Here is a 72089-nt window from a genome sequence, read left to right on the forward strand (position 1 = left end):
GATCATATTTTACTGCGATGTTTTACTGTTCTACTCACTGGGCTATAGAGCTCATCCCACTCCCTTAACCCCAGTTTTGCAGGTTCAGTGTACAGTGTACAGGGACAGTCCAGCAGAGTACAGGAAAAGTAGAGAGCTCTGTAATAGCTTAGAGTGGACATGTAATATGAAAGAGATGTAATAGTTGTTGCTCGACCTAGTGATGTATGTTTTGTACATGATCTGTATATGTATATATGTTTTCCTGTATGTGAAAACCAGGCTTAACAGGTATGAGTTAACCCATCTAGAGCAAGCTCTAGTCAGGGATACAGAGTATAGAGTACATGAGTACAGAGTACAGAGATAGTGCATGCACAGGTTAAGCCTTGGTTCAGAAAAGAGTTTTTAGTTTCACAGAAAATGTATGATCATGTATGAGATTTACAGGTACACAGAGAGTATAGCAGGCTTGCTACGGGTTCTGGCGGCCTTAAGCCGACCTGAATCCTAGCGCCGGTGACGGTCCTTTTTGGGGTCGTTACAGATTGGTATCAGAGCCCTAGGTTCACATGATCGGACCTATAGAGTCAGTGTTGGGCTCAGACAGGTTAGAAGTGGTCAAGCACAATAGGAAATCATGTCCACTAGGATAGGGTCTTGAGTCCTATCTGCTATGATATGCCATGAGTGTTGTATGTGTATGATTGATATGTGATGTTTATGTGCTAAAATGCTATGTTATATGTTGTGTTTCCAGAGTAAAGATGCGAGGAACTCGTCGATCAGCCCGATTGACTGGAGTCCCACCAGAGAATGAGAGACCAGCTGCTCGTCCTCCTGCATTGCCAAGGGCAAGGTCTCAGAGATCTAGCAGGGAAGGTACGTCAATAGACCCTAGAAGGTCTGTCGACGAGAGCAGAAGAGGAACAGCTAGGGGAGGATCAGAGGAAAGGAGGGAAGCTATGGAGATTGATCAGTCTAGAGATGACAGCATGGGTATAGGCAGTTTTGAGGAAGGTATGGGAGAGTCGCAGGGAGGTGCTCAGACCTCAGGTTTTGGCTATCCAGAGTATCCGATGGGAGGTATGTCGGAGTACTCGAGTTTTGTGCCATATCCTCCTTACATGCCTTATATGCCTTATCCGTACTATCCACCATATCCTATGTATCCCTCTTCTCCTACCCATCCAAGTGCAGCACACCTAGAGCCAAATGAACCAGTACTACCACCAGAACCAGTAGCCCCTGTTGTTGACAGACATGAACCTAGCTCATCTGGAGGTAAAGTCCAAATGACGGAATACTTGAAATTGGATGCTCCTAAATACAACACGGGAGATGATCCATTTGATTACCTCAGAGCAGTTAGGATGATCACCAGTGAATTGGGAGCAGATGATAGGAGAGCCATTGAGATGGCAGGTTTCACATTAAAATGCAAGAAAGCCAGAGAATGGTTTAAGCATTATGTGGAGCCTAGAATGGACAGCATGTCATGGGGAGAGTTCGCCAATGAGTTTGCAGGGTGGGCTTTTCCTGACAGTTCGAGGGAGATGAAAGTAATTGAATTCGAACAGCTGAGACAGACAGATGAGATGAGTGTTGATGAATTCACAGATAAGTTCCTGGATCTGCTTCAGTACGTGGGTCAAGCCTATGATACTGATCAGAAGAAAGCAAGGAGATATACTATGAGACTGCATCCCAGGTATGCTTCCTTGATTCTTCCAGCAGAAAAGGAGAGTTTCCATACCATAGTAGACGCAGCCAGGAAAATGGAAGCTAGTGCCAATATTCAGAAACAGTCAAAGGCACAGGTGTTGGGTTCGAAAGCCCCTACACCAAGCAGTAAAAGATGGGATAGAGCGAAAGGAACAAGGAAAGGGTTCTGGAGTAAAGTCAAGTCAGGTCTGGGAATAGGTAGTGGCTCAAGCTCTGGCACAGCTTCAGTCTGCAGACGATGCGGAAAACCACATGGAGGAGTTTGTCGGTTGGGATCTACAGCTTGTTTTCGATGTGGACAGGAAGGGCATATTGCTCGGGATTGTCCGCAGATGACTTTTGCACCATCCCAGCAGATGAGTTCAGGCAGTGTGGTACAGCCAGTTGTACGGCCAGCAGCTCCAGTCATGCCTCAGACTAGTGGCAGAGGTAGAGGGAGAGGGGTAGCCTCTACTTCAGCAGCAGGTTCCCGAGGTGGAAATCCGGTAGCCCCAGCACGGATTTTCACAGTGACACAGGAGGAGGCTAACACGTCGAACACAGTGGTGTCAGGTAATCTCATCATTGGGTGTTCAGATGTGTATGCTTTGATGGACCCCGGTGCTTCTCATTCCTTTATTGCTTCGAGAGCCATAGAGCGATTGGGTTTGATCAGTTCTGAGTTAGAGTATCCTCTCTAAGTCAGTGGACCTAGATGTGACCCATCAGTGGCAGTGTCAGTCTGTCGTTTCAGTCCAGTGTTTATCGAGGGTAGATACCTTCCAGCTGACCTTGTGGTTCTAGACTTGACAGATTTTGATGTCATTCTAGGGATGGATTGGTTATCTACATATAGTGCTACGTTGGACTGTCGAGAGAAGTTAGTGAGTCTCAGAGACCAGGATGGGTCAGAGTGTGTCTTCAGAGGAGACAGGAGAGGTACACCCAGAGGTATGATTTCAGCCCTTCAGGCTCGTCGTTTGCTTAGGAGGGGTTGTCAGGGGTTTCTAGCTCATGTGAGAGAGCTAGACAGTCAGGTGAGGGAACCAGCCACAGTCCCAGTAGTCCGAGAGTTTCTCGATGTGTTCCCAGACGATTTGCCAGGACTACCACCTGATAGGGAGATAGGGTTTGAAATTGAATTACTGCCAGGTACCAGACCTATCTCTATTCCTCCCTACAGGATGGCGCCAGCTGAGTTAACAGAGTTGAAAGAACAGTTGCAGGACTTGGTAGATAAGGGTTTCATCCGCCCTAGTACCTCACCTTGGGGTGCTCCAGTGCTCTTTGTCAAAAAGAAGGATGGATCCCTTAGACTTTGTATCGACTACAGACAGTTGAACAAGGTCACTATCAAGAATAGGTATCCCTTACCTCGGATTGATGATCTATTTGACCAGCTAGCTGGAGCAGGTTGTTTCTCGAAAATAGATCTGAGATCTGGGTATCATCAGTTGAGAGTCAAAGAGGCAGATGTGCCTAAGACAGCTTTCCGGACCAGATATGGGCATTATGAGTTCTTAGTGATGCCGTTCGGGTTGACTAACGCCCCTGCAGCATTTATGGATCTCATGAATAGAGTATTCAGTGAGTTTCTGGATCACTTTGTCATTGTGTTTATCGATGATATCTTGGTGTATTCCAGAGATGCAGAGGAGCATGCCCAGCATCTGAGGATCATTTTGCAGACACTGAGAGGGCATGGTTTATATGCCAAGTTTTCGAAGTGTGAGTTTTGGTTACGGAGCATTGCCTTCTTGGGACATGTGGTATCAGCAGAGGGTATTGAGGTCGATCCCAAGAAGATAGAGGCTGTAGCTAACTGGCCCAGACCCACGACAGTGACTGAGATTAAAAGCTTTCTGGGACTGGCAGGTTACTACAGGAGGTTCGTTCAGAACTTCTCAAAGATAGCAGCTCCTATGACCAAATTGACGCAGAAGAACCAGACGTTTATCTGGTCAGACCAGTGTGAAGAGAGCTTTGAGGAGCTCAAGAGGAGATTGACAACAGCACCAGTGTTAGCTCTGCCTGTCAGTAATGACGAGTTCACAGTGTTCTGTGATGCATCTCGAGTGGGATTGGGTTGTGTATTGATGCAGAGTGATAGAGTAATAGCTTATGCTTCGAGACAGTTGAAGAAGCACGAGTTGAATTACCCTACCCATGACCTAGAGATGGCAGCAGTTATCTTTGCACTTAAGATGTGGCGGCATTACCTCTACGGGGTTAAATGCGAGATCTTCACCGATCACAAGAGTTTACAGTACATCTTAAGTCAGAGAGAGCTGAATTTGCGGCAGAGAAGGTGGGTCGAATTGCTCAGTGATTATGATTGTAAAATCCAGTATCATCCGGGTAAGGCGAATGTTGTCGCAGACGCCCTAAGCCGGAAATCACTAGGCAGTTTATCCCATATAGCAATAGAGCGGAGACCAGTTGTGATGGAGCTTTATAAGCTCTTTGATGAGGGCTTACAGCTAGAGTTGTCTGGTACAGGTGCGTTGATAGCACAGATGAGAGTGACACCTGTGTTTCTGGAGCAGATAGCTCAGAGACAGCATGAAGACCCTGAGTTGATGAAAATGGCAAGGACTGTTCAGTCAGGCAATAGTGTAGAGTTCAGATTTGACAGCAAAGGGATCCTTCGCTATGGGAGTCGACTTTGTGTACCAGATAAGGGCAGTGTGAAGGAAGACATTATGAGGGAAGCGCATAATGCGAGGTATAGTGTTCACCCAGGAGCCACCAAGATGTATCAGGATCTGAAAAGGATCTATTGGTGGCCAGCCATGAAGAAAGAAGTGGCGCAGTTCGTGACAGCCTGTGAGGTTTGTCAGAGGGTGAAATTAGAGCATCAGAAACCAGCTGGAATGCTTAACCCATTACCGATTCCAGAGTGGAAATGGAAGAACATAGCCATGGATTTTGTAGTGGGTTTACCAGTAGCGTCCAACAGGATAGACTCGATATGGGTGATTGTGGACAGACTCACGAAATCTGCTCATTTTCTTCCAGTACGGAGTAACTATTCTGTGGATAAGTTGGCACAGGTCTATCTGGATGAGATAGTGAGATTACATGGAGTTCCAGTGTCTATAGTTTCAGACAGAGGACCTCAGTTTACCTCCCGCTTTTGGCGGAGTCTGCAAAGTGCGATGGGCACGAGATTGGATTTTAGTACTGCTTTCCACCCACAGACTGATGGACAGTCAGAAAGGACCATCCAGACCATAGAAGATATGCTTCGACTATGTGTGTTAGACTTTGGCGGTTCTTGGAGGCAGCATCTACCTTTGGTGGAGTTTGCCTACAATAACAGCCATCATGCGAGCATTGGGATGGCTCCTTATGAAGCTTTGTATGGGAGGAAGTGCAAATCCCCTGTTTGCTGGGAAGAGGTAGGAGAGAAGGCTCTTGCAGGGCCAGAGTTAGTAGACATTACCAGTAGAATGGTGCCCATGATCAGAGAGAGAATCAGAACAGCTCAGAGTAGACAGAAAAGTTATGCAGACGTTCGCAGGAAGCAGTTAGAGTTTCAAGAGGGTAATTGGGTATTGCTAAAAGTGTCTCCAATGAAAGGAGTGGTTCGTTTTCGAAAGAAAGGTAAATTGGCTCCACGGTACATTGGACCCTTTGAGGTGTTGCAGAGGATCGGAAATGTGTCGTATAAGCTGGATTTACCTGCTTCTATGGAGAGAATTCACCAGGTATTTCATGTTTCTATGCTACGACAGTTTGTGTCAGATCCGAATCAGGTTCTGAGTGAGCCTGAGGTGGAGATTCATACAGATCTCACCTATATAGAGCAGCCAGTGCGGATTCTAGACTCGCAGATCAGACAGCTAAGGAACAAGGAGATTCCGATGGTGAAAGTTCTATGGAACCACCATAATCTAGAAGAGTGCACCTGGGAGACGCGAGAGTCTATGCTCCAGCAGTATCCATATCTCTTTTGAGGTTTGTTTCCTCCTTTTGTTGTGATTGTTGTTTGTTTTAGGAACATCCGAGGACGCATGTTCTTAAGGAGGGGAGAATGTAATATCCGGCTAGAGTCCGGCACCGGAATTCCTGTTAGTTGGTGGAATCCGGGGTGACGGAATTCTATAAATCAGGTTATGGTTTACTAAAGTAGTGTGATTTGTGTTGATGTGTTAGAGTAATGAGTTTTGAGTTGAAATGGACTAAGGCAGAGGAGCCAAGTTCGGCCGCCGAAGATAAGTTCGGCCGCCGAAAGTGCTCAATGTTTGGCTTCCGAAGTTCAGGTTCGGCCCCCGAATGTTGCATGGTTTTGCATGCAATTCGGCAGCCGAAACTGAGTTGGCCAGCCAGCTGTTGGGTATCCTTAGTCAGCATTGTGGACAGGTGTTATGTCCAATTTGTTGCCAGAAGTTTGGTCACGTCTCCTATGCTTTATTTGCTAAGTTTGAGCAGCTCATGCAGGAGTTTGCTCGTTTACCAAGTTTTGAAGGTTTTGAAGAAAAAAAAAAAGTGAGCTTTGGAGAGTTAGTGAGGGTGAAGAGAGTTGATCCGTTTTCCTTTGTTTAGATCACTCACCAGGAGGTAAGTGATGTTTTGACTATGTTTTTATATGTTTTCTGAAGGTTTTATGGGAGTTGTGAAGAGAGAGATGCATGTTTAGATTTTAAATGGGAGGTTTGCGGATATATGCATGAATATATGTTTCTGTGTTATGTTTGATTTGTTGTTTGGGGTATTAGATAGTTTTGGACCCCTGTGAACATATACTTGAGTATATGTGAGTTGAGTAGATGAGATATGCATGTTTTGAGAGCTTGAAGGGAAGGAGGAGATGGTTTGCCGTTGAAGCTGAGTTCTGGATGAACTCAGGTTCGGCAGCCGAAGGTTCATTCGGCCGCCGAACCTCCTGCATGGTGGTTTGGTTGCCACAGCTTGCCCCCGAGTGGTTTTGCATGTTCGGCTCTGTTTGGGGGATTCGGCCGCCGAAGGTGCCGCCGAAGGTGCTTGAGTTTCGTCTCTGGAGAGGACATTCGGCCGCCGAACCTGCCGCCGAAAGTGTTCTGTCCAGCTTTCTTTTGCATGCTTTGCATGAGTTTTACAGGGAGCTTAAGGGGATTCTTGGGTAGGTCACTAGAGTGATTTTATTTATGTGTTTATACAGACCAGAGGAACCAGAGAGAGCAGCAGTGAGTACTGCTCCAGAGGTTCAGAGCCTGCAGAGTCAGTTAGTCCAGATAGCCAGAGGTGAGTGGAACTAAACTTATGACTTTTAAATGAACCACAAACTGCTTTTAGCATATCTCATGCATCATGTTTATGCCATAGGTTGATTGCATTAGTATTCACGAATATGTTGCATTGCATCGTTATTTGGTGATGTGAGTGAATGCTGAATGATCCAATAGTCTCAGACAGGAAGTCCAGGAGCCTTTGACTACGCCCTGGCAGGTATATAGTAAAGTCCAGGAGCCTTTGACTACGCCCTGGCAATGGTAAGTACACAGGTGTTATATACACATATACATATATGACAGGAAGACCAGGTGCTCGATTCTACGCCCTGGCACAGAGTTACTAGGACTATGTGGTGACAGGTTTACTCTTGATGTGGCTTGTCTGTGATATGGTGCATTCCATGAGATCATATTTTACTGCGATGTTTTACTGTTCTACTCACTGGGCTATAGAGCTCATCCCACTCCCTTAACCACAGTTTTGCAGGTTCAGTGGACAGTGTACAGGGACAGTCCAGCAGAGTACAGGAAAAGTAGAGAGCTCTGTAATAGCTTAGAGTGGACATGTAATATGAAAGAGATGTAATAGTTGTTGCTCGACCTAGTGATGTATGTTTTGTACATGATCTGTATATGTATATATGTTTTCCTGTATGTGAAAACCAGGCTTAACAGGTATGAGTTAACCCATCTAGAGCAAGCTCTAGTCAGGGATACAGAGTACAGAGTACATGAGTACAGAGTACAGAGATAGTGCATGCACAGGTTAAGCCTTGGTTCAGAAAAGAGTTTTTAGTTTCACAGAAAATGTATGATCATGTATGAGATTTACAGGTACACAGAGAGTATAGCAGGCTTGCTACGGGTTCTGGCGGCCTTAAGCCGACCTGAATCCTAGCGCCGGTGACGGTCCTTTTTGGGGTCGTTACATGGGAAGATAGATGGCAAAGGTTGGTTGAAGCAGCACCATTACATGGGCCACTACATTATCATTCCGAGTACCTCGAATGGTATAGACGAGTTTCTCGTCGATGGATATCGCATCGTGGTGCAGCTATTGGCACTGTGGTAATATTTAATTATTCATTACATTTACATATGTTTATTTTTTTTAAACATATCAATGTTTAATTTTTGTTTTGCCAACAGGAGGATGGTATCGAGAATATACATTTAATTAATCGACAGTTTCCTAATCTGGGCACAGATCTTATTGAAAGACAAACAACAACAATGTTCTATGCCATGGAAGAAGAGAAACGAATAACAGAGATACCTCCACCACAGCCAGCACCTCGGGCGCAACCTATGCCAGATGACCCTGAAGAGCTTGTTCACCCGCCGAGGAGGCCTAGGCGTAGACGTAGCTCTCGCCAACAAGCTGATCCTGATGTACATACTACTGTCCCGGCAAATGTCATCATTCCGGAACCCGTTTCATTCCACACTCATCGATCATTTGGTGAGATTGGACAGTTTTCAGCAGGTCCTAGTGTTCCACAAGAAGGTGGATCACAATATACTACGCGGACACATGGTAGTTATATGCCACCACCTCATATAACCCCAACACAGTGGTCCTTCCAGCAGGTTGGTATTCAAGATAATCCATTTCAGATGTAGATCCCGATAGGTAGTACCTTTGATGCTTTTGCACGACATAGTATGATACGGATCCAATAGGGCAAATTTCTAACAACGGTGTGGAGCAAACTTATGTCATTCAAATGGATCTAAAAGGAGTTCAAAATCATATTCATATGATCCATATACATTTAGGGCGTGCTTCAACTCATATGAGACAGATTTGGTGCAACACTTGCAATCATAGGCTTAGGGAGCCTAATCAAACCTATGGGCTAAAACTACACAAAGGGAAGCCTAAAGTGAAGATCAAGTAAGGTTTTTGTGAAGATTCAGCTTTGTTATGATGGGCTTGCTATGTTTTATTATTTGAACACTTATTTTATTTTAGCTTTGTTTGGGCTTGTATTCTGGCCATATTTTATCTTTTAAGTTTTAGAGTGTTGGGCCATGTTTTGGGCTTATGTTTTAATACTTATGTGTTATTTTAGTGTGTGATTGGGCTTGGGCCTTATGTGTTGAAGTCAGACCCAAAAAGAGTGTCTTAGGGTTTTATTTGTTTTTCTCCTTACTATATAAGGATAAGAAACAATTGTAAGAGGCAGCTTTTAATCAAACTTTTCAGAATTTCTTTCATGCCTTTGGCGTGTATTGCTTTGAGTGAGAGTGAGGATTTGCTTTCATCAATTGCACCAGGAATCTTGGCTAACTTATCAACTATTCGTTGTGGCGTTTGTCGGATTCTCATCTAAATCCTTTGATCATTGGTGTTTCAGCTTCTCTAAGTTTAGGGTGCCATAGGAGGTGAGTTTATCAAATCTTTGGATTCCGTATCTACTTGTGCGTGTGGGTTTGAGGCTTGTGCCATAGGGTTCCGCGTCAGTTGGTATGAAAGCAAATCATCACTCTCACTCAAAGCAATACACGCCAAAGGCATGAAAGAAATTCTGAAAAGTTTGATTAAAAGCTGCCTCTTACAATTGTTTCTTATCCTTATATAGTAAGGAGAAAAACAAATAAAACACTAAGACACTCTTTTTGGGTCTGACTTCAACACATAAGGCCCAAGCCCAATCACACACTAAAATAACACATAAGTATTAAAACATAAGCCCAAAACATGGCCCAACACTCTAAAACTTAAAAGATAAAATATGGCCAGAATACAAGCCCAAACAAAGCTAAAATAAAATAAGTGTTCAAATAATAAAACATAGCAAGCCCATCATAACAAAGCTGAATCTTCACAAAAAACCTTACTTGATCTTCACTTTAGGCTTCCCTTTGTGTAGTTTTAGCCCATAGGTTTGATTAGGCTCCCTAAGCCTATGATTGCAAGTGTTGCACCAAATCTGTCTCATATGAGTTGAAGCACGCCCCAAATGTATATGGATCATATGAATATGATTTTGAACTCCTTTTAGATCCATTTGAATGACATAAGTTTGCTCCACACCGTTGTTAGAAATTTGCCCTATTGGATCCGTATCATTCTCTCCTTCTTTAGAAAAGATTCGTCCTCGAATCTTGCTGATATTTATGTCAAAAAGGGAAGATTTAGGAACCCATGTATCTTCAAAAACCTCCTTTTGAATAGGTGGAAATAGGATAAAACTTTCGTCATGAATGTTTTCATCAACAACCTGCACATAAAGAACAAATGAACTAGGCATAAAAATATTAGTCATAGAAAGATCCTGCGGATGTGACCCATTCTCCTCTACAACTTCCAAAATAGTCTCATTCGCCTCCTCCACCTCATCAATCACGTGCTCCCCATGTCCACCATCATTCACAACCTCTTCCATAAGCTCATTGATGGAATTTTCAACAACTACATCAGATTCATGCATTACAACTTCCTCTTCAATCTCTATGGAAACTGAGATTGAAGCTTTAGCCTCTTCATTCTCCTTTTCTTTCTCCACCTTCCCTCCTTGAACTAGCCTTGATTCTTTTCCAGCCTCTTTACCCTCAAACTCACTCTTTCCTCTCATCTTTTCCGCAGAATTCAAGCTCTCACTCCCCTTTGTGGCCAAGGCCGAAGCCTCCCTCTCCCTCTCCAGCATCTTTATTTGATCAACGTATACCTCTTGAGGTGATAAAGGAGCGAATATAACCTTCTGTCCTTCATGAGTGAAGGAGTACTTGTTATTGAACCCATCATGTTGCACATTTCTATCATGTTGCCATAGCCTAACCAACAACATATGGCTTGCCTGCATAGGTACCACATCACACAATATCTCATCCTTGTACCTACCAATAGAAAATGGTATAACCACCTGGCGTGTAACCCTAACCTCACCACAATCATTCAACCATTGCAATCTGTATGGCTTAGGGTGTTTAATAGAAGTCAAGCCCAATTTCTCCACCATATACACACTAGCCACATTTGTGCAACTACCTCTATCAATAATGAGAGTACACACTTTTCCATTAACCAAACACCTAGTGTGAAATATGTTTTCCCGTTGTTCTAGGCTTTCTTCCTTAACCTGCATATTCAGAGCACGCCTAGCAACAAGCATTTCACAATGTGCAGCAAGCAACACATTATTAACCAACACATCCGAATCGTCACAGTCATTATTGCAATTAAGAGTTCTTTGAGGTAGTCTTGTAGATGTGGAAGCTTGTGAGACATTCAAACTCTCCATAGTTTCAGTCAACCTCTCAAGAGTCTTATTGAGCCTTTGTATCTCACCACTGACTGACTTCTTAAAGAGCTTGTAATCGTTACTCATGTTCGATTCACTTCCATCAGTACGATCCACCACATTCTTGTTTTTACTCATCCTACCTTAAATCAACAAAGAACAAAAAGAACTAGCAAATATTATGTTAAAAAAAGAAAGTACTCAAGTGTTTGCACTCTTACCATTCTTTTGCTGATTCTTCAATTGCACTTCAGAAACTAAGGTTAACCAACCAACCACAAGGTGCGTTTAATGAAACAAAGAAGAAAACCTAAAGAAAGAAGGAAGCACGCAAAAACTAGAAAGAAGACACTGACAATTTGGAAAGTAACACAAGAACCAGGTTTTGTGCTACTTGAAAAAATATCACCTAGAGTATAAACACAAGCAAACAATACTCCAGCAATGTCAAGGAAGTAAAAGCAAGCTTAAACCAAAAAAAGAAACTTAGAATGCAAATAAAAAAAACGAACCTAAATAAATGTTTGAATTTAATTCACTTCAAAGAAAATTAAATATGGATCTATATAAATCTACCCAAAAAGGAAAGTATCAAAACCCCACAATTAGAATCAGAAAAGAAAAATGTAAATTTCACTCAGATCAGAAACATGGACAAAAATTCTGGTGTTAAAAGAAGGATTTGACATCAAATCAATTTAGATGCAATTTCCTTAAATGTGCACTTTAGGAGATAGGCAGAAATTATTTTATCTCCAAATCTAGATTCAACCAAATTCAAAATTCAAAATTGATTCCCATAAATTACAGCAATCAATTGAGATAGGTAAGGCAATATGGACGAAAAAGGAAACATACCACAATTTCGGCCAGATCAAGATAAATAAGGTAAAAGCGATTTTTGACTTTTGATTTTTTTTTTTTTTAGGATTTCGATTTTTTTTTTTATATAACTAATAATCAAGAAGGTGCAGCCATGGACACACAAGTTTTCACCGGAAAGAACAAGGAAGAAAAGGAAAACTCAAAAAAAAAAAACCTCTAGATCCTGAGATAAATAAGAATTTACCTCACTTTGGCTCTGATACCAACTGACGCAGAACCCTATGGCACAAGCCGCAAACCCACACGCACAAGTAGATACGGAATCCAAAGATCTGATAAACTCACCTCCTATGGCACCCCAAACTTAGAGAAGCTGAAACACCAATGATCGAAGGATTTAGATGAGAATCCGACAAACGCCACAACGAATAGTTGATAAGTTAGCCAAGATTCCTGGTGCAATTGATGAAAGCAAATCCTCACTCTCACTCAAAGCAATACACGCCAAAGGCATGAAAGAAATTCTGAAAAGTTTGATTAAAAGCTGCCTCTTACAATTGTTTCTTATCCTTATATAGTAAGGAGAAAAACAAATAAAATCCTAAGACACTCTTTTTGGGTCTGACTTCAACACATAAGGCCCAAGCCCAATCACACACTAAAATAACACATAAGTATTAAAACATAAGCCCAAAATATGGCCCAACACTCTAAAACTTAAAAGATAAAATATGGCCAGAATACAAGCCCAAACAAAGCTAAAATAAAATAAGTGTTCAAATAATAAAACATAGCAAGCCCATCATAACAAAGCTGAATCTTCACAAAAACCTTACTTGATCTTCACTTTAGGCTTCCCTTTGTGTAGTTTTAGCCCATAGGTTTGATTAGGCGCCCTAAGCCTATGATTGCAAGTGTTGCACCAAATCTGTCTCATATGAGTTGAAGCACGCCCCAAATGTATATGGATCATATGAATATGATTTTGAACTCCTTTTAGATCCATTTGAATGACATAAGTTTGCTCTACACCGTTGTTAGAAATTTGCCCTATTAGATCCGTATCATAGTAGCTCCATTAATGCATTTTCGGCTAGACATTCTGTGGATATTCTTTCATCTAGCCTAGGCACACAACCATTCTCTGGCAATTTTGTACAGTATACATCGGGCCAGCAGTACTCCACTTTTGCATCTAATGATATCTATTTACCATAGCATTATACTGCAACACGAGATCCGAGCTCGGTAGCTCCTGATCTTAATATTAATCCTGCTGCTGCTGAAGGTGAGGGTACAAGTGGTGACCGTCGGCCTTATAGAACTCGACGTCCACATGAACGAAGGAGACGTCCATGTGGCACGGGAGGACATTTGGGACATGATTAGCATTATTTTTTTTATTTTATCATTTGTAATTATATTATTTTATTTTTATTACATTCTATAATTTTAATTATTTATATGTTTTTTTTTTAATTTTTATGATTCTTAAATATTTTATTTATTTATTTATAAATATAATTCTAATAAAAATAATAAATTCTATAAATAAATATAAAATATATGATATTATATTTAAATAAATATAATTATAATGTTATAAATATATAATTTTAATTATTAAAATAAATTTTTATATGATCATTATTATATTAAATAATTAATATTAATATAATTTTTATAATTATCTATAAATTTTATATATAAATAAATATAATTAATATAATATATTTAATATAAACTCACCATTACCGCACTTTAAAAGTGTGGTCATATGTAAAGTGAGAAATTGATATTATTACAAAGTGTAATACGTAAATTGAAAAATTAATTTAATTATTGAAAATTATAAAAAATTTTAATTATTACAAAATTTAATATTCTACCGCACTTTTAATTTGCAGTAGAATTTTAATTATTAAAAATAAATTTAAATAAAATTCTACCGCACTTTTGACGTGCGGTAGAAATTTTTTTATTTAAAAGAAATTATAATTTACGTTCAACGCATCTCTACCGCATTTTATAACTTTATTTTTTTTTAATTTTATTTTGCAAAAAGCCATTGATTCCTCACTTCTCCTATTATTGTTGAAAGAAAAACCGACCCAAATTTCTCTTTGAAATCTTCTCCTCTCTCTCCCTTCTTTTTCTTCTTCTTCTTCTTCTTCTTCCTCCCTCTGTTTGCCTAAATCCACCTCATCAACAGGCATCTTATACCTGCAAACAGGGCACGACCCATGAATCCCCAACCACTTCTTTATACAATGAGCATGAAACCTATGGTTACAGAGCATCTCCTTGGCCAACCCACCAAGCTCCCACTCCTTTAAACAGATCACACACTCACAATCATGATCACCAATTTCTGAAATCTCTACACTAGGCAAGGCCTCTATGAATGCCTTTGAGGCAGGAGGTTGACCATTCTTGGTAGCTAACTCTCTAAGAAGAGAACCCAAGTCCCCAGCTCCTTCAATCATCACCATCCCTTGAGTGAAAGGGTTAATAAGGATTATTCTTTCTTGATCTGGGTTGGTGCCGGTAACGCCCAAGATGAGGGGCAAAAACAAAGAAAGATCTCTACGTCTCAACATTCTCTCAAAAGCGGAAGATACTTCAGCAAGTTGAGACTGAGAGGCCATTTTACAAGTCTTGCAAAGGAAGAGAGTCGAGGAAGATAAAAGGAAAAAAATTTTATTTAAAAAAAATTTATTTTTTGTATAACCGGGGAAGAGAGACTCGTATAAACCCTCCTACCGCACTTTACAAGTGCTGTAGATTTTTATAAAAAAATTTATTAAAAATTCTACCGCACTTTTGAAGTGCGGTAGAATTGTTTTTTAAAAAAAAAATTATTTTTTTATTAACCGGTGATGGGGCAGAGACGGGTTCTGCCAGGTGCAAAAATTCCTGCACCTGGCAATCTTACCACACTTTATAAGTGCGGTAAATTTTTATAAAAAAAATTATTAAAAATTCTACCGCACTTCAAAAGTGTGGTAGAATTTTTTTTATTTAAAAAAAATTATTTTTAAATTCATCACTCTCTACCGCATTTTATAAGTGCGGTAGGCTCTACCGCACTTATAAAATGCGGTAGAGGACCGATTCACCCTGATCCGAAAAATATTTTCTCGCGAACCAGGATTTAAGAAATATATTTTTTTTAATTTTATTTTGCAAAAAGCCCCCCATACAAAGCCCCACCAATGAAGAGCAAACCCTAGAGTTGCAAAGCTCCAATCCAACCCGATAAGAGAGCAACTCGTGAAGACAAGGGATAGGAGCCCTTAGGAGCCACATGGCCCTCTAGACGAGAGCCATCGAAGAATTTTCAATCACTAGAGAGAGCCTAGCAGCAAGGGATCCATCTTGAAAGGAGATGCCACGCAAGAGAGCAAATAGATAAACCAAATTAAAAAAAAAAAATCCATATGATGCTATCAGCTCCAACAGAGGAAGACAGATCGAGTTGTTGTGCTAGAAACACAGAGCTCGGTCGACTTGAAGAGGATGGACTTTTTGTTAATTATATGGATTGAATTTTGGATATAATTTTTTTTTTTTTTATGTTTCTTTTTATTTGAATTGGATAAAAATATAAATTTTTATTAGGAGCGAACAGTTTAAAATTTTAAAGTAGGAGAATTCAATTTTATTTTTTTAATGAAAACTTTATTTACATGCATAAAATTTTCAAATAAAAATTTAATTTTAAATAAAATAATAATAAAAATTCACATGAAATTTTATAAAGTAAATTAATTTGTTTATATTGAATATTGGATATAATTAATTTGTTCGTATCGAATTTTGAATATGAATTTTTAAAATTTTTTTTAATATAAATTATTTAAGCTATTACTCATTAAAATAGTATTTAATTTTAATGTTTTGTTTTATATTTAAAATTTTAAATATAATTATTAACTATTAAATTAATTTTTTTTATTTAATATTTATTTTTTTAAATCTTAATAGTCTATATAATAATTTAACTGTTAATCTTAAAATTATTTTTTCTATAAATTTAAGATTTATTTTTTAAATTTAAATAATCCAATATATAATTTCAATCACATAAATAAAGATAGATAAAAATAAAAATAATTTTACTTCTCGATTAAATTTATATTTAAACTAAACAATAGAGTTGATTGTAATCTAAATTTTTCTTATTTTATCAATTTATAAAAAAATTATTATTAGATTCCTGAATTTTTAGAAATTTTACTAATTCACATTTTCATCAAAATCACTCAATTAAAACATTCATATATTTTATAAAATTAAATTATTTAATCTATTTATTAAAGTAATTATTAGTTAAATTATATAAATAATATAGATATTTAAAAATATAAAGACTACATGATACATATAATTAAAATTACATGATATAAATATTCAATCCATGGTAATAAATTTATAAAAATTAAAAATTTTTATTTACAAAATACAAAAACGTTAATTGAATAATTTTTAAATAGAATCAATTAATAAATTTTTTTATTTATCTAGAATTAATAAATATCTTTATAAAATTAAGAAAAAAGAAATCTAAAATATAATAGTGACCCATCATTTACCATAAATATTTCTACCGTCCTGATTTCTTATAGTGGATAACAGCAATATATTAATTTCTACCAACCATTTTTTCATTTAGCTCCAGGTAAGGTGATGGCAATGAAGGTGGTAGTGTCTCACTTGTGCCTTGTCAATCTTTTTTCTTTTTCTTGCTCAATAAAATATCACTACCTATAGTTAATGTTTTTTCTATTATTTTTATTTTTTTTTAAATAATATTTATAATAATTAATAGGATAAACAATTGAATGTGGATAAGAATGAAAAAGAAAGCATAGGCGTGGTTCAATTGAAGACTGACACGTTCAAAAAGAAAGACAAGGCAATTTCCGATTCCCATACAACATGGTATCATCTTTTTAATTTGGACCAGGCTGCCTCTTTTGTTTTGGTCCCTACTGTAAAAATCCCTCCTTCCCCCCTTTTCACTTTATGTCTTTAAGTGTGTATTAAATATTTTAAATATAAAAATATTTTTTATAAAAGAAACGGAGTTTAAGAAAAAGAAACCACTGCCGATACTTTGTTTTGGAAATTGGATTGGACTGTAAAGAGCTATCAGAACTTTTCACTTTTTCCAAATCTCTTATATTATTACGGAAAATTTAGTGTATTATATTATAAAGTTTAAATTTCCTCGTCATCTCATTCCATCTTTTCTCAGCAAACAAACATTTCAACCCATTGTTAACTTGCCATCTCTCCAAAACAACCTGATATTAGAGAAAAACTCGCTTGAATCCTCCTTTTAAGACTATCTCCTAGCTGCGTACCATTTTTAACTTTTTGCATTATTTTTATCATGAAAAGATATTCTGTTTTTATTTTTATTTTTTTAATATTATATTATTTATTTTACTTTTTCATATCCTTTTATATATTTACTCCATATATTTATATATTTTATATAAATAAAAATATATTAATTTTTTTTAAATAGAAGGAGGAGTAAAATATAAAATCTCTCAAATTTACTCAAATACACTTACCACTAGATTAAATTTATGAGTGTATAAAAATATATTAATTAAACATTAATTATAAATATACATTAATTAAATATTAATTAATAAAATTTAAAATAAAATAGACTCCTAAATACTATTTATAATTGAAAATATATAACTTTAAATTAAATTCTTATAATTATAAAAATATATAAAAAAATAAAAATCTAATATATTATAAGAATGAAAAAAATAAGAATCTAATTGAAAATTTTTAAATATTTATAGATTAAAAAAGGATGTTTATGAAAAAAATTATAAAGTTTTGGATTATATTATAAATTAACAAAAAAATTTAAAAAAAACATAGTGCAGGCTATAACGTCACAGTAAATATAGTGTGATATTATAGCAAAATACCAAAATCTCGCTGGATTTTGGTATTGCGTTAGAGGCTATATTCAACGCTAAAATATAATTTAATACAGCATTAGAGATGATCTAACTTTGTGAATAAAAGTTTATTTATAAAAGAGAAATAAATAGAAATAATTATTAGATTGGTTTGATTTTTAAAACTCAATTAAAATAAATTAAAAATTAAAAATTAAATATTTATAAAAGTCAAACTAAACTATGTAGAAAATCGATTTGAATCGTATCAATATGCTTCGATTCTATTCGATCAATTGGACTTCTTATTTTTTACATCTATTTTCAGTATCATATGATTTAATTAAAATATTTTAATTTTATTTACGGTCTAATCTCTTATATTATAAAAAATATAATATTAATAAGTAATCGGTTTAGTTTGATTTATTTTTTTTTATTAAAATCGAATCGAATCAAAATAATTAATTTTTAAAAAAAATTAAAAAAAAAGCCAAATAAATTATAAAACTGAATTGAATTTATGAATTAATTCAGTTCAATTGGTTATTTTGATTTGAACATAATACTACCCACCCTTAAAAATAAAATGAGTTGGTTGATGTCTATCGGTAATTACACCAAAACTCAAACGAGTATAAAAACTAATATAAACTTAAAGTATAACTGAATTGTTATTAAAATATTTAGAGATTTAGTGACTCGAATGTTATTCTTAACCACTTTTATACTGTAAAAAGATAAAATAATTATTTATTATTCAAAAAATTTAAAATTAATGATTAATAAATCTCATATTTATAGAAATTTCGTTGATTCTGTATCAATTACCAACTACAGCTAGGTGATGAACGCTATAGAAACACTTGCAAACAGTAAGGTTATTAACTCTCTCTCTTATATCTGGACATTAAATGCAAATGAATTTTTTTTGTTTAAGATTGTTTTAGCATTAGGTAAGAATTCAGTTAAATTCTACATTAATACAGGAGAGAGATAATGTATCTTTTACAAAAAATTTAGACGCTCCTCGTTTTGAAATATCTTTTGAGATCAATTAAGTCTTATCTTCTATAGATGTTAGACCTTTTATAATTTTAAACTCTAGTATAGTGCTGGACGCAAGGGACGTATTAAATCTATATTAATAGTATTTTTTCTTTTAAATTAATTTTTAAAATGAGTTAAATTTAATTCAAATTTAATAGTATTATTTATAATATTTGAAGATCTTTGTTGAAAGTGATTGATATCTGTTGCCTCTCTTCTTCTATTATTGCTTTTATCATTATTTTTAAAATTATTTTATTTTCCTTTTCTAGTTTATCCCCACTAGATCATAACTACTTGTGTGTTTTTCTTGAGCCATTTTCTTTTCTCTCCAGCTTCTTTATAGTAAAAGAATATTAAAGCAAAGAAAAAAGCTTGTTAGCTGGGATAGAGACAAGCAGGCCATCATCATTCATGCATCTACTCCTTGTTTTTCTTTTTTAACAATTGTAAACTGTTACTAAATTATTGCTAAGGTAATAATTTTTAATCGCTATTAAAATACCCATATTTAAACTTTAAAATGTAATAGTGCACTAATATAAAGAATCTATACTTTTGAGGGTTTTATAAGAATTTGTATTGATTGAGATTTTATGGAGCAATGTTGAGAAATGAAAGCCAATTTTCTTAAAGAGACATTGTAATAACAGTTATGCAATTATTACTTTAATATTAGACAGTAATTTATAATTATTATAAAGAAAATATAATAATAAATAATTTTTTACACATATTTAATATAATTATAATTTTAATAGTGATTTTATCCCTTATAAAATAAATAAACTATTGTTTTGTATAAACACAAATACAATAAATTTTAAATCATTATTATAATTTATAATTACAGTTTAAATATATAAAATAATAATTTTTTATTACTATTTTATATTAATTTTTATAGTATTACAGTAACCAAACTGGATCACTTAGTGAAGGAAGGGTTCAAATTCTAAAGCAAATTTAGTTGCATCCTCCCCTAATCAAAGGACCAGACATTGATACTCTCCTCAATTAACCCATCTCTCTCATAAGCATGAAAATAACTATTTTCCCGGAAAAATAGTTATTTTTGCTTGATCTCCGACAACTCGGATTCCCAAGTTGTACCATCTTTGCATGTATTCTGTCTTATGACCCCATCAATCTTGGGGTCTCCAACAAGGCTATGATACTTGTAACTTTTAGGTATAAAAAAAAATAAATGAATAAAAAAAGGGGATGTGGTTGTCCCCAAATAATTTTAAATGAAAAATTGAAAAAGAAAAAAAAATTTATTGACATTCGAAGTTTTTTTATATTATTTCAAGTGATTTTCCAAATTACCAGATTAGATAAGCGTTAATTTATAAAATTTTATTTTATTAGCAAAATAATAATTATGTTAAAATATGATATTAGACTATTATAATTTTATTTTTTTAATTTTATTTTTTTATAATAGTTGAGTTAATTTAATTATTTTTAATATTTATAACAATTCAATTTTTAATTTATAATTGAATAGCAATGAATAAATTTAATATTAATTTTTTAATTATAAATTTATTTTATTTGAATATTTATCAAATAAAAAAAATTTTAAAATGAAAATAAAATTTTTTAAGTGTATATTTATAAATTTAACTTAATAATAAATATATTTAAATAAATTTTAAAAATATGATGCGATGGTCTCTAACTTCCATGAAAAAAAAAAAAAAAGTTTGGAGTGTATTGTTTCACAGCTCAGTTTTTACTATTGGCAAAATTTCAAAACTCATGCAAACAAGGGGGACCCAACATTACAGTTTCTGTTAAAATGGATACGTAAATTCCGGGGAACACTTACCATTCAAAGATGAGGTTACTTAAATACCCCTACAGCTGTATATATATTTATATAGATTAAGTACTATTTAATTCCTAATTTTTAAAATTCCATTGAAATATCTATAGAAATGAAACTCTTTAATTTTTATAATTTTAACTGTTCATATTATTTAATTTATATAAATTTAATTATCCCTTTCACTTAAAAGTAAATTAACTAATTTTTTTAAAGAAAAATATAAATAAATGATTGAAAATTTTTATTTTGCAAGATATAAGAACAGTGTAATTTTTTAAAAAATACAAATTAAATAATTAATGGATAAATTTTATTATTTTTTTTAATAGTGAACCTATAAGTTATTTAATATATTTTTAAAAGTTACTAATCAACTAAATAATAATTCACTTAAAAAATAAAATAATTCACACTTGGTTTTTTTTCAAAGGACCCCTCCGCAAAAGAAGTAGCAATATTTGACGGAAAGGGTGAAACCGTTTACATTGAAGAACTAAAAGAGAGACTTAGGCACTGCCACAGGCCTCACTCCACGTGTATAAATATAGAGAGGATTACTATTAATAAATTAATTAAAAAGATTTTATATTATATAAATTAAATAATAATTTTTTCATAAATAAATGCTCGAATTTGAATCAACCCACAAACAAATCTTTAGGAGCACCCTCTCTTCTCTTTATTTATTTATTTATTTTTTTCCGGTGGCTGTCTCGAGAAATTTAGCCTCGACTCTAGTGCCCTGTTTGGTCAGGAGAGTAGAGTCAGGCCCTCTAAATGAAAAAAGAAAATTGCAATATGAATGAAGGGTAATAATGGAATAATGAGAATTAATAAAGGGGTGGAAAGGAAAAAGGGAAAATTGACAGAGGTTGCTTGTGCAAATATAGCTAATCTGGGCTTCCTTTACAAGCAAAACAATGTGTGTTAAGGCAAGAGAATTGAATTGAACCAAACCCAAAACAGTACAAAACAACACACAATTCTCTCTCATTTCTCACAATTATCTTGGCTTCATTATGTTTTACACACCCCAACCCTTTTTTTTTTTTTTTTTTTTTTTAATTATTACCACTATTTTTCTTAGATAGGACAAGGAAACCCATCTCAGATGAAAGCAGAAACAAGAAGAAAAGTACTGACAAATTAAATTGTTTTTCTTTCTTTCCTTCTTCTCTTCTTTGATTCATCTTCAAAACTTCATTGATTCTTCTTACTATCTCTCATTGTTTTCTTATGTTTTTTGTTTGATGATAGGGTTGCTGCAGGTGGAAGATAATGAGAGCTGGGAAATTGAAGAGCATTGTTAGGTCTTTGTGATGATATTGCTGCTAAAGCAAATGGATCTTATTCGATCCTTGCAGAAAAAAGCTTTCTTCTTCTTTCTCTTTTGCTTCCTTGGCTTCTGGTAATGATTATTTTGGCTGGTTGTTGGCGGTGGTGGTGGTGGTGGTGATATTGGCTGGACGGCTCAATCTCTGTATTGTTATGAGAAGAACTGAAAAGTTTTCATTTTTTTTCTTTCTGGGTTTCACTTTGTAACGAAGTCTTATAATGCTGATATGCAACAACAGGTTTTACTTGATTTCTTGATCTTGGTTTTGTGAATTTTCCTGCATTTTCTAGGAAACCAAACAATCCCCACCCATTACATCAGAAGAAGCAAGGATCCAACTATCTCTTAAAGGAAGGTAAAGGTTGGTGGGTAAGGGTAATGGTTTTAATTTTTTGGGGTCCCCTAAAAAGATGCAGAGTTCCATGTTTGAAAAACACTGTTTTATTATCGATTCAATTCAAAATCACTGTCAGTAGTCCTTTGCTTCTGTCCCTATTATTAATTTATTATTATTATTATTTTCTTGGGAAAGTAGAGGAGAGATTTGATGTTATAAGTTCAAATCCACCCCCTGTTACTGTTGTGTCATCTTCATTATCAACTTGTACATTTACTTCAAGAAATTTATATTTTCTTTTCTTGGAATTTGGAATTCCTTTCCTTTGTTGAATTTTCTTTTCTTTATTATCAAATATATATTATTTAACATCAGAACTTCTTAAAAAATTTTAGATAATTTACATCCTCTTTCCCTTTATAATTTTTATTCATATATTTTTTAATTATTTTAAAATTATTATATATTTTATTTAAATTATAATAATATAAATTAATTTATTTTATTTTCATAAAATATATTTTTTAATATATATAAAAAAATAAAATAAATAAAAATTATAAGAGGGATAAAATATTTAAATCATATTATACTGAAAAACTCATCATATTAAAATTAATCTACTTGAAGTATGAAAAAATTTATTAATTTTAAGCACTTAATATTTTATTATTTAATTTTTATAGTCTTTTAATTTAATAAAATATAAATTAATTAAATTTTTTAATTGACAGTATTTTAAATTTTTCTTAGTATTTAAGAATTAAAATTAATTAATAATTTTAAAATTTTAAGTATATTTTAATTTATTTTTTAAAATAAAAAAATTAATTAGTGAATTTTTTTATATTATAAAGATTAAAATAGTCAATTTTTTAAAATTGAAGAGTTAAAAATTTTAATTTGTATAAAAAATAAAAAAAGAATATTTAATACTTAATAGTTGAATATTAAATAAAAAAGATAATAAAATTTATATTTTAAAAAGTAAATGAAAAAAAAAAGAGTGACTTTCATTTTTATCAAGTCAATATATATATATTAAAATTGCCGAATTTTGAATATAAAGTGATATATGTTCTAATTTTATTATATTTTAAAAATAAAATTAATATATTTAATTTTTTATTAAAAATATAAAATAAAAAGACAAATACCACTGTTAATTTAGATTTATAAAAAAAGGCAAAGACAAGAAAGTTGAGGTAAGCCTAATGTTTGCAGCTGCCTGGAAATGTCCTATCATCAGTTGGACTGGAGTTTGGGGGGCTTTTCCTCCATTCGAGTATTGGCATGCCTCTTCTTAATTAGTTCCCTAAAACTTTATTTTTATTCAACAAACTTTAAGTTAAAGTATCCCGTGATGTAATTAATTTGAAAATTTTATAAATTTTTCAGGATAACATATTTTTTATAAATTATACGTATAATTTACATACGAATAGAAGGTCATTTAGTAGCAGCAAGCTATATATAGGTGAAAGATTTATTTACTCGGCAAAATTTCCAATTATCTTTTTCTACCAAGTTCTTCTGGAATATTTAACCATAATTATCAAAATAATAATTACTTTTATCACTCATCTTTAAGTTTGTTAATTTAAAATTTAAAATTATTTTAAGAAATTCCATATCTGAGTACTAGCTTAATATAAACCCAAATATGCCTTATCATCTCAATCTTTATCACGATCTCTTCACTGTGCATCAAATCTTTATAATTATCAAATTAAACTCAATTAAAATATTTTTATATAAAATATTTATCTCAATTATTTAGTTTTTTATTTTTAGAAAATGACCTTAAATCTTCAATTTTATTCCGAGAAATAAAGACCCGTTTGATAGAAACACCCAAGACTACACTCGGACGAAACTAAAAAACAAACATTACTCATAAAAGACAAACCCATCAAACTATGACTCTCAGCAACAGACAAAACCTTGCGCTCATGCTTGGCTGGAGTCCACACCATCACTCCTCCTCCACGCCCACCTCCTTCCACGACTGCATCCACACCTTAGCAGGACAAGCCCTTCCATGCCCGTTCTCTTTCTTATCATAACTCCTATACACCACCCACCAACCACCACCACCCAACTCCTGCTCCACCATACTCCGGCACCAGTACCCGTCAACGTCACTGCACTCCATGGCCCACCACTTTACCCCGCCACCACAGCACGTGACCGCAACAGAGAACTCGTTTGGTCCAAAACATTTAAGCACCCTGTTGACCATTGAGTTCAAGCTAACTTCGCTACAATCGAATCCCATGGCCTCGTAGCTTGCATAACTGAAACCATCCTCTGGGGTCACGTGCACCGTTGAGAATCCTGAGCCTTCAATCCCATTCATTGAGTACCCACAGGGGTCAAAGTCAAAGTCACATATCACGTGACTCGGTATAATTTCAGATATCCCGGAATTTCTGGTCATTTCCTTAGCCGAATAATCCGCCGATTTCTTAAAAAACACGGCCGCTTTCTTTCTCTCCAATCCAGTCATGCACATCTCAACAGTGATCATATCCGTCTGATTTTCCAATGATTTCCTTGATGATGCCGAGTAAATGTGCCAGTTCCGATTCAGAGCGACGGGATCGCCAAGAAGGACGTAGGCCTCGGAGTTTAAACAGCCGAATAACTCGTTCAAGGCAGTAACCTCTTCGGAGAAGCTCCGGTGAGGGGCTGGCTGGTAATTAGGAAAAATAAAGCTGCCTCTAGAATATTTAACGTCAGACACAACCAATGAAAGAGATCCAGCAAGTTTCAGAATCGGTTCAATGGACAAGAGTAGCTTTGTAGTCCCACAAGTTTTGATTACTATTTTCAATGGGAAAATGAACAGGCTTGACTCGGAGAGGACGTAGGAATCGAACTCAGTATTAGAGAGGTGAGCTACAATGGTGCAACAAGCGGGCTCGAGGATTGAGTTCAGTTGGGAGCGAGTCAAGGCTCGTAGGCCTTTCCCAGAAGGGTCCTTGAAAATGGGTGGTTCAGTGAAGGTGATTTCAAGGCGCTTTTCAAAGCCTTCGAATCCAATTGGAGAAGGAGGCGGCGGTGAGTCAATGGCCATGGCTTAGTGAGAATTTTAACGGCGAAATGCCAGAGTACAGTGATTAGCTTTTCTGGGTTGCCTTCGAAAGGAATGATTCAAGTCTTGTTTTTGTTCAAAATCGAAAAAGAGAGAAAACAATAGACAAAGAGAATGAGAAGGAAAATCCTAATCTACCGAAGGAGGCATTTTCGTTTTCTTTTCTTCTTGGGATCGTATCAGGATGGCTTCCTTACGCACTGCAACAGAGAAAACAAATATCAAACAAATTGATACAACCCAAAAAAAAAAAAAAGCAAAGTCTTTTTAGATTGGGATTTGTGATATTTACGTTGGAGTAAGCAGCAGATCGGAACTTCTCGATGCCACCGTTTGGACGGACGTCTTCGATGCTGTAGCCGAGGGGAGCTTCGTATTGTACGGAAGAATTACTACTACTAGAATTCTTCTTGCCACCTTTCGTCTCCATTACAACATCCGCACTTCTCTGCAACCCCAGAAGAAAAAGAATCAATTTTTTAATCAATCTCACTTAACAAATCTCTGAATCCAAAGATTCAACAGAAACAAATCAATGCATGCAAACTCTATATAATACCCAAAAACAAAAAAGACAACGCTCACGTATAATTTCTGAATATTATCGAAGAGGATGATTCTAATCTCCAAAGAAACTTAGAGAAAGAGAAGGTCAGAGGGACTAGCGAGCTCCAAAAACAGAGAAGAAAAAAGCAGAGCAAGAGGAGTAATTCGAGTGAATTGTTGGTGACGAGAGGATAGAGAACAAAGGTGTGTATATATAGAGAGCAAAAAAAGGGCAAATATGGGCGGGGGATTGGCGTTAGTAAAAATTTCCGAAATGCTCATAGCAAGAAGGTGCCGTTTTGAGAGATTCTGTGCGTACGTCTAAATTTCCACGCGGCGGCGCTGTGACCTAAAAGCTGGGCACGTCGGGCTGTTACCTGGCCCATACCACAGGGGCCACAATATACTCCCCCGTCTCAAAAACGCAAGTTTATTTTTCTCTTACATTCATTACCATCTTTATTAATACATATTGAAAAAATAAATTAATTAAATTTCAAAATAATTATAATATAAGTGAAAAATATATATTTATTACTCTAATTTTTTTATTTATATAAAAAATAATTAAAAAACAGAATGAATCTCAAATTTACTTTAATAATAAATATATTTCAGATTTTCCTAACTCATCTCATATTTTCATTCAAAAAAAAAACAGAGTAAGTGTTTTCTAGGCGCTTTCTAAGCGCGTGTACCGGGCTAACGCTAAGAAGTAATGAGATTGGACCGTTTGGGATGTGATGCGCACGGATTAATTTAGGTTTTTAAATTAATTTGGAAGCATAACGGATAAGGTCGGGGACTCCACGCCTTGTTTACTGATGGATTCATGTCGATGTTAACTGTGTTATCATTAAATAGCTACTACTTTTGTACATAATTATTATTATTTAATTATTTGTTTATATTATAATAATATATAAATTAATTATTATAATTTTATTTTATTTTTAAAAAAAATTTAAAATGTTTTTATATTTAATAAAATTTAATATTTTAAAAATAAATATAATTAAAAAATAGTTTTTTAATATGTGTAAAATAATAAAATAAATAAAAATTATAAAATGAAAAGAGTATTTATTAACTACTCACATAATTCAGAACATATATTTATTATTTTATTTTACAATAGAATCAAACTATTGTGTCTAGAACCACATAAGAAATCTCCAGTTTGTCGAAGAAGATAGAGAAAAAAAAGGAGAAGAATGCAATAGAGACTTGTCCTTGTAGACCAATGATCATGCTATCATTATAGTGTCACGGGCAATATTGTTATTAATATTTACAGCATTGTTGGTGCCAACGCTGATAATGGGAGTAATACCAATGACTCCATTTGCATCATTATTGGTACCAAAACTTTCCATGAGAAGTTGAGATGATATATGATACCAGTTGCTCGTGGAGAAAAATATCGGAAGGTACGAGTAGGTATGTTGTTCATCTTCTTATTTGTGATTGATACCGATTTGATCAAGTGACGACGAGTATTTTCCACTTTACATCTTTAGTTTTTCTGGTATTTTTGTTGAAGTTGCATAGTTTCCTCATCCCTCCTTGTGCTTAAATTTTTCTTAGTCTTTTGGCTTCTATTGAAGGAGTTTCAGTGAACAAATTGATCGTTTTCAATCCAAAAAGATGAGAGAGAGTTCTCTGCCACCGGATCAAGCTTTGGTTTTTAGGGTTTGGACTTGGGTGTATTTTTATCTATTTCATGAAATGCAATGCACTCTTATTTTTGAAAAAAAAAGACATTAAAATAACAATCAAATAGTGAATTTTAAGAAAAGAATAATATTTTTTTTCTATAACGAGCGCTAATGATATTATTTTTAATCTCCATGCGAATATAAATCTGAAACACTAAATAGTTGGAAAATCACTTTATGAAAAATCAAACTCTGTGTGTTAGAAAAGTAGAAAAAGGTAGCTACCCTCTTCTATAGGCGAGGGTTCTCTATTCTTTGAAAGAAGGAAACAAAGGGGGCATCGCGTGGAGTAGGAGAAGTTGGAATATAAAATTATAATAATATTTAATAAAATTTGATTTTATTTAGTTTAAAAATATATTCTATATTTGAAAACTTAAATGTTATAATTTAATCTGTACTTGATGTCATAATTATTATATAGTCAGGGACTTAAAGTATTTTATGAATAATATATGAAGAACCAAAGATTTTATGATTAGTTGAATGTCATTCTCTAATATGCATTTGACGTCATGATATATATATATATATATATGATCAGAGATTAAAGTGTTTTATTAATTAATTAATGAAGGACGAATGTGTTTTTTATATCTCAAAATAAATATAGGGTAATGAAGTCATTTTCCTATGATTTAATGCCAACTTCTTTTAAAAATGGTGTTATTAAATGGATTTATTATATAAACCGTTAAATATTTGATTTTAAAAATTCGATAATTAATCCGTTAATTTTGTTAAAATCTATAAATGAAATAGTAATCCAAACAAAAATTTTTATGAGTTTCAAAAGATAATAATAAAAAAAATTATTCTACTCCTCATCTCTTTCTCACATACATTCCAAATTGGACTTTTTCAAGAAGACCTATTAGTCCCAAATTAGTTGAATTTTGATATTAAATTTTTACTGGTTCTATCAACATTTTAAAAAATAAAAAAATAAAATGTTAAGATTTTTTTTATACTTAAGCCAATAAATATTTAGTCATCTAATTAATACTATATCATAACTTGTAAATATATATTAATCAAATATCTATATTAGATATAAACTTTAAACCCTAATTAAATGTTGTTATGGTGGTTTGAGAAAATAATGACACTTTGTTAGATAAAGTCGCTAAACATATTTGGAGCTTTTTTTTTTCACACTAAAAACTCATGCATGCTTACCATCACTTATTTATTCTATAAATATGCAAGCATTGATTAAATTTAATTTTTTATTTTTTTAAATATGGTGATTATTAATGCCGTTACTGTGGTTTTGCATTCTCAACTGTTCATTCTTTAGACTTGTATATCAATGGAGTAATAGAGTTGTCGATATGATAGTCAAGTTTTACTTGAAAAATGTTTTATTATTGCAGTTTGTTTTCCATAGCAAATCCTCTTGAATAAGGGTGAGTAGTATTCAATTTAAATTAAAAATTTAATTGAATTAAATTAAAAATTTAATTAAATTAAATTAATTTAAAATTTTGATTTGATTTTTTAATCATTACAGTTTTGTTTAGTTTAATTTTAAAAATTTTAATTATTTTCATTCGATTCGATGTTGATAAAAAAAAATTAGAAAATCAAATTAAACCGATCAGTCATAATAGTATATTATTTTCAATAATATAGAGATATTAGATCATATTAAAATTAAACTATCTCAATTAAATTTTAAAATATTAAAAATAAAAATAAAATATAAAAAATTATTAAAAATTTAAATTGATCAAATCAAACTGAATCGAATTGAATTGAATCAGATCGGTTCGATTTAATTTTTATCAAAATCGATTCAGTTCAATTTTTATAAATATCAAAATTTTAATTTTTAATTTATTCAATTCGATTCAATTTTAAACTGAACCGACCAAATACTCATCCTTATCCTAGAATTAACCTTTATTTTATAACTTTTACTAGACTTATTCTAGTGCAATTAACGATAGAATCAATTAATAAATTTGTACTACTTTGTGTAATAAAATTTTGCTCCGTGTGACAGCCATGTAACTCTAAAATATTGGCAGCACTTGGGTCTCCAATCACAAGGGTAGGTAGCTTGTGTCCCATTTGTGTATATAAAAATATTAGGGATTTGGATTGATGTGAAGAAGGAGAATTGGAATCATTAATTGTGCAATTTTTTTACTTGGTCAAATGGGAAATGCATGTGGGCCTTATGAATAAAAATCCAAGTGCAAGGAGCATATACACTTAATTATGCCCTAATTATCCAATTAAGAATCCTAAATTTTTGTAATCCACCCTAGTTTTGGCTGCATTATATCCTCTTGGGCACAGAGGCAGCTCCCACTAATCACATATTTAATAAAAACAAAATAGAATGGATTTGTGTTATGTGTTTGTCCCCAAGTGGGAGACTCCTCAGCTTATGGCATGCAAATCATATCATTTCATTGTGTTCTTAATAATTCAATAAACAAATCGCACAATTCACCACAACTTTATGTCAAAATTATATTAATGTTTTATTTTAAAATATTAAAAATATTTTAATATATTTTTTAAAATTAAAAAATTAATTAATAATATTCAATTGCTAAATAACGTTAAACAGAATATCATGTTCTATCTGAATACTGATTCAAATTCGATTGCTAAACACGCTAAATTTTATTCCAACTAAATACTGATTCGAATCTAATTATTAAAATAGGATCGAATCGATTTTAATAATAATTAAAATAGTCCAATTTAAATGGAATCAAATCACTTTTAAATCTATTTTTTATTTATCTCAAAATGATTATAAATTATTTAATAATATTAAACTAAAATTTATATATTACTAATTGAATTGATAATTTATCAACTTGAATGTTTTTTCATGAATATTATATTTTTAAATATTTTCCAATGCAGTTGTGTGGCAAATTTTTAAATATATATATTTTTTTCCACATCAAGTTATGGACTAGGCTGGAAATAATTTCGTTGTATAATGCCATTTAAGTAAAAGAAGTTAAAAGTACCACAAAGGAGCACGACAAAAAAAGTGGGAAGTTTACAGTGGAACCCTTTTATTATTTTTTTTTTTAAAAAATTATTACTTAACTTTTATAATATAAAAAATTTATTAATTGATATTTTTTTTAAATGTATTCAAGCATTTCTCATATTTTAAAATATTTATTAATTAATTTTTCATTAATTTTAATAAAAAAATTAAAATATCTCTAATAAATAAAGACTAATCAGTAAATTTTTTAAAAATTTAAATAATAAATTTTTTAAAATTATAAAAATTAAACAGTAAAATTAATGAAAAAATTAATTAATATAGTTTTTAAAATTTTAAAAATATTTTAATATACGTTTTGAAATCAAAAAATTAATCAGTAAATTTTTCTTTAATATCATAGAGATTAAAAAGTATTTTTTTTTTAATTAAATAAAAAAATCTAAATGCGTAGACCAATTTTTTAATTTTTTTTGTTTGAAACGTTTGAGTTGATCAATCAAATCATTTAATTTTAAAAGTTTAATTAAAATTAAAAATCAATTGACTAGTTGTTGATGAATGCGTAATTGAACACTCTATAATGCAAATATAAATTCTCTTTAAAATTTAAAGTATTAAAATAATTTAATAAAAAAATATAATTATTTTGAAAAAAAAATAAAGGGAACAAATATTTAAAATAAATTAATTATGATATTTAAAACAAATATTTACTATCTCTAAAAATAAATTAATTATGATATTTATTAAATTATATATTAAGATATTTGTTGCTACATTAAAATTAAAATTAATTAAAAAAATCACTTTAACATTTAAAAACGCCATAGTTTTAACTTGTTTTGCAGTTCTATCACTCACTTGTTATATATGTGAGTTTATATTTAAATTGTCAAAAAATTAAATAAATTTACAATTATTTAAGCCTTAAAATATTATAATACTGGATTCGCTTAAAAAATTTAAAATTTTTCTTCATTTTATAATTTAATTTAAAATTTTTAAAATTAATAAAAAATTTTAAAATTGTAGATTTTATTTCAATTATATTCAAATTTACTATTGAACAGGAGAGAAAGAGTGTGCCTTGACGGTATGATAAAATAACGTAAATTATTTTATTATACTTATATATATTCTATATGTTATTAATATAAAAAATTTAAAAATTTTAATTATTTAATAATTTAATTTAAAATTTTAAAAATTTAATATAACAAACTCAAAATTTTTAAATTTATTTTTTTTATTTTCATTTTATTTAATGCGAAAAATTATAACTTTAACTTTTTTATTTATCATTAATTTCAATAAAAATTAGAATAGTTCTCATATTTATTTATTTTTTACTTTATAAATATATTATTAATAAATTTCACAATATTCAATATAAAATATAAGAAATATTAATATAATAAATTTAAAAAAATTAAGAAAATTAAAATTAAAAAATAAAAAAAAATCCTGTTATAATTTTTTGTACTGGGCCTGACATAATAGAGCTTTAAAAATTGAATAGTAAAAAAAGATAAAATTAAAAATTTTAAGGTGAATTATATTAATTTTTAAAATTTTAAATTAAATTATAAAATAATTAAAAATTATAATTTTTTTTATTAATAACATTTATCTATAATTCACGTGATTTTACTATTTAATTTAAATTTATAATTTAGATATAATTATAATAAATTTATAATTCTAAATAATATTATTAATTTTTAAAAATTTAAATTAAATTATAAAATAATAAAAAAATAAAAATTTTCAGATAAATAGCCCAACCTGTCTAATTATAGTTAGCACATCTGAATTTAAATTTGAAAATAAAAATGTTATTATTATGTAATATAATAGTTTTGAAGGACAATAGTGGAGCATATTAATTTATAATTTAATTATTAAACTAATAATGCCATTAATTGTATTGGGAAAAAGGAGAATGCAATGGTGATTATCCACTAATCACATATTTAAAAAAGCACAATATGTGCTTGCCACTGAGTGGTTAACCTCTTAAACACAACTATGCAAATAATTTTATTATAATTCAATATTTCTACTCTATTATCAAACAAAAAATCAAACAAACAAAGATAATGGGGTTGGCATTTTTAATATTTAATTATTTATTTTTTCAACTTCATTATTTGTTGAATAATAACTCATTTATTGAATACACTGAAGAGAAAAAAAAATAATTTAAAAAATTACTAAATCTGACTTGATTTAATTATTAAAAACATAGTAATTGCTTGATACACCTAAATTTAAATATGGTTCCTAGTAAAAAAATTCCAAAAAGTTCTCCCAAGTAATTAAAGAAGCAAGATGAACCCATTGGTGGATGAAGCCTATTGCAAAACCCAATACAGAACTTCAAGGCTTTCTGCATGAGGTTAAAGGCCCCTCAAGCCTTCGTTTTCCATTTCTGTCTATACCCATCAATATAATTTATTCTAAGGTGAAGACACCTTGATGTGGCATTACACAAATTTAGATATCTATTCAATAAAATCTAGTTGTCATCTTCAACAGAATAGAAATAACATTTCTTCAATAGGACCAGGACCAGGACCAGGACCAGGACCAGGACCAGGACCGTCCACCTATTCTATTCAATCATAATATGAACCTATAAAAACAAGTAAAGCTACTTTCTTGGTTATTAGTAGAGGCTTCAAGGATGTCATCTTCAAGGCTGGTTATCAAAACGCTACTAAACTCATTATATCACGCTACAATAAATAAATAATTTCTTATATTTATAAATTCAAATTTGATTCGTAATTGTTTTTAAAATTAAATGTAGTTATCTATTAATAATCTCACATTAATTTTCTTCTATTCAAATTTAAAAATTATTTTATTTATATAAGTATACAAAATTAATGATCTCATATCCCTTACAAATTTTGAATTCATTAACTTAAACTTACATTTAGTTTTATCTGTTTTATATTTTACTAATTTTTAATTTTTACATCACTTTAATTTTAATTTATTATTCATTTTTGAACCTTATCTTATTATTCCATATATTTAGAATTCATTTAATATAATTTTCAAATGATAAATTCATATTGTAAAATTAAATAATAATTATAATTGTAATTATATGATACTTATTATATTGTATAATTTTTTATAAGATGAAATTTTATTATTTTGATAAGATTACTTTCGGTTCTATTATTTTTTTTAATAATTTATTAAATTCTTATTTTTTTAAACAATTTTTAAAAGAATTTAATTTTTGATTTTCTAATATAATTATAACTTTATTGTTGATTGGGTAAAAAATAAATTGAATAAGGTGAAGGCTAAGTATAAATAGAAAACTTGAGTCTTAGAATAATGTGTTATAATATGTATCTTGAAATGTATACTTTGTGGGAGTTTTATTCATGGCACACGGATGATTTTTCTATTATTTCGACCACTGATCATTTAGCTTATTGAGTTTTTTCTTTTATAAATATGATCCGAGTGAAAAAATGTCATATTCCATGATACCATACTAAATTTAGGTCAGATTTAATTCAATTTCGAAAACTAGCTCGAAGGGGAGGAGTGACTCAAACCCTTATAAGGATATATTATCCTATTTCAAATCAATAAATAGGATTCAACACAATCTACATCATGTCCCTTTTCCCTCGGTCCTTTCTTCCTTGTTTCCCTCTCTTACTGAATCTTTCCATCCGACATTTTATTCCTCCGTCATATTTGTTCTCCATTACATACATCCAAATTCCATTTTAAAAAAGAATACAAATGTGAGATTTTTTTTTAAGAGAAAAAAAAGCAAGAAAGAGATGGGGATAATCATCAACAAGAACACAAAGCATTGATCACTCAAACAAAAATTGAAAAGAGAGGAAGAAAGGAGGTATTGAGAAAAAATATCTAAGGAAAAAAAAAGAGATAGTTTTATAGGGAATTGATTAGTTTGTTTTCATTTTACAATTATTTAATTCAATGTCTATGTTATAAAATTAAATTATATTTTTTTTAAAGAATCTTTAATGAATTTAATTTTAATCCTAATTGAAAGAAATAAATAGTAGAAATATTTAAAATTATAGAAATAAAATTCTATGTATAGTTAAAATTATAAGAACTAAAAATATAAATTTTTGACGCAATTAGTATTTTTTATCAAAATAACAAAAAGGGTTGATTTTATAAAATAAGATAATATTTTAATTAGATGATTTTTAAATAAAGATGAATTAATAAATTTTTAAAAATTTTATAAATTTAATAGTAATTTCTAAAAAGAATAAGATAAGGGAGGAAGTGTTGATAATATTGGAAATTATAATTTTTATTCTTTTAGAAAAATTAATTTTCTAACAAAAAATATTAATAAAAGAAATATCAATTATAACTAATCTTGTATCTTATTTATCCGTGTGTCTGAAATTTTAGAGCATATATTTTTTTAGTGTTTTTACACTCATTTAGTTTGATTTGATTATCTTTATTTGCATAAACTTTCTTATTTTAGGAAATTTTAATTTTTTTAGTTTTTTTTGGGTCGGAAGTTTTATTAGTTAAATCAAAGGCAAATGTTGATGGTATTTTGCTTCTAACTCTTCGTGTCTTGCTCTTCCATATGTATAAAAGGAGGAGAAATACGTATATTTTTTATAAAGTGATATCTAATTTTATATTAGCCTTACACAATATTTATTTTAACTTATGATAATTACAACTCAATGATATTACTGTCACTCCTGCTTCTCATCATTCTTCGTCTTTGATATGTGCTTGGATCTCTCTATATTCGGAATTTTCTAAATTCAATTATAATATTATATGGAAGGATCGATTTTCGTATGTGGTTATTACTGTCGTTATTATTAATAATATAGAGATTATTGTATATGATATCACTAGATAGAATATACTTCCTCTTAACTACTATAAGAGAAGCATGTGTCTTATTAGAATAGATTAAATTTGCATTTACTCTTTGTTTACTGTATATAAAATATAAAAAAAATTCTTATATTTTGTACAATACTTATTATATTTTCTTAATTTTGTTTTATGAAAAATTCATACCGTAGTAATTTTTTAGCACAAACGATCTCACGTATTATTATATCTTAACGTATTATTATATCTTATAAATATATGTTGCGTGCAATTATTTATTAAATTAATAAATTTTATTTATACGGATTATTGCGATTGAATTGATTATCTTATAATTTATCTTTCTCTTTTAATTCATTGTAGCAATTTTGAACTGTAATTTTTTTTAGTAAAAAGAAAAAAAAAGACAATTTGTAAGAGAAGTGGGGCAATGAACAGAAGTAGAAATAGAAATGATCATAGCCAATTGATGAAATAGAGGAAGTTGCACAAGTAGGAAAGCATACAAGTCATGAAAATTAGAATTAGAATATTCCCCCATCATGATCCCAAGTTGTCTACTTGTGCCACTAATTATTGTTGTTTTACAAGATTTTTACTTCTTCCAATCACTTTTCTAATGCTTAAAATTCAATATTTTAATGAATAGAGATTTGGCATAAAAAAGCTTCAATATTTTATATTTTATTTTTAAAATAGTTAATTAATAAAGTTTGTTGAGAATTATTATTATTTTTTTTACTTTTGAGTTTTGAATTTAACTGTAAATGTTGATATAAAGTTTTTATTACTATAATAAATTTTCAATTTTTAATAATATTTAAATTTTATATTTTTTATTATAACTAATACAATAAATTAAAAAAATAAAATAAAATAATAAAATTTGAATCGTATTAAACACTGTTATTACGAATTTATTTCGTAATCCAGTATAAAATATAAATAAAAAAATAGAATAAAGTAAAAAAATAGAATTACCTATATTTGAAAAAATGAAAACTATTTATAGTGAAAAAAATTATAATAAACGGTTATAAAAATTTTGAAATAATATTATAAAATTATAACGATAAAATTTAATATTAAATTTAAAAATTAAATCTGCAACATTAAAAAAATTTCACAAATAAAATTTTTAATGATCATAAAATTTTTTAACGATCACAAAACTTTTTAAAATTTAAACTAATTTTACAATACAATTATATTGGAATTAAAGTTGTAATATAATATAATCTATTAATCATTAAATTACTGTGTTTGAAAGAATAACATGTAATATAATAATTATTACAATCTCATATTTATTTAATTTTTTTAATTTAAACTGAATATTACTCGCTCTAATTTTATTATATTACACGATTTTTCTTATGTAAAATAATTAAAATTGTAATGTAATGATCTAATTATGGACTTCCATTATTCTTATTTACTGTTAAGTATTAAATTATTGTTATCATTTATTTTAATAATAATTTGTGACTATGAACTTAATGTGCTTATTTTTTTATTTTTTTATATTAAATATTTTTTAAAAATAACTCAAAAAATAATAAGATGAATATTCAATCGGTTTAATTTAAAATTAAACTAAACAAATTAAAAATTAAAATTTTAATATTTATAAAACGCGAACCAAATTAATTTTGAACATAAATCTGATTCAATTTGATTTTATCAATTGGACTTTTTAATAGATTTTTTACTTTTTATACTTTATTTTTAATATTTTAAAATTTAATTTAAATATTTTAACTTTTATTATAATTTAAATTTTTTATATTATTAAAAATAATATACATTATCACTAATTTTGATTTAATTATTTTATTTTTTCTAATTAAAATTAAAGTAAATTGAAATAATTAAAATTTTTAAAAATAAAAATTAAATCGAAGTAAAATTAATAAAATATTAAATTAAAAATTTAAATTAATTTAATTTGATTAATTTTTTTAATTTAAATTAAATATTACTCGAATCTAGAAAATGGTGTGATAATTATGAAATATTGAATATAGTAATTTTCAATTAATTAATGAATTGAAAATTTTGTGTACTCTCTGAATGATTTGCATATTTTCAAAGGAAAATATGAGTTTCATGATCTGGCATCACAGGCTTTTTTCCATATTATAAGAATATAGGCTGCTGCAACCCTCAACGTTTCTTTTGACAACTTATTTCTTTATTTCATATGTCCCTTCTTAATCATTGCTTTATGACTTTCATTTTTATTTTATTTTCGCATAATTTTTAGAAAAATTAATTATTTACTTTCTGTATTTTAATAAATAATAATAATTTATTCTTATTAATTAAGAGAAATTATTAAATAGTTAATAGTATGAAAAAATGTAAATTATTCAAGTGTATTTTCAAAAATAAAAAAACAATTAATTCATTTTATTAAATTATAGAGATTAAATAATAATTTTTTATATTTTTTAAAAAATATCTTGTAAATTAAATTATATTATGTTAAATTTTTTTTTGAAATGGTTAAAATTTTTATTTTATTTTATGTTTTGGAATGGAAATTAGAAATTGAAGGAGTAGAATATGAGAATTCTTAAATTTATTTAGATGCATTTATCACCAAATTAAGTATTAAATGATAGAAAATTACTTTAAAAGATCTTATTTAAATAAGATGTGTTTAATAATTATAGTCTATGGTTAATAATTAACAATTAATTATCAATATTTATAATGATTGAAGTTTTAAAAGCTAAATGATGAAAAATTACAAAATACTTTTTAGTACCTGATTAAATAGATTGATTGTGAGGTTTGGTCTTTCATCACTTGATTGGTTAATACTATTTAAAATCCAGTACAACTCTGGCTATAGGAAAGTTGGACATACTTTGCATCTAATTTAGAGATTGTTTTACATTTTTAATATATATTTTTCGGTAGGCCAATATTTAAACGAATACTATAATTAAACTTTATTTAAATATTCAATTACAATCTGATTGGATACTTTTGCCATTGTCTTTGAGTTTATTGTAAATATTTGCTACTGTATAATGCATTACCGATAAAAAAAAAAAAATTAAGTAGATCTGGATAATGAAACTTGTTCAGAACAAAATATTGAATTGGACAACTCAGTCTCTCCATATAACTCAAGTATTATAATTCAAAAACCTTATGAGGACACACACCGAGAAGAGCCGTTGTGTAAAGAATAAAATCTAATTTTTATCTCTACTCACTTAATTTTATTTTATTGTTAATATTATTATCAAATTTTATTTTTTTCTTAAAATCTCTCCGATTGAATTTAAATATATAATTTTTTTTTATTTTTTAATATAATATAATTAATTTTTTTAAAGCAAATTTACTTATTATATTAATAAAATTCCATCAAATAAAAAAAAATATCATCATAAACAGAGACAATTATATGAGCAGCTGGAATAATATTACGACGAATTCATCTAACAGAAATATCAGTTCTAGAGTTTAACAAATATTTACAATCATTTAAAATCAAATCTCTGTATAAGATAATTTGGCAAAAATGCTCTTCAAATACCTGTTTAAACCACTGTATAAGATAATTTGACAAATATACTCCTTCTTCTTTCTCATCTCTCCAGCATAAATCATTAAAATCTCGCGAACAAAGTCACGAAAGAAAATTTCTACGAGATAAAACTCGAATAAGATTTCAGGACTGACGTCGTGATTGTGATTCCAAAAACCCATAATAACCAATAAACCTCTATTGAATATTATCTTACGAAACAACCGAATCAATAAAATTTGAAGAAAAACCAACCCCAAAAACAGACACATGACTCTTCCACATTAACGAAAGACCTCCTCCCAATCTTTGTCTATTGACTGAGAAACAACCATAAAAATGTAAAAAATTACGAAAAAATTTCATACGAGAACTAATAACTTTTGTTTCCATAAAAAATAAAATGTCCGACTTGTAGCTAGTGACAAAATCCTTCAATGCATTAACTGTCCAATGATTGCCGAGTTCTCGGCAGTTCTAACACAGGACAATCATTGTTTTCGGTTATCCCGACCTTTGACAGGATGAGCCGTTTCACTGTTGCCTTTTAAATTAACATTCGCAGGGATGTTGTTAGAGGCATTCTATTGAGAGGAAGGAAAACATGTAACAATATTATGTTTAGTGTTTTTTGGCCTTTTTTGAGCATCATCATTTATTCGGCTGCACTTTTCTCATCAAACTTTTCAAAATCAATATTATTAAAAAACCCAAATAGATATCTTTTTACCTCTAATTTCATAATAGATATCCCTCTAAAAAATGTCATAAATCTACCAAAGAAATCTACATATTCTGAAAATTAATTGGATTGTATGTGAGAAATATCCCCACCATACAGAAATCATAAGTGATAATTGGAATATCTCTGAAATTCTTAACAAGAACAACAATATCTTTTTCATCAATAATCAATTACCTATATCGTTTTTCATGGGGAAGAGAAAAGAAGGAGTTAAGTTTAAGGAAAAAAAAAAAGGCGAGAGTATCGAGTTACAAAGGGATCACAGAGAAAAACTTACATAAAAAATTATTTAATATAATATAATTAATAAAATTTTTATTAATATTTTAGAATAAACTCTTTCGTTTTTAAATTTTAATTCCGTCAAAATTTAAGATTCTGTATTATGATTAAGAGAGTAAATATTTTTTATCTTTAAAATATCTTTTTTCCTGACCTTTCAATTTTTTCTATTTCCAAACAAGATGTGCAATCAATTATATCGATCAATTATTGAATATATGCTTTTCTTAAACTTTTATTTTATTATTTTTTTAATTTTGATAAATTAAATCTAAAATAAAATTAAGAATCAAAATCAAAATCTGAAACAAATAGTGAAAAAAACACCCATATGAAATCAAAGTAAAACCTACTACAATCAGAGTTTATCTCAAATAAATGAAATCAAAATCTCAAATCAAAAATATCAACTAAATTGAAAAATCACGTTAATAAAATCTCAACAATATAAAAAAAAATTATATTTAAAAAATAATAAAATATTATATTTAACAATTTTTATATTTTAAAATTTAAAATTTAAATTTTAATATATACACTGAACTGAATTTATTTAACTATTTAATTTTTTATTAAAAATTATATTAAAACATAACAGTAGCGAAAATTTGATTTTATATATATACTTTTTAATAACTTTAATAACATTATTCTATTATATAGTTTTAATAATATATTTTATATCTTATATAATTTTAATACAATCTTATAAATTATATTATTAAAATTATATAGTTATATTTAAAGAATTTAAATATTATTTTATAAATTATAAATACAAGTATAAATAACTATAATTATTTATGAGTTATTTGAGATTTAATTTAATAAAAAAATTAATTTATTTTGTGTATATACAAAATTCTCTTTATTATTTTTATATTTAATATTTTCTATTTTTATAAATTAAATTATTCATATAATTTATATATAACAATTAAATAGTTATCAATAATATTATAAATTAATTATATATCCTAATTAGTCATTGGAAATTTCTGATGTAATTTAAATAAATAATTAATTAATTATATTTTATTCTAATTAAATAAGTTTTATAAATATATATATAGTTATTAATTTAAACATAAATATATTAATTATTTTATAATTTTTAATTATATGAGTGACTCATATATTAATAATATAATATATTATATATTTTTTAATTATAATTATATAATAAATAACTATGTAAAAAGTAATATAATTTTCTTATGATCATATATCATATATTGTTAAAGTATTAATATTATTATTTTGATATTAGTTATTTAATATTTTAAAATAAATCTAAAAATATTTAATTTATTTACAAAAATTAATATTTAAAATAAAAACAAAAACTAAAATTAATGTTAAAAAAAATTGAATCGGAACTCAATAACCTAATAGCCACACATCTAGCAGTGGGAGCAACTGCAGTTAGCTAGTACCAGCACCACACCCTGCTATACCAACCAACCAATTGTACCAAACAGCCAATTAGCCATACCACACAGACCACGAAGACTCTCTCTTCTACACACGTGGAAATTATTATCTAATCTCTAACGTTTTTCTCCTTTTAGTTTTTATCAGTATAAACATTTTTTATTCATAACTTTTTATATTTTTCTGATATATTCTCTAAGTTTTATAATTTTTATTTATTTTATTTTTTGAATTATAATAATATATAAATTACTAGCATAATTTTATTTTATTTTTAAAAAAATTTTTTAAAATATTTTTCAATATTTAATAAAATTTAATATATTTAAAATGAATACAATTAAAAGTTAATAAAAAATTATATTTTTTTAATGTATATAAAAAACAAAGTGAATAAAAATTATAAAATAAAAAGAGTATTAATTTTTTTAATTTTTTAACTAACATGTAAAATTTTACAAAAATAAATAAAACAACTGAATTAAATGTGAATATTTATGTTTAAAAATGGAAATTTTTTTTATTTCCTATAATTTAATAAAATTATATTTTTAATTTTTAAATATATTTATTAGTTTTATCTTTTGAAAACTGTTAACTCCTTAGTTTCTTTTGGTTAATATTAGAAATGAGTATTTCGTTAGTTAAATTTAAAATTAAATTAAATTGAATAAATCAAAAATTGAAATTTTAGTATTTATGAAAATCAAACTAAATTGAGTTTGATCAGAAATCGAATTGAATCGGTCTAATTTAGTTCGGTTCGATTTGATCGGTTTAAATTTTTAATAAATTTTTTTATTTTTTACACTTTATTTTTAATATTTTAAAATTTGATTAAAATATTTTAACTTGATCTAATCTCTCTATATTATTGAAAATAATATACTATTATCACTAATCAGTTTGATTCAGTTTTTTCAATTTTTTAAATCAAAATCGAACTGAAATAACCGAAATTAATAAAATATTGAACCAAAATTTTAAATTAATTTAGTTCGATCGATTTTTTCAATTTGAACCGAATACTGCTCGCTTTTAGTTCATATAGATTGAATTGTGATATTTTTGAAATTATAAAAAATAATTATATTTTTAAAAATTAAATAATTATATTTTATAATTACATAAATAATTAAATAAATATATTTTATAATTACATAAATAATTAAATAAATAAATAATTAATCCTTCCATTACATAATTTTTATTTATCTTTTTTGAGTTTTATATTAATTAATTAAATATGAAATGTATATTTTATATTTCTAAAAATTTTTTAAATATTCTTATTTAAAAAATTAAATCTTTTATTGAAATATTAAAATTTTGAAAATAAAATTATAAATTATAAATATATTTATATATAAATTATTAATTAAAACATATATAAATTAAATATTGTGAATATTATTTAGATAATAATAATCAAATTAAAAATAAACAATTGTTCTATTTAAAATAATAATAAGATTAGTATTTTGAGTAGGATAATGTTGTATAAATTTAACATTAATTAAAATTTACCCTACATTTTTTTTATATGTGGACAATGTTGTCTTTAAATTCAATATAGTTGGAAATAATTTTAAAATTTCGAGCTAATTATTGACTGCAATTACGAGTTTATTTTGAATCAGCATTTAAATAGTTGATGGTGAGATGGTATTTGATTGATTTGATTTAAAATTAAATCAAATTGAATAAATTGAAAATTAGAATAATTTGATTTGATTCGATTCGGTTTGATCAGTTAAATTTTTAATAGATTTTTTTTATTTTTTATATATTTTTTTTAATATTTTAAAATTTAATTAAAATATATATTTTTTTTCAAAGCAAAACTACTAATTTTATTAATAAAATTTTATCAAATAAAAATGAAATCATTCTAAACAGAGACTAATTAACATTATGACGAACCCATCTAACAGAAATATAAGTTTTAAGTCTAACAAAATTTTATAATCATTAAAAATCAAACCCCTACATAAGATAATTTGGCAAAAATACTTCTCAAGTGTCTGTCTAAACCCCTGCATAAGATAATTTGGCACAGATGCTCCTTCTTCTCTCTCATATCTCGAGCATAAATCATTAAAGTCTCCCGAACAAAGCCACAGAAGAGAGTTTCTACGAGATAAAACTCGAATAAGGTTTCAGGACTGACGTCATCGTTGTGATTCCAGAAACCCATAATAACTAGTAAACCTCCATTAAACATTACCTTCCGAAACAACCGAATCAATAAAATTTGAAGAAAAACCAACCACAGAAACAACACATGACTCTTCCACGTTAATGAAAAGTCTTATTCCAATCCTTATCTATTGACTGAGAAGCAACTATCAAAATGTAAAAAACTACAAAAAAATTCCATGAGAACTAAAAGCTTTTATTTCCATAAAAAATAAAATGTTTCGAGAATTGCCGAGTCCTCGGCAGTTCCAACATAGGATGATTATTGCTTTCGGCTATCTCGACCTTTGACAGTATGAGCCGTTTCACTGTTGCCTGTCAAATTAACATTCACAGGGGTGTTATTATAGGCATCCTGTTGAGAGGAAGGAAAACCTGTAACAACGTTATATTTAGTGTTTCTTAGCCTTTTTTTAGCATCATCAATTATTCGGGCTGTAATCTCCTCACCCGGCGGAGCAGAATTGTTAGAATCACGCAGCCACAGGCTTGTCGGTCTATGGTTTCAACGAACAGGTGCTCTGAGGAAATCACCCCAAACAAGTCACAAAAAGTCTCCACATGACCTTGTATCTCCTTCCAAACAAGCAGGAATCGATTGTATAACCAAGGACCCCATTCACTATATTTTCAAAATCAACATTACTAAAAAACCGAAACATATATCTTTTTGCCTCTAATTCTATAATAGATACCCCTCTAAAGAATGTCATAAATCTGCCAATGAGGTCTGCATATTCTGAAAATCAATTGTATTGTATGTAAGAAGTATCCTCACCATACAGAAATCATAAGTGACGCTCGGAATATCACTGGAGTTTTTAATATGGACAACAATATCTTTTTCTTTATCGATAGTCAATTAACGCAGATAGTCTTCCATAGGAAGAGGAACGAAGAAATTAGATTTAAAGAAGAGGAAAATGCGAGAGCATCGAGTTACAAAAGGACCACTGAAAGAAACTTGCGTTGAAAGTCAATTTTAATTATAATTTAATCTTTATATTATTAAAAATAATATATTATTATTATTAATCGGTTGGATTTAATTTTTTTAATTTTTTTTAACTAAAACTGAATCGAATTGAAATAATTAAAAATTTTAAAATTAAAATTAAATTAAAATAAATAAAAAATTAAAATTAAAATTTTAAATTGATTCAATTCAGTTAAAATTTTGACTTTAAACCGAATTTTGCTTATCGGATCTGTTAAAATCCAGTGTGATAGGAAAATTTTACTTTTACGTATTTGATGGCTGAAAGATGTATTCCAACTTTATTTAACGAAGAGTTCTATGGGGTTAGAACATGTTTTGATATTTAATCTGACCTAATTTTAATAGAATTAATGAATTTAAATTAGTTTATAGTTAGATTTAAAATGGATTTAAATTTGAAGATGAATACCTATGGATTGAAGTTTAAATTTTATATATAGATTATTAATTTGTTTATATAAATAATTAATTTATTTTATAATAATATTTATATATTTTCATTTAAAAAATAAAATTTAAATATTTTATTAGAAATATTAATTTTTAAATGAAAATTATTAATAACAATATATTTTTATACAAATGATTAATTAATACATAAAACTAAACGAATTTAAGTATATTTAAATTTGAGATAAATTTAAATAATTTATGATAAAATATAAAAATATTATATAATTTTATTTATTTTTGTGTCAGAGTCTTATAATTTATAAGTCTTATAATTTACATTAAAATAATATTTCACGAACTATGAATAGCAACAATTTTGTTAGATACTATTAAGAAATATTCTGAGCAGGTGAAATATAATTAATAATAAAAATAAAAATAAAAAATTTAATTTATGTTGAATTTTGTAATTTTTTTCTAAAAAATATTATTTTAATAAAAATTAAATTATGTATTTTAAAATAAAAACTTATTCTTAAATTTAATAGAGTTTTTAAAATAGATTCAAATATTAATAATATTAATCGAGTATAGTTGTTTACATGCTAGATGCATGGCTGACAACTCCAATCAAAGTTCCATAAATGTGTGTTGATTCTCACTTGCTAATCGTTATCTCCATCTTCTAGTTTTGGCTGCAACTTGTAAATAAAGCAAAAGAGAACCTCTTCACTCTTGTACGGTCCTCTCTCTCTCTCTCAATTTCTGCACTGTTCCTCCTCCTGACACACCGTATCACTCACTTGATTCTCTCCTCTCTCTCATGTCTGAAACAACAAAAACAATATAAAGAAACCCAACCCTTTTCTACACGCAGAGTCATAAAGAGAGGAGTAGAAAGAGAGGGAGGGACCAGTGGGTGGCCTAACCAGGTTTTAGTGTTTATTAAAAGATGGAGACTGTAAAAGAGAGCGTTTGATGAACCCAATAAAGTAGAGAGAAAGCCTTAAAAAAAAAGAAAAGAGAAGAAAAGAAAAAGAAACAAAGAGATTTGCTATGTACTACTAAAATTTTGTGTTGCCAAAAGTTGATGAAGATGAACATAATTCAAAAGAGAGGGGTCTATAGCTTATAACATAGTTTTGTTTCTTTAGTCTAGCCATGGCTTTGAAGCTTCTTCTTCTTCTTCTTCTTCTTGTTTGTATCTTCTCTCTTTCTTTTGTTAGACTCTGTCTGTCCTACGAGCCTCGTAACCATGAAGGTTTGAGCTTCTCAAATTCTACAAATATTTGTCTTTGTATTTGATTATTAAGGTAATATTTTGATTTTGTGGATTTGCAGTGGAGGCTTTGATTAGTATAAGAGAAGCTTTGGATGATCCACATGGTGTGTTAAACAACTGGGATGAGGATTCTGTAGACCCCTGCAGTTGGGCTATGATCACTTGCTCGCCTGACAACTTAGTTATTGGCCTGTGGGTCTATTTTCTTCCCTTTTTTCTTCTATTTTGTCTGTCCTCCTTGGCTTCTTTTAATGCCATTGATTTGGCTCGTGAAAAATGAAACATGTGATGTCTCTTTCTTGTCTCTGCAGTGGTGCTCCAAGTCAATCTCTCTCTGGAACTCTTTCTGGGACTATAGGAAATCTCACTAATCTTCGCCAAGTGTAAGAACTAGACCAGAATCATAGCTGCTTTCTCTGAATATTTTGACACTTATTTTCTGTTTGGCTGCCTAGAAAAAGGAAAGTGAAGTTTGCAGCATATGAAATTCTGAGACTCAACCTTCCCCCCCCCCCCCCCCCCCCGTTTTTTTTTAAAGAAAAATTCCTGTCTAATAGTGGGATTGCCCTAAACATTAAATTGAAGTGGAATATCATGATTAGAAACACTTTTTCCTGCAACCAAACAGAGACTTAAGTGTGTGTTTCTCTCTCCGTGTGTGTGTATTTATATATATAAACTTGTGTTTATTTATTTAGCTATTTTTGTTATACATCACAATCCCATTTGTGTACTAAAATGTTTGACCGAGTTCTTTCATGTTTCAATTTTTTGATATGTACATGAAGGCTGTTGCAGAACAATAACATCTCAGGGGAAATCCCTCCAGAGCTTGGTACACTACCTAAACTTCAGACCTTGGATCTCTCTAACAACCGGTTCTCTGGTTTTATACCAGATTCTCTTGATCAATTAAATAGCCTGCAATACCTGTAAGTACTTTGTTATGTTTAAGCTTTCATTATCTGTTTGGTTGCCAAGAAAGTGAAGGAACAGGAAGAGAGATAACAATTGCCTGTCTTGTTTTGTTTGCTTTGATAAAGTAGAAAGAATGCTTAAAAGGTGGTTGTAATTACTTTTTTTGGGTCCTAGCTAAATTTTCACAAATACCAACCATATGCCTTTATTAGTTATCATCCATTCATGGGTCTCTTTCTTTTCTTTTCTTTTTCTTTTCCCTAATACAATTGTCTATGAGATCTCATGTACTGTGGTTAATTTTTGTCTTGTAATGAGAATAGGAGACTGAACAACAACAGCTTGTCTGGGCCTTTTCCTGTGTCCTTAGCTAAAATCCCACGGCTTGCTTTCTTGTGAGTATGGGTTTATTTTCTCTCTTTGCTCAGTTTTTGTTTGTATTTTCACGTTTCACTGTCTTGAAAATTGAAAAACCTGCAGGATGTACTGATTTTACCAACTGTTTTTCTTTATTTTCTAATTTTTTGGTTTGCATTTTGATCACTACACTGGTTTTCCAGAGACTTGTCTTACAACAATCTTAGCGGACCAGTGCCCAAGTTCCCTGCAAGAACATTTAAGTATGTTTCTCTGCATAAACCTGTCTTTGGACATTATCTGTCTGGCCATTTGCTTTATTTAACCTTATTCTGTTTGTTAAATGCAGTGTTGTGGGCAATCCATTGATTTGTGGAAGTGGCTGCAGTGAAGGTTTATTTGGATATGCCAATGCTGGTCCTCTTTCATTTTCTCTCAATTCATCAGCTGGTCATTTTCATTACCCCACTCTTTTCTTTTGTGTTGATTTATCTTTCTTTATTAAGTTTTATATGACATTTTCTTTAATCTGAAAAAAAAAAAAAATTATAGGCAAACACAAATCCAAGAAATTAGCCACTGCTCTTGGTGTTAGTTTCAGCTTTGTCTCTCTCTTGCTCTTAGCACTTGCACTCCTTTGGCTCAGAAAGAAGCAGAGAAGCCTAACAATTCTTAACATTAGTGGTGAGTAATATCTGCCTCGTGTAAGAAAATAAATTTGAACCAAAATCAGTCTGTGTCTGTTGCATAATTGACTTAGTAGGCTGCAAATCTAAAATTATGGTTGATATTTTAAATCAAATCTATTGTTTCCCTCAACTCCCAAAAAACCAACAAGTGTCTTCAAATTTTGCTGCAGACAAACAAGATGAAGGGCTACCTAGCCTTGGTAATCTCAGGAACTTCACCTTCAGAGAGCTTCAATTTGCTACAGACAACTTCAGCTCGAAGAACATACTTGGCGCTGGAGGATTTGGCAATGTGTACAAGGGAAAGCTGGGAAATGGGACTATGGTGGCAGTGAAGAGGCTAAAGGATGTGACTGGAAATTCTGGGGAGTCACAGTTTAGGACAGAACTCGAAATGATCAGTCTTGCTGTTCACCGGAATCTGCTCAAGTTGATCGGATATTGTGCCACTCCTAGTGAGCGGCTTTTAGTCTATCCTTACATGTCTAATGGTAGTGTGGCTTCTAGGCTAAGAGGTCAGTTCTTGCTTACCTTTTTTGGCATCTGTTAGATTTTGGTCAGACGTAACGCACCAAAAGGATTCAACACACCTAGAACTATAACTATAGTGGAGTGTGAAATATGGCTATGATATCATATTAAATTTGAAATAGACTTAACTCACTCAAAAGCCAGTTTAAGGGGAGAAGTGCCCGATATTCTTATAAGGGCACATTACCTATAACCAATCAATGTGGGATTCAATAAGATCCACAATAACAAATAGAATAGTTTTGGCAGATTTTGGATTATTATCCTTGATTCATTCTAATGGATATCATTTACTGATCACAACAGGAAAGCCTGCACTGGATTGGAACACAAGGAAGAGGATAGCAATTGGAACTGCAAGGGGTCTTTTATATCTACATGAACAATGTGATCCGAAGATTATTCATAGAGACGTGAAGGCTGCTAATGTGCTTCTCGATGACTTCTGTGAGGCTGTAGTTGGTGATTTTGGCCTTGCAAAGCTCCTTGACCATGCTGATTCCCATGTCACCACCGCTGTCCGAGGCACTGTTGGACATATTGCGCCGGAGTATCTCTCCACTGGACAATCATCTGAGAAAACTGATGTTTTTGGATTTGGCATTCTGTTGATAGAGCTCATAACTGGAATGAGAGCTCTTGAGTTCGGAAAAACAGTTAATCAAAAAGGAGCAATGCTTGAGTGGGTAAGTCTTGTCCATAGCTTTGATTTTACCGGTAACTGGATTATCTTTCCTACATTGTATGTGTTCTTACTTGAACAATTCCATTCAAGCATATTTATATTTCAAATGAACATAACAAACTCAATGGTTGACATGAGAGCATATGCATGACACAGGTGAAGAAGATAAAGCAAGAAAAGAAAGTGGAAGAGCTGGTGGACAGAGAGTTGGGCAGGAACTATGATCAAATAGAGGTTGGAGAGATGCTGCAAGTGGCTCTTTTGTGCACTCAATACCTCCCAGCGCACCGTCCAAAAATGTCTGAAGTGGTGCAGATGCTTGAAGGCGATGGCCTTGCTGAGAAATGGGCTGCATCACATAATCATAGCAAATCCACCATGAATCTATCTGCATCAACACATGATGAAATTGGTCATGACAGATCCAGCAACCTGTTTGGCATGGGAACGGAGGATGATGATGATGAACATTCTTTGGATTCCTATGCAATGGAACTCTCTGGCCCAAGATGAAAAAACAAACAAAAAAAAAGAGAAAAGATATAGGTGAATGGTTATTTATTTTCCATCCTTTTCCTTTTGGTTAATTCTTTGTGAAATATATGATCTTTAGTAATTTCCTAGATTTGTCTTGAAATTCTAGTGTAAATAACTAAACATATATCCCTTCTTCATTTTCTAGCCATATTTGAAATGGCTTCTGTTTCTTTCATAGTAAGCATATCTCTTATTTCCGTCTTTTCTTTTCATTTAATTATTAAAAAAAACTTTTAAAAAATTAATTAATATTGTTGAATCCCATATAAATTGTGAAAAAGGTAAGGACGTTGAAATTTAACAAATATTACCAAAAAAAAAAATTTATTATAAATAAGATATATTAAATAATTCTTTCTTTTTCCAAATGTGGTCAACATGTATATGTATAAAAGTAGAGTTTACGATGAATCAAATTGCTAATTTAAAATTTTTAAATTTTATTTAACCAATTTTTAATTTTAAAATTGAAATATTAATTAATAAATTATTTTACGTTATACATGTTGACATTCTTAATAAATGCATTAAAGAAGAATTTTAAATAATTACTTTTTAATAAAACGAGATTTAATAGTTAAGATATGAAAATATTAAAGTAAAAATTGAAATTTAACATGTTATTTTTTTATGAAAAAATTAGGATAAAAAATTTAAAGAATGATATTAGATTAGCTTGAATTATTTTTTATTATTGTTTTTTTTACAGTCTTGTAATACTTAATTTAATTAATTTTCTTGTTTAAAATAGAAAAATTTATATAATTATAGTTATTTTTATATATATTAAAATTAATAATTAATATTACTAAATCAATAAATTTTAATTTTTTAATATATTATCTTATTATTAAAACTAATAAATTTTATTTTTTCTATGCACATTAAATAGAGTTACATTGAGAAGGATAATAGATAAATTATCTTCTCAAAAAGAAAAGTGACGTTTCATAATTTTTTTTCATAAATATTAAGGGAGAGGATTTTTTTAATTATAATCATTATAAAAATATTAATTTTATTAAATATTAAAAAAAATTAAAAAGCTTTTTTAGAAATAAAAATAAAATTATAATAATTAATTTATATAGTATTATTTTAGAATTCTTTAATAATATTTTTATAGTCACTATTTAAAAGTTTTACATTTAAAAAACTCCTTTTATTTTTTAAATTATTTTAGAATTCTTCAATAATATTTTTATAGTCACTATTTAAAAGTTTTACATTTAAAAAACTTCTTTTATTTTTTAAATTACTGAAAATTATTCTTTAGGAGATTTTTTTTGAAAAATATTGTTTATACGTAAAAATAAATATTTTTACAAACTTTAAAATTTTTAATATATGCATTGATATATTATTTTTAAATATCAAATATAATCAAGTACTTAAGTTTATGATAAATATAAAAAAATATTACTTTATAATATAAATATATTAAATTTATTAATATATATTATGATAAATATTAATAATAATAATTTAAATTATATACTTTTATTTCTAACTAATGATTCGAGAGGTTGTTTTATTGATGGAAGTGTAACTCATTTGTCATGCTATTCTACTCTGGCTGCAGAAGGAGTGAAACTAAAGTATGCTTTCACTTTTGTAATTACGTGGCCTTTTGAATCTTATTACCTTTAGTTTTTTTTTTTTTTTTGGTCTGAGATATGATTACACAGTTCCCCAATATCAGAGATAATACCTTGGATACTCAAAGGAGATGTGAAACCATTTGCTGACGAAATGACAATAGAAGAATCTCCATCTATCAGTACTGTAGATAAATCGAGAGATTTACATGCTAAACATTCAAGAACAAGAGGCTCCGACATAGTAGGCCATAAGGAGTATTTCCAATCCACAATAGAACCATTCGCATCACGTGTAATAACAACTGTGGCACCTAGATTCAACTCTTTGTTAACTGCAACATCGAAATTGAGTTTAAGAAAACCCAAAGGAGAGGGTATCCAAACAATATTTCTGGAGGATACATTAGCATGACTAGCAGGGGAGGCTGGTCCTTTTGACGCTTGAAAATCTTCATGGAAAGTATGCATTCAGTTGGCAAGCTATTCGATATCCTGATTTAACAGAATAGCCTCCTTGGTGATCATAGTGCCAAACATATCTGTCTTCATAATTAATGAGTCTAATAGGTATAGATATAATATGGGCAATGTCTTCTTCATGAAAATTTGATTGAAGCATATATACCTTCTTGGCCTTTGGGATAGGATTGATCAAGTGAGAGACTAAAGTTACTGGATGATCATGAGTCTCTTTAATTTGAGGTTATGAGGAAAAAGCGTTGGTTGATTGACCATTTCTCAGTTACCAATGAACACCTTTCTCAAGCAAATTTCTTCCCCCACAAAATACTCTACCAACCCCATGAGGCTCTACTACTTTGCTTTGCATTGAGGAAAGTTATGGAAGGAAAATATTTTCCTTTTAGAAGGTGGGCAAGGAGAGACTGAGAATTTGAAAGAATTCTCTAGCCTTATTTTTCCAACAAGGCCCTGTTGAAGTATTCCAAGTCATGCAAACCCAAGTCTCCAACGTCTTTTGATAGGCACATATCTTTCCAAGCCACCCAATGAATTTTTCTCTCATTCTGTGTTTGACTCTACCAAAAGTTTGTTATGATAGAGTTAAGTTGTTGACAAAATCTCGATGAGAATTTGAAACAAGACATTGCATATACCGGTAGCTACGGATTTGATCAACACCTCTCGCCCACCTTTAGATAATAAACTCTCTTTTCAGCCTGCTGTTTTATTGCTCACACACTCCTTAATGTTTACAAAAATTTAATTTTTTGTCTGGGGCAGCCCCAAGATTTTGTCTCTAACGTTCACTTTTTGGATTTGAAGATGGGCTGCAGTTCTATTCTTGATGTTTGTTTGAGTATTTGAGCTAAAAAATTGAAGATTTGGAAAGGTTGATTGATAAACCACTCACAGCTGAAAAAACATTCAGGAGGTGTTTGATAATTTAAGCATCTTCAATAGAAGTCCATGAGAAGAGAATTGTATCATTTGCAAACATGAGATGGGATATTGATAGTCCTGTCCAGGATATAGAGATGCCTTGAAGAGCTGAGTGTTTGATTGTATGAGCAAGTCCTTCCATACAGAAGAGAAACAAGTAAGGTGACAAAGTATCACCCTGTTTCAGACCACACGAGGGGAGCAGATAGCCATGGCGGTGACCATTAATTTGGATTGAATAAGTGACCATTGATATATATTGCATAACCCATTGAATCCATTTGTCATGAAAATCAAATTTTTGCAGCATATGATGAAGAAAAGACTATTTAACACAGTCGTACGCCTTGCTGATATCCAACTTCACTGCCATACCTCTCCTATTGCCACTATTTCCCATGTTTAAGTTATGCATGATTTCATGGTTGACCAAGATATTATCTAAAATAAGTCTTCCCTTGATAAAAGCACTCTGCTCAATGCTGATGATGGAATCCATGTGGGGTTGTAATCTGTTGGTCATGATATTTGCAATTATTTTGTAGAGCACATTACAAAGACCAATAGGGCGAAAATCTTTCATGGATTGAACTTACTTGACTTTGGGAATCAGAGTTATGACAGTATGGTTGATATTTTTTAGGAGTCTTCCACTAGAGGAAAAATCTTTAACGGCAGTGCAGATATCTCTTCTAATTATATCCCAGTAGTTTTGAAAGAACAGACTAGTAAGATCGTCAATAGCAAAAGCAACCTTTTTTATTTCATCATCATCAAGATCTCTAGTAAGGGACACATTCATAGCATCAGAAATACATGGAGCAAAGGAGGCAATAAGGAGATCATCAATTGAAGGGTTACCCGATGTATAGAGATTATGAAAGTAATCCAAGGCAACTACTCTAATTCTGGAAGGGAAGAATTGTCATCTGCTCAACTTATCCATGAGTCTTAAAATTCTATTCCTTCTTCTGCGTTGGACTGTTTTGGCATAGAAAAATGATGTATTTTTGTCCCCTGCTCTTAGCTAGTTAAATACGACTTTTCTATGCCCAAAACTGCTCTTCCCGTGTAATTTCAGTCCTGAGGAAAGTTTGCAATTGACCAATACGATGAGCGAAATTTTGATTAGCCTGCCTCCACTAGTTCACAAGAGTATGTCTAGAGGCTTTTAATTTTGAGAAGACATTGTACATGGGGAACCATTGTGATTTGCAGTCCAAGCCTGATTGATAATACTAGGACATCTATATTGCTGCACCAACACCTATCATAGCAAAAGAATTTCCTGCCTTTCACAAAATTTGTGCTTAGATGAAAAGAGGGTTCTATGGTAAGACCCCACATCCTCCAAATGAGATAGAATAACATCAGAATAATAAAGAAGCCAAGGAGGAGAAACCATGAACCTGCCAATACGTTCTTTGAATGTTTGAAGATCCACTACGTCTATTATTCCATGTCATGGGATGACCAGAGAAACTAATATCAATAATATTCATATCATTGATAAAATTTCTGAAGGATTGAGCTTTTGCTAAGTTGAAAGCATCACCGCTCTTTTCTCCCCAGCATACAAAATAGTATTGAAATTGCCAATAAGCATCAAAGAGTGGTTTAGAGACTACTTATGCTCCAAGAGAAAAGTAAATTGATCATTATGAATTACATCATCACAACTTATATACAGAAGAAGGAGGTCCCACCCAACTTGTAAGTTACTATCAAAATATTGGATATGAATAAAAAAATGGGGCCATCTTTACAATAGTAATATTACAATATGATTTTCATGCAAAACAGAAACCTTCCGATATACCCCTAGGGTCAATAGTCACAAAATAAAAAAGCTCAACATAGCTCTTTCAAGTGGCAAACAGTCGAGGGGTTTCCCACTCCCTGACAGTTCCAGCAAGGCTCATGATTGGGGTTGAGACCACTTGAGGCTGACTTCCTCCACCTTGTGAGAGATACAAATGTCCTGGTCATCTAACTTAAGATCTCTGCTTGCTAGTTCTGAAGCTTCCGCAACAAGGCACTTCTTAATGGAACCTTGGTCCACAGTAGATAAGGAGTGTCGTTTTAACCTTCCTTTATCAGAAGGAGATATTTCAGGGGGTGGGTTCTTAGGCAATTCAGAAATAATTACCCCAGAGCTGGTTCCTCCTTTTGTGCGAGCAAGACGTTTCCAATTTTTGGTGGCAGATTTTGGTTGAACAGGCTTTAGTGTGGCAAGAGAAGAGTCAATTGGCAGTTCAAACCCATGAAAGACAGTTGTTGCTATTTGAATCATGTGGTCAAAAGGCAAGAGATCTTGAATAGACCACTGTTTTTGGGGTATTTCTAAGTTGGAGCACTTCGCCTGAAAAGATTACCTTTAGTTGGTTCAGCTGCTTTCTCGTCCTCTAGTTGCTAGTCCCTATGAGCTTGAGCTGATCATTCATGATAGGATAAATTACTATCACGTTCTTCAATTTTTATGAGATTAATTAGTTCATTCCTATTTCAAGATCACTCAATTAAAATGCTGTTATATTTTGTAAAATCAACTCTTTAGTTATTTTGTTAAACAAACCATTAGTTGTATAAATTATTTATACTATTTAGTTCTTATAGTTTTAACTGCATGTATTATTTAGTTTTTATAATTTTAAATATTTATCTAATTCTTCTGACAAAAGTTAAAATAAATTAACTAACGATTTTTTTACACAAAGATTAAAAATTTCATTTTACAAAATACAAAAAATTTTAATTGAATGATTTCAAAATAGAAATGAGTTAGTAAATTTTTTAAAATTTCTAAAGATCTTATAATAATTCTCTCATCATGATATTCCAAGCTTGATGTCATTATATCCTTTTAATATGTTAAGTATATCATTCGATCAATCAATGCATGTGCTAAATGAAATTCGTGGGTGGACTCGGTCCATCACGTACCCAAATAATATTAAAATGAGTTGTATCTATTTTTTTTAATAAAAAAAACTCGCTTATTTATCTCTTAGTATATGATGGAGCAAGTCTATATAAATATTTTATGATATGCTAATAGACTTTGCTATAAATATTATAATTTGTCTGGTCGTATTGAACTTCTCATTCTCCTTGTTCCTTGGCTGTCTTCCTAGATCAAGATAGGAAGTTCGTGAATAAAACCTTTCTCTATTGGATGATGATAATAATAGTATTAATTTTTTTTTAAAAAAATTTTCCATAAAGATTAGGATTCGAGTTAAAACAATTATTTTTTTTATATATAAAATAGTTGAATTTTGTTATCCATCAAATAATTAACTGGATTACAATAAATTTTTAATTTCATAAATAGTAAAATCAAACTATCGGGATAGTTTCTTTATCTTTTTAGAAAGTGGTATTATAAAATCTTTTAGAGTAAGATTTCTTTTTATGATTTTAATGTTTGTAGCTTTTAATTATTCAGGATGAATTGAAATTAAAACTTTAGAAATTTGCTCAATCAGTACGCTTTTGTTTGGAAAGATTGTTTTTTAAGCAATAGAAAGTATAAAGTTTTTGGAGTTTTTGAAAAACTTTGAAAAAACACTTCATTTTCAATCCATTAATTTAAGTAAAATTTAGGATTTAGACTTTATATTATAAAGAAATTTATTTATTTATTTATTAATTTTTCATAATATAATAAAATATATATAAAATTTTAAAAAGTTTATTAATTAGTTATTTTATTAATTTTAATAGTTAAATATTTTATTATTTTTTTATAAAAAAAATTATTAATTAATATCTTAATTTTATAAAAATATCTACTAATTAATTTTTTATATTAAAAAATTTAAATTTTTTAATTAATAAAAAAATTAATTAATAAATTTTTAAAACTTTAAAGATATTTTAATATATTTTTTTAAAATTCAAACATCAACTAAAGGAGTTTCCTTATTTTATTTCATTGTAAATCAAATAGTGATTTTTCTTAATTTAATTGATTAATAATTGGATAAGTGACAAATCCTGCTATGTTAAACAATATATGAGGATTGGTTGTATTGTCACCGACAAGATGGTGGGAGGGACGGTGGCAAAAGGCGAAAGGAAGAGCACGTAAGAGGCCCACACTTATGGTGTTTGATCAATGGCCTCTTCCAGCCACCGTCTCTGCACTTTCTGACCAAAACCGCGTCTCATTATTTCTTTCTGTACGTACCCTTCTCTGCCATTGATTGCAGCCAGCTCTCCGCAACTTTGCTTACCTGATGGAAACTTCCTACTCATTTACTCTCTTCTTTTTCATTTCTACAGTGAAGCACTTCTACTATAAAACCCACCAATGCTTAGCCATTTCCGCCTCCCACTTCAGAACAATTTATATTTTCTCACATCCATTTCTCATTACAATGGCTTCTTCAAGAGTTTGTATAATCTTATTGATCTCTCTTACAATTTGCTCTCTGATGGTTGCATTTGCTGGGAACTTCAACCAAGAGTTTGACATCACCTGGGGAGATGGCCGAGCTAAGATACTCAGCAATGGGGAGCTTCTTACACTTAACCTTGACAAAGCTTCTGGGTCGGGATTTCAATCCAGGAATGAGTATCTGTTTGGGAAGATTGATATGCAGCTCAAGCTTGTTCCTGGCAACTCCGCTGGAACTGTAACTGCTTATTATGTAAGTTCTCAGTTTCTATCGTAGCTGTTTGTTTGAATCGTTCAATTATGATTTTGCATAATTAATTAACACTGGAAGTGAATTTTGCAGTTATCTTCTAAAGGGTCAACTTGGGATGAGATTGATTTCGAGTTCTTGGGGAATTTGAGCAATGATCCGTACATTCTCCACACCAACGTGTTTAGCCAAGGCAAAGGCAATAGAGAGCAACAATTTTACCTGTGGTTTGACCCAACTACAGATTTCCACACCTATTCCATCCTCTGGAATCCTCAACTTATCATGTAAGCCAAACATCTCCTTCAATTTCCTCTAGCGATTTACTCTGGTAAGAAAATGAGTCAAGTCTAACTTGAGACCAAAAGCTAGCTCTAGAGAAATGTCAAAAGGAGTACATCATCAAATCAATGATGTAATTTAACACATCCTCTTGTTCACATGATCAAACACCTGAAGCGCAACACAGTTAAGTAGTCGAGTGTAACTTCCAAAAGCTAAGCCCAAGGAAGAGGGATACTCAAAACTTCATAAAGGGTACATTTTCCAAACAAATGTGGGATTTTAACATTCTGTACTAAGATGTTTTTTTTTCTTCCTCTTTTTTCAGCTTCTCTGTGGATGGTACCCCAATTAGAGAGTTCAAAAACTTGGAGTCCATTGGTGTTCCATTCCCAAAGAATCAACCAATGAGGATTTACTCTAGTCTATGGAATGCTGATGATTGGGCTACAAGGGGTGGTCTTGTAAAGACAAACTGGACTCAAGCTCCTTTCACTGCTTCCTATAGGAACTTCAAAGCAAATGCTTGTGTTTGGTCTAGTGGAGCATCTTCTTGTGGTGCAAATTCTACAACTTCTGCCTCTAACAGCAAACCTTGGCTTTCAGATGAACTTGATTCAACAAGCCAGGAGAGGCTGAAATGGGTGCAGAAGAATTATATGATATATAATTACTGCACTGATTCGAAGAGATTTCCACAGGGACTTCCTCCTGAATGCAATATGTCTTAGATCTGTGATGAACTCAATATTGGTTATGTATAGGGAAATTAATACCTCGGTGTCTTGTGTTAATGTATAGAAAGGTGTTCATGAGAATGGTTTCAATAATTTTTGTTGTATTTGAGATTCATGAATTTAAATTCAAAATAATGTTAAATATTTTGTTTGATTAATAGAAAGAATTTTAATTTCTAAGTTTTAAATTTAAAAGTAGGGGAGTGTATTTAATTAAAAAAATTGCAAAAATTACTATTTAATTTATGTAGTTTAACCTTAATCATTTCAAATATTTCTAATCACTTTAATAAATATAGAATTAAATAGTTAACGGTCAATTAATATATTCTTTAAATATATTATTTTGATAATATTAAAATTTATTATATTATAAATTTACTATTTAATTTGATTATTTAAAGTTAAATCTAAAATTTAAAAATAATTGTCATCGTACAAAATAAAGAGATTAAGATTTTTTTTTAAAAAAAATAGGGATCAAGGGACCGAGTAAATTTTAAAATCTCTCCGATTTACTGCACTCGTCACCCGATTAAATTTGGAAAGAATTTAAGATTTTATAATTAGCTATAATTAAGGATTATTCATTAGCATATGTATTAGGATTTTTAAACTATATTATTGATTTATGAAAGATAATCAATCAGATAATAATAAATTAAATAATATAAATATAAATATAAAATTTAATTAACTGTGAAAATAAATGATTAAATATTTAATAAAACTAAAATTAGTGAAAGTTTTCAATGCTAAAAGTAATTTTATAAATGCTAGATCAAGAAAGCTATTATTTAGTTGCATTATCATCTGATGTATATAAAGATTTTATATTTTAATAGTAATTAAAGATTTTTCTTAAAAAAATAAAATTCTATCACTAATTTAAATAAACAAATTAAACTTTCAACATTAATTATTAAATATGTCTAAATATATGTATAAAATCCTTTTATTATGTATTATGGAAAATATTTCATATTTTTATTTTTGAGATATTTAAAATCATTATTATTGATAGCAAATTAAAGAAAAATAAATTAAAACCTTAAACTTGATTTTATTTAATTTCAAATAATATTAATCAATTGAATAAAATTCAAAATAATAATAATAAGAAAGTGAATAAAAAGAAATACAAAATAGTAAATATATATATAATAAATAAAAAGATATGCAGAGTGGTGACTAAATTATTAATAAATTTATTAAATTACAATTTTATTTAAGATAAAAATAATTATATTAACAATTAATAATTTCTTTGAATATTAAGATGCGAGTGATAGAAAAATTAAAAAGAGAATGGAAAATATGAAGGGGAATATTTAAAATGATTTTTTTTTTTTAAAAAAAATTGTAACTTAAAAACATTTTATACCAGTTTAGGTTGAATTATTTTGATTCTCAGAATTTTTTCTTAAGGCCTCGTTGAAAAAATAACTTGAGCCTCTACTTAAATTTCTAGATTCACCATTGGTTGAATTTGATGTAAACACGACCAACAATACCAAAAATGATGAGCTAGTATTGCCTCAAGGACCAATTACAAGGCTGAGATCCAAGAGGTTGAAGGAAGCACTTCAAGGATTTATGAAGGAAGCACTTCAAGGATTCATGAAGGAATATACTGAAGCTTTGCAAGTTCATTTTGAAGTTGAAGAACAATCTGGCCATTCCAAGTCAATTAGGCCAAATGTGTCCAGTTAGTAGTTAACCAGTAGTGGGTAGTTATTTGGTAGTGGGTAGTTAAACAAGTAGTGGGTAGTTATCTAGTAGTGGATAGTGGCATAGATTATGGGTCCATGCAGTGAGAAGTGGCATAGATCATGGGTCCATGTATAGTAGTGGGAAGTGGCAAAGATCATGGGTCTTAATTTAGGCTATATAAAACATCTCTTTTTCTATATTGTACAAACAGATTATTAATTATTCAATACAATTTGCTTTATGCGATTCTTCTTTGAGAGCTTAAGAGAGATCTTGATTCTTGACATTGCATCACGAATAAGGTTTGATACTAACTTGTATGTTTCTTATTCTTGCTGCTCTTGAAATCAATCCATTATAAGTGTTTTTAATTGCATGTTAATTAAGGGTGCTTTAGATTTTCTGAATTATTTTCTGAATTAAGTTCCTTTTTACTAGAGTATGTGTCGTTTCAGTCTCTAATAGGCTGGGGTTCCGTATCAGAATTCTACCGGTTTGTATGGTTGCTCCTTAATTAAAGTCAAAGAGAAAGTGTAAAAAAAATATTATGCAGGTACACTTATTTTTACTTTAAAGTTTGATGGAGCAAGAGTGACATGACTCTTCAACAATAAATTGTGCATTGAACTTCAAACTCTTCAAAGACTCTATATGAAAAATTTCAAATTATGAAGAATCAAAGAGATATTCTGAATACTACGTTTGGAAGACAAAAAAAAGAAATGACTTTATTTTTTTTTAAAATTCATGAGTTCAATTTCAACTATTATTTATTTACCGTTAGAAGTTTATATATGTATAATATTTTTTATATCTTTTATAATTCTATAGAAATTAGGAGTCAAATTGATATCACTGATTAATAAAATTCTCTTCTATAAAGAAAGATTTTGGCTTGTTAAACGATGGATGAATTTCATAGTTTCTACATCAAGTATGAGACTTTCAATATTTCTTTATTTTCTCAGAAGTGGCAATTATAGAAGGAAGTAGATTTATATTTGATTTATGAGACATTTGGTTATAAATAACCTTTATTTTATGGACAAGGAAAGAAGGCCAATAAATAAAGAAATTAATTTTTTTTCATAATAAGAATTTCTTTTATCCATTGCAAAGATGGTTAATTCTTTGTACCTTCATGTCTAGTAGCTTATTAGGGATCAAGCTTGTAGTGTTTTAATATGGGTTTCCTCACTCTTACTTAGTTAACTTATTAAGAAATTACGGTGACATTCTCCAATTGGAATTGTTTGATTATTTATATTTCTAATCACATTAGTCGGTTAGAAGTGTAGTAGAACAACCTTTGGAATATATATTTGCCTTATTCTTTAATAAATTGTGTGATGAAGTTTTTTTATAACGAGTTGATTTTGGACTCTGCATCGATTGATATCAGAGAATAGGCCATAAATAAATTCTAATTTATCTATTTTGATCGTTATTTTGTTCAATTTCCAATTGATGTGAAACTTCATATTAATAAAGTTATCTAAAACTCCAATATACAATAATATAAAGTCACACACCAAAATTAATTTTCAAGCGTTATACTGCATTATTAAATAATAAATAGAACAAAAATGTAAATAATCAAATAAGAAAACAAAAATGAAATCAGCACAAATTTACTAATCTTGATAAAATGTCAATTCTTAATACAACACAAAGTTAAACAAAATTCTCTTTAGAATTTTATTAACCAGAGAAGATAATTATTTATAAAACAAATTTTAAATTCGTGTCGGCCAGTTAAAAAGGTTTTTATAGTCTTCTAAACTCTAACCCTAATAGTAAAAAGATTAATTTCAATATAGAAAGAATTATTGATTAAATAGTCAAACTTTCCTCAATAAGAATTGTAATAAAAATCTTTTCGCAGTTGACTTCTTATAGGATGAATGAATTTAGCTATCTAAATTAAGTCTAATTAATTTAAAATAAGTCTAATAAAGTACCAAAACTCCAAAAATAATAAAATAAGGCTAAGTGCATTTGGATAATAATGTGTTATATAGGCAAAACAGGTGTTGCATACTCCAAATGAGTTGGAATTCATGTATTATAGCTCTTTACTTCCTTAAACTATTTTAGTTGATTTCTAATCTTTTAGTAGGTACTCATGCGTTCCAAGCTTAATCATCCAGTTGCTTGCTTATTTGCAAATTATCATGAATAATCTTTGGCGAATTTTTTCATGCTTTCGAAGAATACCTTTATTCACCTATGATAATTTGATATTAAATAATTCGAAAGTTCGTTTCGAGTTTCATAACTAGTATTTTTGAAGATTTTTAGAATTTCCATATATTTTAATTTATTTAAAAGTAATGTCTCTTATGGACGTATCAGATTTCATAATTCAATTTGTGTCAAAATAGTAACTTGAATCATGGTACCATAATTTGTGATTCAATTTATATTAAATTAATGCTCATGATATTCAAAGCTTCATCTTATTACATTTTTTTTGGTCTTAAATATATATCACTCGATCAGCCAAACGCATGTGCTATTAAAGTTAGAAATTGTCCTTGTGATCGGGTTAGAGTTTTAATTCTCTTAATTCATTAGCTATTCTCCTAGATTAAAATAGAACATTCATGAATGAAAATTTTTTCTATTGGATGATGATGATTTTAATAATAATTTTAAAAATAATTTTCGATACAAATTATGATTCGAACTTAACTAAAATAGTTAACATTATTTTTTTAAATAAATAAAATAATTAAATTTTATTATTCAAATTACATTATCCACCAAATAATTAGCTGGACCTAAATAAATAAATAAATCTATTACCGAGATATTTATTTAATATATTTTTATTATAAATATCTAGAAAAATTTAAAAAAATTATGAGTCTTTTTAATAAAAAATGTATATATTTACTAAAATAGTTTTTAAAAAAATTGAGGGGCCAAGAATGGTATTATATAATGCACAATAATAATTTAAAATATTTAAATTATTTAATAGATATAAAATAAGAAAATTGGTGAGGTTTGGGGGGCCGGGGCCACACCATCTTCCCCTCTGTCCACAGTGAAGTACTTCTACCTTAAAACCCCCCAGTGCTTAGCCATTTCCTCGTCCCACTTCAGAACAATTTCTATTTTCTCACTCCTATTTCCCATTACAATGGCTTCTTCAAGGTTTTCAAATCACTTATTGTTTCTCTCTCTTGTAATTAGCTATCTGATGTTTGCATTTTCTGGGAACTTCAACGAAGAGTTTGACATCACCTGGGGAGATGGTCGAGCTAAGATACTTAACAATGGGGAGCTGCTTACCCTTAACCTTGACAAAGCTTCTGGGTCAGGATTCCGATCCAAGAATGAGTATCTGTTTGGGAAGTTTGATATGCAGCTCAAGCTTATTCCTGGCAACTCTGCTGGTACCGTCACTGCCTATTATGTAAGTTCTCAGTTTCTATCAGTTGCTGTTTGTTTGAATCGTTCAATTATGATTTTGCATAATTGATTAACACTGGAAGTGAATTTTGCAGTTATCTTCTAAAGGGTCGACTTGGGATGAGATTGATTTCGAGTTCTTGGGGAATTTGAGCAATGATCCATACATTCTCCACACCAACGTGTTTAGCCAAGGCAAAGGCAATAGAGAGCAACAATTTTACCTGTGGTTTGACCCAACTGCAGATTTCCACACCTATTCCATCCTGTGGAATCCTCAACTTATCATGTAAGCCAAACACCTCCATCAACCCATATTAATTTTGATGTTTACTCTACTGATCTTTCTGTTTTTTTCAGCTTTTCTGTGGATGGAACTCCCATTAGAGAGTTCAAGAACCTGGAGTCAATCGGTGTTCCATTCCCAAAGAATCAACCAATGAGGATTTATTCTAGTCTATGGAATGCTGATGACTGGGCTACAAGGCATGGTCTTGTGAAGACAGATTGGACTCAAGCTCCTTTCACTGCTTCCTTTAGGAACTTCAAAGCAAATGCTTGTGTTTGGTCCAATGGAGCATCTTCTTGTGGTGCAAATTCTTCTTGGATTTCAGAGGAACTTGATTCAACAAGTCAGGAGAGGCTGAAATGGGTGCAGAAGAACTATATGATATATAATTACTGCACTGATACTAAGAGATTTCCACAAGGACTTCCTCCTGAATGTATCATGTCTTGGCTCCATCATGAATTGGGTATTAATTATGTATAGTGAATTTAATAAATTTTCAACTTTGATTATTATTTTGTCAGAATATATTCAGTATCATTAACCAAAGAGGCAGAGTATATAGGCCCAAAAGGCCACAGGGTTCCTAACAGGCTCCTTAAACTCAATCTTAAAAGAAAAAGAATCCCTAAAACCAAAAACCCAACTAAGAAACTCGACAACAGCTACAAACACAGCTGAAGTGCCAAAGGAGTGTCGTGGGACTAATAAAATTTTATTAGTTTAATAAAATTCAAACTGATAATAACAACAAATCGAATAAAAAGAAATATAAATAAGTAACTAAATTATTAATAAATTTATTAAATTAAAATTTTATTTGGGATGAAGTAATCATATGAAGAATTAATTTTTAGTTTCTTTGAATGTAAAGATGGGAGCCATGGAAAAAATAAAAAGGGACAGAAAAATATGGGAGAGAAAAATCTGAAGTGATTGTTTTTCTTTTTTAATCTAAAAATCTGTTATATCAAGTTAGAGTGAATTTTTTAAAATAAAATTAAATTTGAAGGATTTTATTAAAATAAATTAAAGAACAATCATGAAAATGAAATAAAATTTAAAATTATGTGACCATAATTAAAAATTACCTCAGGTATATTTATTTTATCTAATTTCTTTTTAGTAATAAATTAAAGGTTAAATACATGTATAACACTTAAACTTTATTAAAAAATACTTAAATATATTCTAAACTTTTAAAACGTGCTATTATACATTTGAATTTTTCTAAAATAGTGTTAAATAGATTTTAATATGCCAATAATAGTACATGTAGAGTGCACTGATATTCACTATAATTTATTAAGTTACGTGGACAGTTGACCTGATAGTAAAAAAATAAAATATTGTTCATTTTAAATTACTCAATTAAAACCCTAACTCTTAAGTTTAAATCCCTAAAATCTCAAATAGCTAAGCCAATCACCCTCACAATATCCATTCAAAATCTGTATTTACAGTTCTTTATAGCTTCCTAGCTAATTTTACAAAAAAAAAAAAATGAAAAAAAAAAATAAAAACCCAACTCTTTCTCTTTCTCCTCCTCAACAACATTAACAACACTTGGGAAAGTCGATGATGGGTACTTCACTTGTACGGACAATGGGACGTGATGACTGCTGGGCTTCACTCATCTTAGGGAGACTAAGCCTAAAGAGGCGAAACAGGCTCAGAGTCTAGAAATCCACTCATTTGGCCGGTCCAAATGACCTGAATTCTGTCCAAGAAGGGCAGCAGTTCTCTTTTTCCAGCCCTACAACTCCTATCAGTCATCCACCTATGTTGCTTAATCCGTCGTCGAGCTCGGCAGAGAACACACTTAGAACCACCATCTCAAACCAAGAGCTCCAAACCATAGCCCTCCAGCTGCAAAACACCACCCACTGGCTGGGGCAAGTAATGCAACAAAGGGGTCTCAATACCCCATTGAATGTATTTCGTAGCTGAAGGAACCCCTACCACAGAACCTCAACCCACCTTTAACCACCCAATCCCTCAACAAAGCAGCCATAGAACCGGGGCAGAAAGTAGAGGAGTTGATAGGGAGGAGGAGCCAGTAGCCAGAGCTCACGGAAGAAGGGTAAGAGAACTCATTGAGAACGATGAGGCAGAAAGCTATTCTGTGGGATCGGCCAAGAGGATAAAAAGTGAAGAGTGGAAAGAGGGGTACCGCCTAGAGAAGAGGCCTATACAGGAGGAGGAAGACGTAGACCAAAAGCTGTAAAAGATGAGAGAATAGCTCCTTGCCGAGCTGGGGGCAAAGGACCACAGCCAGACCCTTTTGCCCACCTCCTCGCCTTTTTCGGGGTGGATCCAACCGGAGACCATCCCCAAGAAGTTCATGATGCCTCCCATGGCGACATATGATGGGACGGAAAACCCAAGGGAGCACATCTTAAACTATAAGACATTCATGGAGCTGCAAACCCTGTCGGATGCCTTGTTGTGCAAGGTATTCCCTACAACGCTCACAGGACCAGCGAGGGCCTGGTTTAACAATTTGGAGGCTAGGAGTATCAGGAGCTTTGGCGACCTCGCCAATCTCTTCATCAGCCGATTCATAGCAGGAGTCCCGACTGAAAGGAAAACCAGTTGATCAAACCAAATTTAGACCATTTTACTATGTTGTTATTAATGTTAATTTACATTTTTTCTGCCTAATTCTGTGGTTTTGATATTATTTTGTAGAAGATATAGCACGCTTAGCCTCTCTCGCTCTCACATAAAATATCTGTTTTGCCTTCCCCTCTTGCATCTTTTCTCTCACCAATGGGCCATTTATTGGTCTTGATTCTTTTCCAGCCTCTTTACCCTCAAACTCACTCTTTGCTCTCATCTTTTCCGCAGAATTCAAGCTCTCACTCCCCTTTGTGGCCAAGGCTGAAGCCTCCCTCTCCCTCTCCAGCATCTTTATTTGATCAACATATACCTCTTGATGTGATAAAGGAGCGAGTATAACCTTCTGTCCTTCATGAGTGAAGGAGTACTTGTTATTGAACCCATCATGTTGCACATTTCTATCATGTTGCCACGGTCTGCCCAACAACATATGACTTGCCTGCATAGGTACCACATCATACAAGATCGCATCCTTGTACCTACCAATAGAAAATGGTATAACCACCTGGCGTGTAACCCTAACCTCTCCACAATCATTCAACCATTGCAATCTATATGGCTTAGGGTGTTTAATAGAAGCCAAACTCAATTTCTCCACCATATACACACTAGCCACATTTGTGCAACTACCCCCTTTAATAATGAGAGTACACACTTTTCCATTAACCAAACATCTAGTGTGAAATATGTTTTCCCGTTGTTCTAGGCTTTCTTCCTTAACCTGGATATTCAAAGCACGCCTAGCAACAAGCATCTCACCACGTTCAGCAAGCAACACATTATCAACAAACACATCCGAATCATCACAGTCATTATGAGCATAAATCAATTCAGTCATATTAGCATATATCTCATCGTCACTATGATCAGAATCAGGCACTACACCCCCATCAGCAGTTGCTATCATAACTCTTTTATTAAGACATTGAGATGCAATATGTCCTTTTCCCAAACATTTAAAACATTTTATCTCTCTATTAGGGTTAGAAGAGTTAGAAGTACCTGACTGTTCCTTGTTATTCCCTTGAGAAGGTCCTTGTTAGTGGGAACCGAATCTTTGCCCCCTTGGATTGGGCTTTTGTAATCTTTCTTTTCTCCACTTCTATAGCCTGGAAATCCACCACCACTATTTGAGGACTTGTATGTGAGTTTAAGATTATTTCTGCCCTTGTGTCGCCTTTCTATTTTCATTGCTTTATCTACCATATCCTCCATGGTATTGTATTGGTACATGTCAAGTTCTTCAGCAATGTAGTGGTTAAGACCACCTAGAAATCTGGACATCAACATTTGCTCATCCTCCTCAATATGAGCCCTAGCCATCATCATCTCTATCTCCTTGTGGTATTCTTCCACACTCTTTCCTCCTTGCACCAGTCTTGCCAACCTGTTGTACAAATCCCTATAATAGTGCGAATGAATAAATCTTTGGCGCATCAACTCTTTCAAGTAGTCCCATGGTGGAACTGCCCTTAAGCCCTTATTCCTCCTAGTGGATTTCAATTGATCCCACCAGAAAGAGGCATAACCCGTGAACTCAACGGCGGCGATATGAGACTTCTTCTCCTCGGTATAGTTATGACACTCAAATATTTGCTCAGTTTTTCTCTCCCATTCATGTATTCTTCAGCATTGTTATTCCCTTTAAATTCAGGAACTTTCATCTTTATGGAGCTCAAGTCACCATCAATTGTGTTGGTTTGGTATGTCTCGGTGTCATCATCATTTCTGCCAAGTCTAGCATCTCCACCACTATTCCACCCTACGCCACTTCTATTACCTCCATGAACTTCTCCTCTCCCCCTTCCTTGTCCGACAATATCTTCTGTATCATCAACTTCACCTCGAACTTGAGGTTTTCGGACTTGTGGTCTATCGGGGTTAAGAATTCGATGGGCCATTCTTGTAGAAGTGGAAGCCTCTGAGACTTTCAAACTCTCCATACTTACGGTCATCCTCTCAAGAGCCCTACTGAGCCTTTGTAACTCACCACTGACTGATTTCTTAAAGATCTCATAATCGTTACCCATGTCTAATTCACTTTCACCAGTGCTATCCACCACATTCTTGTCTTTACTCATCCTACCATAAATCAACAAAGAACAAAGAGAACGAGCAACTATTGTGTTAGAAAGGAAAGCACTCAAGTGTCTGTACACTTACCACTCTGGCTCTGATACCAACTGACGCGGAGCCCTATGGCACAAGCCTCAAACCCACACGCACAAGTAGATACGGAATCCAAAGATTTGATAAACCCACCTCCTATGGCACCCCAAACTTAGAGAAGCTGAAACACCAATGATCGAAGGATTTAGATGAGAATCCGACAAACGCCACAACGAATAGTTGATAAGTTAGCCAAGATTCCTGGTGCAATTGATGAAAGCAAATCCTCACTCTAACTCAAAGCAACACACGCCAAAGGCATGAAAAAAATTCTGAAAAGTTTGATTAAAAGCTGCCTCTTACAATTGTTTCTTATCCTTATATAGTAAGGAGAAAAACAAATAAAACCCTAAACACTCTTCTTGGGTCTGACTTAAACACCTAAGGCCCAAACCCAATCACACACTAAAATAACGCATAGGTATTAAAACATAAGCCCAAAACATGGCCCAACACTCTAAAACTTAAAAGATAAAATATGACCAGAATACAAGCCCAAACAAAGCTAAAATAAAACAAGTGTTAAATCATAAAAATATAGCAAGCCCATCATATCAATGCTGAATAAATTAGACAGCGCTATCTCCATTACACACCTTAAGCAAGGTGAGTAGCTTAGGTGTGTCTTCAAGCTTCACGAGACATTTGCCAAAGGCAAGCTCAGTCAATTCTTGTGTTACTTGTTCTTGAATGTGTAAGTTCATAGCTGATTCAAGCTTCTTAGCTTTGCTCTTTGTCACTGGTCCAATAGGGAGCACCAATGGATCCTTGCTTCGTTGATTCCCATGTGATTGGGTTTGCTGGTTCGTATCAGTTTGAGGCTTGTGCCATAGGGTTCCGCGTCACAAGGAGATTGTTGATGTGGTTGATTTGTAACCATATGTTGATTTGGAAGACTTGGTGCACATTGCCATTAAGGTGGAAAGACAAAAAGGCCGAAATAGATGGGGGAGTAACAGGGCTGCTCAAAACTCCAACAGCAAATGGGGTTTCAAATGGAACACCAAGACTGATCCTAAAAGGTTTGGTTAGTCTTCAACTCAAAAAGGCATGTTACCTTCCAAAGAAACATCCAACTCTCTTGGTAAAAATGAATCAGCCCCTAAATCTAATAGGACTAGAGATATTCAGTGCTTTAAATGTAAAGGGCGTGGGCATGATACGAACCAGCAAACCCAATCACATGAGAATCAAGGAAGCAAGGATCCATTGGTGCTCCCTAGTGGACCAGTGACAAGGAGCAAAGCTAAGAAGCTTGAAGCAGCTATGAACTTACACATTCAAGAACAAGTAACACAAGAATTGATTGAGCTTGCCTTTGGCAAATATCTTGTGAAGTTTGAAGACACACCTAAGCTACTCACCTTGCTTAAGGTGTGTAATGGAGATAGCGCTGTCTAATTTATTCAGCATTGATATGATGGGCTTTCTATATTTTTATGATTTAACACTTGTTTTATTTTAGCTTTGTTTGGGCTTATATTCTGGCCATATTTTATCTTTTAAGTTTTAGAGTGTTGGGCCATGTTTTGGGCTTATGTTTTAATACTTGTGTGTTATTTTAGTGTGTGATTGGGCTTGGGCCTTAGGTGTTTAAGTCAGACCCAAGAAGAGTGTTTAGGGTTTTATTTGTTTTTCTCCTTACAATATAAGGATAAGAAACAATTGTAAGAGGCGGCTTTTAATCAAACTTTTCAGAATTTCTTTCATGCCTTTGGCGTGTATTGCTTTGAGTGAGAGTGAGGATTTGCTTTCATCAATTGCACCAGGAATCTTGGCTAACTTATTAACTTTTCGTTGTGGCGTTTGTCGGATTCTCATCTAAATCCTTCGATCATTGGTGTTTCAGCTTCTCTAAGTTTGGGGTGCCATAGGAGGTGGGTTTATCAAATCTTTGGATTCCGTATCTACTTGTGCGTGTAGGTTTGAGGCTTGTACCATAGGGTTCCGCGTCAGTGGGCATTATGCCAATGAGTGTGTTAATAAATGTGCCATGATCGTGAGGGGGAGATGAGATAGTCTCCGAAACTGATTATGATTCTGATGAAATACCACCTTTAGAAGATTTTTCTGATGTAGAGATAGAAGAGTATCCTGTTCAGGGAGAGTCCTTGGCCATATTGCGTACTTTAAATGTTTCTATTAAAGAAGACGGGCTTGAACAGCGTGAAAACATCTTTCACACTCGTTGTTTGATAGGTGGTAAAGTCTGTGGTCCAAAGCATGGTTCCCGTTTGAACTTAGTGAGGGGTTTAGTAACGCGGGTGACTGGTTTACTAGTGCTTTTGGGCTAGAAAATGAGAACACCAGACCTTCCTGAGTCGAGTTCAGGTCGTTCGAGTTGATTCCTGTATAGTTTGCGCCATAATTGGCCATATGGATCTCAGTGGGTGAATGGAAATGAGAACTCCGGTGATGATAAGATCTCCTTCATTCTCACAGTTGACGCGAATTAATGTCTGAAATCCAAGAATGGGTCTAGACTCAAGGTATATTTTTGTCAGCTTGGTTTCTATTTCTCCTTTGTATCCTTTTATTCTCTTTTTCTTTATTTTTTAATCTTTTTAGATGCGGAACCCCAGCCTATTAGAGACTGAAACGACACATACCCTAGTAAAAAGAACTTAGTTCAGAAAATAATTCCCCAATCTAAAACACCCTTAATTTACATGCAATTAAGAACACTTATAACTGATTGATTTTAAAAGCAGCAAGAACCTTATTCGTGATGCAATGTCAAGAACCAAGATCTCTCTTAAGCTCTCAAAGAAGAATCGTATAAAGCAATTGTATTGAATAATTGATAATCTGTCCACAATATGGAAAAAGAGATGCTTCATATAACCTAAATAAAGACCCATGATCTTTGCCCCTTCCCACTACTATGCATGGACCCATGATCT

The 72089-nt window shown here is 30.8% G+C and overlaps 6 protein-coding genes and 1 long non-coding RNA gene across 7 annotated transcripts; 5 read left to right on the forward strand and 2 right to left on the reverse strand.

Annotated features, from left to right (window-relative positions):
* The first annotated feature begins 7835 nt into the window (after nucleotides 1-7835).
* On the forward strand, nucleotides 7836-8522 carry LOC122721795. Its single transcript, XM_043950713.1, has 2 exons — nucleotides 7836-7967; nucleotides 8049-8522. The coding sequence occupies exon 2, from the start codon at nucleotides 8133-8135 to the stop codon at nucleotides 8520-8522; it is 390 nt and encodes a 129-aa protein (XP_043806648.1). The 5' UTR covers nucleotides 7836-7967; nucleotides 8049-8132.
* A 5431-nt stretch (nucleotides 8523-13953) lies between these two features.
* LOC110600487 (E3 ubiquitin-protein ligase MPSR1) lies at nucleotides 13954-14619 on the reverse strand. Its single transcript, XM_021737354.2, has one exon. It carries the CDS (start codon nucleotides 14617-14619, stop codon nucleotides 13954-13956), a length of 666 nt encoding a protein of 221 aa, XP_021593046.2.
* Nucleotides 14620-21639: 7020 nt separating this feature from the next.
* LOC110600325 lies at nucleotides 21640-22772 on the forward strand. The gene is made up of 2 exons (XR_002485685.2): nucleotides 21640-21926; nucleotides 22049-22772. It is a non-coding gene; the product is annotated as an uncharacterized LOC110600325 (long non-coding RNA).
* A 1490-nt stretch (nucleotides 22773-24262) lies between these two features.
* On the reverse strand, nucleotides 24263-26408 carry LOC110631050 (S-adenosylmethionine decarboxylase proenzyme). Its single transcript, XM_021778757.2, has 3 exons — nucleotides 26147-26408; nucleotides 25854-26009; nucleotides 24263-25761 (listed from the first exon to the last, which is right to left on the reverse strand). Exon 3 carries the CDS (start codon nucleotides 25541-25543, stop codon nucleotides 24440-24442), a length of 1104 nt encoding a protein of 367 aa, XP_021634449.1. The 5' UTR covers nucleotides 25544-25761; nucleotides 25854-26009; nucleotides 26147-26408; the 3' UTR covers nucleotides 24263-24439.
* Nucleotides 26409-45960: 19552 nt separating this feature from the next.
* On the forward strand, nucleotides 45961-50475 carry LOC110630667 (probable LRR receptor-like serine/threonine-protein kinase At4g30520). Its single transcript, XM_021778193.2, has 11 exons — nucleotides 45961-46562; nucleotides 46643-46775; nucleotides 46895-46966; nucleotides 47372-47515; nucleotides 47825-47896; nucleotides 48062-48121; nucleotides 48208-48308; nucleotides 48411-48542; nucleotides 48718-49062; nucleotides 49385-49764; nucleotides 49920-50475. Exons 1-11 carry the CDS (start codon nucleotides 46463-46465, stop codon nucleotides 50274-50276), a joined length of 1896 nt encoding a protein of 631 aa, XP_021633885.1. The 5' UTR covers nucleotides 45961-46462; the 3' UTR covers nucleotides 50277-50475.
* Nucleotides 50476-57374: 6899 nt separating this feature from the next.
* Nucleotides 57375-59153, forward strand: LOC110631116 (probable xyloglucan endotransglucosylase/hydrolase protein 23). Its single transcript, XM_021778834.2, has 3 exons — nucleotides 57375-57957; nucleotides 58048-58241; nucleotides 58565-59153. The coding sequence occupies exons 1-3, from the start codon at nucleotides 57544-57546 to the stop codon at nucleotides 58965-58967; spliced, it is 1011 nt and encodes a 336-aa protein (XP_021634526.1). The 5' UTR covers nucleotides 57375-57543; the 3' UTR covers nucleotides 58968-59153.
* A 4610-nt stretch (nucleotides 59154-63763) lies between these two features.
* Nucleotides 63764-64923, forward strand: LOC110631236 (probable xyloglucan endotransglucosylase/hydrolase protein 23). The gene is made up of 3 exons (XM_021778989.2): nucleotides 63764-64110; nucleotides 64202-64395; nucleotides 64467-64923. Exons 1-3 carry the CDS (start codon nucleotides 63835-63837, stop codon nucleotides 64876-64878), a joined length of 882 nt encoding a protein of 293 aa, XP_021634681.1. The 5' UTR covers nucleotides 63764-63834; the 3' UTR covers nucleotides 64879-64923.
* Nucleotides 64924-72089: the final 7166 nt, after the last annotated feature.

This window comes from Manihot esculenta, chromosome 14 (genome assembly GCF_001659605.2).
Source record: "Manihot esculenta cultivar AM560-2 chromosome 14, M.esculenta_v8, whole genome shotgun sequence".
Taxonomy (NCBI): Eukaryota; Viridiplantae; Streptophyta; class Magnoliopsida; order Malpighiales; family Euphorbiaceae; genus Manihot; species Manihot esculenta.

Excerpts from the sequence above, each read along its gene's own strand:
- LOC122721795 (XM_043950713.1), top strand. The coding sequence starts at position 8,133 with ATGTTCTATGCCATGGAAGAAGAGAAACGAATAACAGAGATACCTCCA.
- LOC110600487 (XM_021737354.2), bottom strand. The coding sequence starts at position 14,619 with ATGGCCTCTCAGTCTCAACTTGCTGAAGTATCTTCCGCTTTTGAGAGA.
- LOC110631050 (XM_021778757.2), bottom strand. The coding sequence starts at position 25,543 with ATGGCCATTGACTCACCGCCGCCTCCTTCTCCAATTGGATTCGAAGGC.
- LOC110630667 (XM_021778193.2), top strand. The coding sequence starts at position 46,463 with ATGGCTTTGAAGCTTCTTCTTCTTCTTCTTCTTCTTGTTTGTATCTTC. Across the intron at positions 46,776-46,894 it reads GACAACTTAGTTATTGGCCT|TGGTGCTCCAAGTCAATCTC; the intron begins GTGGGTCTATTT and ends TTGTCTCTGCAG. Across the intron at positions 49,765-49,919 it reads AAGGAGCAATGCTTGAGTGG|GTGAAGAAGATAAAGCAAGA; the intron begins GTAAGTCTTGTC and ends TGCATGACACAG.
- LOC110631116 (XM_021778834.2), top strand. The coding sequence starts at position 57,544 with ATGGAAACTTCCTACTCATTTACTCTCTTCTTTTTCATTTCTACAGTG. Across the intron at positions 57,958-58,047 it reads GAACTGTAACTGCTTATTAT|TTATCTTCTAAAGGGTCAAC; the intron begins GTAAGTTCTCAG and ends TGAATTTTGCAG. Across the intron at positions 58,242-58,564 it reads TGGAATCCTCAACTTATCAT|CTTCTCTGTGGATGGTACCC; the intron begins GTAAGCCAAACA and ends CTCTTTTTTCAG.
- LOC110631236 (XM_021778989.2), top strand. The coding sequence starts at position 63,835 with ATGGCTTCTTCAAGGTTTTCAAATCACTTATTGTTTCTCTCTCTTGTA. Across the intron at positions 64,111-64,201 it reads GTACCGTCACTGCCTATTAT|TTATCTTCTAAAGGGTCGAC; the intron begins GTAAGTTCTCAG and ends TGAATTTTGCAG. Across the intron at positions 64,396-64,466 it reads TGGAATCCTCAACTTATCAT|CTTTTCTGTGGATGGAACTC; the intron begins GTAAGCCAAACA and ends TGTTTTTTTCAG.